General features: G+C 42.7%; 3 protein-coding genes, 2 non-coding genes and 1 pseudogene across 6 annotated transcripts in view; 2 read left to right on the top strand and 4 right to left on the bottom strand.

Moving 5' to 3' along the window:
• Positions 1-2,985: 2,985 nt before the first annotated feature.
• Positions 2,986-3,057, bottom strand: TRNAP-AGG (transfer RNA proline (anticodon AGG)). Its single transcript has one exon. It is a non-coding gene; the product is annotated as a tRNA-Pro (tRNA).
• A 7,240-nt stretch (positions 3,058-10,297) lies between these two features.
• OPN1SW (opsin 1, short wave sensitive) lies at positions 10,298-13,555 on the top strand. Its single transcript, XM_054564401.1, has 5 exons — positions 10,298-10,646; positions 10,935-11,103; positions 11,713-11,878; positions 12,306-12,545; positions 13,436-13,555. The coding sequence occupies exons 1-5, from the start codon at positions 10,301-10,303 to the stop codon at positions 13,553-13,555; spliced, it is 1,041 nt and encodes a 346-aa protein (XP_054420376.1). The 5' UTR covers positions 10,298-10,300.
• Positions 13,556-14,626: 1,071 nt separating this feature from the next.
• Positions 14,627-42,911, bottom strand: CALU (calumenin). 2 transcript variants are annotated; one of them, XM_054564414.1, is made up of 7 exons: positions 42,821-42,911; positions 31,872-32,103; positions 27,076-27,269; positions 23,707-23,873; positions 22,952-23,012; positions 18,257-18,456; positions 14,627-17,031 (listed from the first exon to the last, which is right to left on the bottom strand). In XM_054564414.1, exons 2-7 carry the CDS (start codon positions 32,090-32,092, stop codon positions 16,927-16,929), a joined length of 948 nt encoding a protein of 315 aa, XP_054420389.1. In that variant the 5' UTR covers positions 32,093-32,103; positions 42,821-42,911; the 3' UTR covers positions 14,627-16,926. The 2 variants fall into 2 exon arrangements, with proteins under 2 accessions (XP_054420389.1, XP_054420387.1); XM_054564412.1 differs by lacking the exon at positions 27,076-27,269 and adding an exon at positions 26,809-27,002.
• A 3,022-nt stretch (positions 42,912-45,933) lies between these two features.
• On the bottom strand, positions 45,934-46,063 carry LOC129063576 (small nucleolar RNA SNORA18). The gene has a single exon (XR_008528363.1). It is a non-coding gene; the product is annotated as a small nucleolar RNA SNORA18 (small nucleolar RNA).
• A 362-nt stretch (positions 46,064-46,425) lies between these two features.
• Positions 46,426-47,723, top strand: LOC129063228 (Y-box-binding protein 1-like; annotated as a pseudogene).
• A 5,436-nt stretch (positions 47,724-53,159) lies between these two features.
• The window catches only part of GARIN1B (golgi associated RAB2 interactor 1B), a 13,237-nt gene continuing 5,448 nt past the window's right edge, over positions 53,160-60,948 (bottom strand). Inside the window, exons 4-7 of the mRNA XM_054564216.1 lie at positions 59,369-59,490; positions 56,915-56,952; positions 53,605-53,772; positions 53,160-53,209 (exon numbers count right to left, since the gene is read on the bottom strand). Of these exons, the coding sequence (XP_054420191.1) occupies positions 53,160-53,209; positions 53,605-53,772; positions 56,915-56,952; positions 59,369-59,490 (378 nt within the window). The remainder of the gene's footprint in view (positions 53,210-53,604; positions 53,773-56,914; positions 56,953-59,368; positions 59,491-60,948) is intronic.

Below are 60,948 nucleotides of genomic sequence, written 5' to 3'. Positions count from 1 at the left end.
GGTGCTAGTCACCATTTGCCCTTGACTGGGAAAGCGTTCAGGGGAGATCTGAACCAATCTGTTCTCAGGACCCAAATTTGGGCAGACACTGGCCAGACCAGCCCTGGGTTGAGCGAAGGGTGACATTAGGAGACAGGAGGAAAGGGCACAGCAGGTGTCGGGGAGGTGGACTGAGGCGAAGCGCTGCACCTCTGCAAGGCCCTCAGGCGCAGGGAAGCCAGCCAGGTGATCCGGTTGGGCAATGACCTAAATTAATTCTTGTAATCCCTGGGCTCAGGACTCAGCCCCTCCTAATCCCATCCCCGCAGCTCATCCTCTCTGAGGATTGATGTGGCCATTTATCCCCCTTTACCCTTATTTCTAAATGCCTAGATCCCTTCATTAAAAAGAAAAAAATGTGAGTCTTTTAAAACATGTATAAAAGTACAGAGAATACCAATAAATATTCATGTACATACCATGGAAATCCAGCTACTCTTCATTTTCTGCCCCCTTTGACTCAGAGGTAGCTTCCTATGGTTTTACGCTTTCACTCTGTATGTGTGTATCCACAAACAATACAGAATATTGATTTGTGTGTTTAAAAATCTATCTAAATTGTATGATACTGCATGCATTCTTCTGCAAAGTTTCATTTTTCTCAACTTTTTTTTTACACTTAGTCATGTTGTTTCCTGTAGCTCCAATTCATGAACTGCAACTCCTGAATACTACTCATTGAATATACCACAACTTATTTATTCATTCTTCTACTAATGGGCTTTTAGGATGTTTCCAGGTTTCCACATTATAAACATGCTGCCACGGACAGCGCCATGCTTGCCTCCTTGGCGTCTGTGTAAGCACTTCTCTAAGGCAGACATCTAGAAGCAGAATTTCTAAGTCATAGAATATGTGCTTAACCTCACAAGTGAAACTTTACTAGTTATTGCCAAATTGCTCTACAGAGTAGTTTGACAAATTTACACTCTTAACAATGACTTTCAATGCTTGTTTAGATTCACTAACACATTTATAAATTTGTCTGTTCACCATTCCTTCTTGAGTTCTACTTTTCTTTCTTATGAGCTATATCCTTTCGTGGCATTTCAGTGAAAGTCTTTGAGTGGTAAATAATCTCAGTTATTGTCTTGAAATGTCCTTATTTCACACCATTTGAATGGAAATTCAGTGGGCATTGAATTTTAGGTTGACAGTCTTCTCTTAGTCTTTTGAAGATATTTTGTTTTCTATAATATTCTGTTGCTAGTAAAAAGTCAGCTGCCAATATAATTGTTATGTTTGGGACATACAGACTTTTGTCCCAAAACAGACTTTTCTTTCTGGTTAGTTTTAAGACTCTTCTCTTTCTCTTCAGTATTCTGCAATTTCACCACAATGTGTTTATAAGCTCAGGACTCTTCAACCTGAGGACTGTGGGTTTTTTTCCCATTTTGGAAAATTCTTAATCATTATTGATTGGAATATCACATGCCTCCCATTCTTTCTGTCTCTTTCAGGAGCCCCAATTTTACATAGGGGTGTAATATGCTACACACACACACACACACACATATAAAATTCTTTCCCTCATGATTTTTAACTGTTTTTTTCCTCTCTCATCACCTTCCCCACAAATTTTGAGTGATTTCATTAGCTCTATCTTCCAATTCACTAAGTCTCTTTCCAGCTGGGTCTAGTCTACTATTTAATACACTATTGAGTCTTTAATTTCAATCCTATGTCCCTCATTTTTCAATGTTTTAACTTTCCGTCTTGATAAACTGCTTTTTTTCTCCATAATACAATATTTTTTATTGTGGTTTATTTTCTTGTCTTTAATCTTTAATGCTTTTAAGTACACTTTTATATCTTACATAGTATTTTTCATGTTGTTCTATTATGCACAGTTCTAGGGGTGTTAAAACTCCTGTTTGTTGTGTCTGTTGATTCTTTCTCATAGTAGATCACTTCCTTGTCTAGTTTATGATATTTCATTGTGAACTTTTCTTCAGCGGGTTGTGTGTGTGTGTTTATTTTACTGAGAGTCCCATATGTCCTAGGCTATGAAAACATTCTTAGGGAATTCTCTCTTTCTTCTGTGGAGCTGTGTGGTGTTCCTAGGGATTTCAAGGGTCCTCAGCCAGATTTCTATTTAATTTCTCTGCTTGAGGACCAGCATCATGCAAGTAACACAAATCTGCCTGAGATGCAAGCAATTGCTCAGGCTTGGGACAACAGTCTCTCAGGGTCGATCTGTAGACCTTTCCCCTTTCTCTGCTTCCTTGGACTGGTGTGCGTAGTTTTTAGTCTTCTTTCCATGGAGAAGGTGGACCTTTGATGTCCTGAGCTTTATGCGCGGGGTCCCACCAGAGCCCCTTGCCTCTGATGGCCTGAAGCCGCATATCCTGTCCCCGGGAGCATTAGAATGCAGCCCCTGGCCCTGGGCATATGTCTGGCTGAAACCCACCACGGGCCGCTGCCACAGCCTCCTCTCCTCTTTTATCTGGCTTTGTTTTCCTTCCTTAATTCTAATAATTGGGTTTCCTTTTTAAGAGTACATTTTTGCAGTTGTTCCCATTTTAGTTTTTAAGTTCTATTTCTCAGCATTTCTGTGTGTGCTCTAGGGGGTGCTGGGCGAGGAGGTAGTGACATTAGTTCCGTCTACCGTGTTGCCAGGGGCTCCCCTCTAGGTTCCCTTTGCCATTTTTATCCCTAACAATCCCCATGTCAGTAAGGTGCATTGTGATCGGCAAAGGCATTGCACATAGTTTCTGACTTAATCCTCCCAACGACTCTGAGAAATAAGTATTACTGTTCCCATTTTACCAGGGCAGAATTGTAACTTTAATCCTACTTTTGGGCTCTGAATCCCGTGCATTTCATAGCTTGGGTTTCCCGCGGAGAGGTAGGCCATCTGTCTGCTTCTACTCTAGAAAGCGCAGGCAATATGTATGTGTTTGGCAGGGGATAAAAGAAAAAGGAAAAAAAGTCCAAGTAAAAGCAGGGCTCGTCCGGGATTTGAACCCGGGACCTCTCGCACCCTAAGCGAGAATCATACCCCTAGACCAACGAGCCTGTCTTAGTTGCCCCCTGCCACATATGCCTTCCATGCCACATCAGCTCCAGCAGTAGTTTGTGGTTTCTGGAGGCGGCTTCTCTTCTTCCAGGCTGGCTCATCGCCCAGGCCCGCGGCACTCCCCAGGCTTCGCCCCTCGCTCTCTCCTGCTCCTCCCCGTCCCACGGTGGGGGCACACAGACACCTGGTGCTCCAGGCAGGGCCCCTGATTCCCCGTGATCGGCCAGTCCCCCTCAAGGGCTACGACGCGGAGTTCCTGGGGGTGCAGCTGGGAAGGGCAGAGAAGAAGCCAGGCTCCAGCAGCCTCCACTTTCCCGGGGATCCCCAGGGCTGAGGGAAGCCGTCTGGCATCTCCCGCACCGAGTGAAGAGCCACGCTTCTTTCCTACCTCATGTTCAGGCCACTAGAAGAATCCTCCGAATCAGTAGCCTCCTAAGTGTGGACACGGAAGGCTGTCCCAGGTCACCTTCACTAGGTGAAATTTGCTAAGTTACTCAGTTTCTTCATCTGCCACTTGGTGTAGTAACACCTGTCCTGTCTGCCTTACAGGGTAATTTGAGGAACCAGTGAGATAATGTCTGTGAAAACACTGCAAACTGTAAAGTGCTGTCCAGAGGAGAGGGGTAATTATGATGGCAACATGAGGGCAGGAAATGCACCATACACGATAGGGAAGCTCCCACTTACTGTTTACTGCGGGCTGGGCAGGGTGTTTTGTGCTTTGCAGACCTTATTTAACCTTCTAGCAGGCTTGTGCGACCGCGTTATCGTGTCATCGTCAAGGTAAGAAAGAGAACCTCGCCTCAATTCAACTTAGAAGAGGCACACTTACTTGAATCAGAAGCCCCTTTTTAAATTCAGGTCACACTGCTACCCCGACTTTCTAGAAAGCCGAAGATGGGAATACGTCCTGTAAATACCCTCCCTCCCTCCTTCCGCTGCTCATCCTGCCTATGGAGGCTGCGGGGGGGGGGGGGGGGGGGGGGGGGGGAACCTGCTAACAGGCCAAGTGTAGCCTGGATGGGGGTCCTTCCGGCTGGGGGTTTCCCGAATGAGAGCGACCGGGAGGCCAGCCTCAGACACTGGGGCCTCGGAGAAGAACCCGAGGGCTGGCCGGGCTCCCTGTGCTTCCACCGAACCGTATCCCAAGGAACCCCAGGGACCCTTGCTTGCTTCCGGCGGGGTGGGGGGGGGGGGGCGTCCTCCGGGCGTTGGGAGCTCCAGGGTGCACGCAAGGCCCTGTCCTGTTGGCCTTTGGATCCCGCCTTGTGTCCAGCACTTGGCAATCAATCCTGCTGACAATTCAAACGATTCCCAAGCATTTCTGTGGCTGGGCCTTGCGTAAGCACTTTACCAGGTGAATCTCATTTCATCCTCACAGCACAGCTGTTCTTGTAGACACCACTTAGCGAATGTCTGTGGACTGAATGAATAAGTCAGGAGTCTGCACCCCAAAAATCACTAGTACAACGGGTATTCAGGTGAATCCTCATCTCTTGGCTTGAAGTAGCAACCATAAGCCTGAAGAAACCCTCCCAGCTGCCATCCGTCTAAGCAGGCTTCCTAATAAACCAATCCCTGTCTTGGATAGGCAGGCAGAATGGCCCCACTTTAGAGAAGGGATTGGTTAGCATTCCTTTGTACCCAGGGGATAGAATTTCATCCTGTCCACCCGGGAGTCTCTGGGCCAGACCATCAGCTCTGCTGACTAATCATGGCCGGAGAGAAGGGCAACAGCTCGTCTAGTCTAACACCAGAGTCTTTTTTGGGTAGATGTTCCCCGGCTTTAAAGTGGCTTATAAATAAAAGCACACTCAAGGCGTTGTTCCATTACCTCAGCAGACATTCCCTAAATTGTTCCTCTTGGTGGGTGTGCCAGGGAGTGAGGTTGCTTCTAGCAGGGCTCCTAGGGGATTTTACCGTGGATGTTTCAGGGCTGAGATGGAGGTTGGGCCCCAGCCAGCGCTTCACTCTAGGGTGCCGTTGGAATGTGAGGCAGGATCATTCTTCTTCGTGAGGCCTCTTTGGAGCAGGGTCCTGCCCAGTGAATACCAGTCATCCCTCCTCTGCTATTGTGTCGGCCATAGCCTCCCACCCCCAACACAGGCACACGCCGTCCAAATGGACGGGGCTTCAGGGCCCAAATGGATGGAGTAGTGCCCCAGTGGAAACCCATTGGCACCTACCATGCATTTTTTTTTTTTCAGGCTAAAATTACTATGACGTTGCTCTAGGCAGTAGAACTTCAGGCCAGAAATGACTCAGTAGTCTCTTCCCAGTTTAAAAACCACAAATGGAATTCTCTGGGGAGAATCGGTGGCTCTGCTCCTGAGACTTTCCTCCCTTTCCTTCCAGGCGTGGGGTGGCTTTTAGCCAGGCAAAACCTTGAATGATTCCTCATTTTCACAAGGGCATGTTAACCTTTTTCTTATTTCATTGCTGTAAAAGGAGAGCCTTCCGGGTCAGGATTTAACAGACTACATTGTCACAATAGATCCTCTCAAGCTCACTGTGAGCACTTTAACGTAGACAAGGAGGAGACTGAAATTGTTAAAAGTTTTGCTTACCTCACTCAGTCATCAATTTTAATGAAGACTGCAGCCAAGGAATCAGAAGGCTGAGACTCAGAAGGAAGAATTGGGAAAGGCCGTCAAGAGCCAAGGAGTGACATTGTAGACGGAGGCTAACATCGTCCACACCCTCGTGTTCCCGGTCACTATGTACATATGCCAAAGTCAGGCAGTGAAGAAGGCTGATGGGAGAAAAATTGATTCGTATGAAATATGGGATTGGAGGAGAGCTCTGTGGGTACCCTGGACCATGAGAAAGTGGTGTTCTAGAGCAAATTCAGCCGGAAACATCGCTGGAGGCAAAAATGACAAAACTGAAGTTGTCCTACTTTGGGCACATCATGAGAAGGCAGGGTTCTTTGAAAAAAGACAATAATGCTGGGAAAAAATAGAACGCAGCAGGAAAAGAGGAGGACCAAATACAAGATGGACTGACTTCATAAAAGGAGCCACAGGCATAAGTCGGCAGGGGCTGAGCAAGGCTGGTGAGGACAGGACACTGTGGACATCACTCGTTCATAGGGTCACCAGGAGTCAGAGCTACTCAATGGCATGTAATACACACACATCAAAAACACAGCAAAAACTTCCCTGGCCAGGTAACTCAGTTGGTTAGAGCATTGTCCTGAAACCCAAGGTTGCGGGTTTGATCCCCGGTCAGGGCACGTACAGAAAGCAACCAATGAATGCATAACTAAGTGGAACAACAGATTGATGTTTCTTTCCCTCTCTCTCTCTCTCTCTCTCTCTCTCTTTCTCCCCCCTTTCCTCTCTATCTCTAAAATCAATAAATTTAAAAAAAAAAGCAACATAGTAAAAGTGAACGCAGGTTGCCACTGGAGAGGGAGCTGTGAGTGGCTGGGAAAGAAACTTACTTTTCACTATATATTCATTTATACCTGTTGAATTTTGAGCCCTGGACATATATACGATCCCTTCAAAACAGAAATTAAATTATTAAAAAACTAAGCAGAGAGAATCAATAATTAGCGAGACTAGGGAGATAGGCATTTCAAGCCTCCGGAGAGCTGAGATGTCCCCTGGATCAGAGCAGCCCAGCAGAGCTGGTATTGGCCCCCATCCTGATGGTCTGGCTTATGTCCAGTTTCAAACTATGCCTTGTGTCGCGTCCACACTGAGGGGCAATAGTCAGTAGCTGCGCTAATCCTGTGAAACTGGAGATGTTGTGTCTACTCAGAAAAGTTGTTGAGGACGTTGTTTATCTCATCATACCAGTGTCTCCTTTGCGAAGTCCCTGGGGAGGCATCATTGTCTGCCATACTCCCTAGAACAGTTGGTTTGCATTACTCTCTGGGCACTGAATCATGTACATGAGTAGCTGCTAGAAGGCACAAATGTGCGGTCCATCCGTAGGGAATGGACCCTAAAGATGCGGTGGAAAAGGGCTAGAAGGGAGTTTGGGATGAAGTCAGAACAGAGGGAGGGCTCACTTTCAATTTCGTCCCTGCCTCTTGAACTCTCCCCCGTTGTTCCTCTTCCTTCTTTTGCGCCTACAAATGATCGATGCATGATTACCTGTTGTGTCCCCCACATTCCTGCAAGCCTCCCTTAAACTATTCCTGAAAATAAACTACTCCTGGAATAAACTAGAAAATAGAGTTGGGGGAACCCTGAAACTCTTCAATAAAACATGCTCTTTTGCTAGGGCTTCTTTTCTGGACAGTTACAGTGCGTAGAAAAACAATTTTTCTCTTGACTGTTTTCCATTCAGTTCTGGGCATTTGTAAGTCTAGATCTAAGCCAGTCGTTCTCAGACAGCGGGGAGGGGAGCAGGGGGTGATTTTGCCTCTCAGAGAACTTGCGCGTCTGGAGGCATTTTTGGCTACCACGACTGGGGTGGTGGTGCTTGCGATCAGCCTCTCGCGGGCAGAGGCTGAGGAGGCTGTTAAACTCCCTGCAGGACTCCAGGCAGCCCCACGGCACAGAACTGTCTGGTCTAATAAGTCAGCAGTACTGCGGTTGGGAAGTCTGGTCTAAACACAGCCAGCATGATCGTCTGTGAAGCCTTAGTGGATTATCATGTTTCTAAATTAACCAAATGACTTTAAATGGGAAAAGGGCACTATAGATATATGAAATATACTTAAAAATCTCTCCTATTTTAATATTGTTACCCACCTTCTTTACCCCATGCTTCCCTCCCCCTACTCCATGGCTCAGTGACTCTGGAGGGTTTGGTTTTATTGTTGTTGTTGTTTTTCCTTGCTTAGGTGCTAGTGAGCCTCTGTGCTTGAGTAAGGCTTTTTGCAGCTTGCCGCCCACCCCCCATGACCCCTCACAGGAGGCATCTGCCCCCTCTTCGCTGGGGCTGAGTCGCCCCTAATTTGGACCCATTGTCCTTACTTCTAAAGATGGGGTGGGAAAGGGCTAGAAGGGACTGTTTGGGATGAAGTCAGAACAGAGGGAGGCCAAAGGTGCAGCCCCCCACCCTGGACAGTGGAGCCAGAAGGCCTTGGGGTGTCTTTTAACCACAGCGGTTTGGATGGGAACCCAAGCCCAGGGGCTGCCCTTGCAGGCGCCTGTCAGAACCATTTGCGGAGGTGGGCACCTCAGCAGAGTTGGCAGACAGCTGAGGCTGACTCACTCCATTCAACCCTGGGGCCGTGCGCCCTGCCTGCACTTCAAACTCTGCCTTCAAGGGTGGCTCCCAGGCTTGGTCCTAAGGGCCGGCCCAGGGCGAGTGTTGGGCTGACTCAGGCAGCCTAGCGGAGGCCAAGTGGTTTGGCAATTCCTGGACCCTTAGCTGGATCTCTGCCAAGAACCCTACCCGTGAGTGAGTGTCTGTGTGGAGTGTGTGTGTGCAAAAACGTCAGTCTTCCAGCCCTGGTTGCTGGGGCTCAGTGGATTGAGCACCGGACTGCAAAGCAAAGGGTCACAGGTTTGATTTCCAATGAGGGCACATGCCTGAGTTGCAGGCCAGGTCCCCAGTAGAGGATGCACGAGAGACAACTACACATTGATATTTCTCTTCCTCTCTCCCTCCCACTCTCTCTAAAAATAAATAAGTAAAATCTGTAAAAAAAAAAACAAAAACAAAACTCAGTCTTCCAGAAGTAGCTGACAATTCTCCATCAAGGGACGTAGATTTTAGTCGTAAGGTTTGGTCCCGTGGGAGTTTCAAATGGAAAGACTGAAATGTTTGTCCAGCACCTTCAGCTCAGTGGGAATGGAACTCAGACTCTTTCTCCGCTGCAGCCGGTAGTGGCCCTAATATCTGCTCAGCTTTCAGACCAGCTCTTGCCTTTTGCTGGGGTCTTTGGAGATGCTCCATGAAGAGCTCATCAGTCAGCCTAGGATTTTTTTTATTTTGAAATTAAATCATTTTTATTGCTAAGTTAATCAATAACTTGTTGCCCTGACCAGGAATTGAACCCCCAACTTTTTGGTGTAATCTTTGACTCTTCAACCCAATCAAGGTTGGGGTTTTCTGCTTGAGCTGCAGCTGTCCCTTGGCATTTAGACTGAGGAGCGCCCTGGGGAAGAACACATTTAAATGTGTGTGGTTCCTTTCTCCCAAGTGTCAAGTCCTTTCAGTTTCTGCCTGCTTTAGGGTACTTTATGGTGCTTTCAAGTAGTAGTTTTTCGTATTTTGTCCAGAGTTTATAACTTTTACCTACGGGGGGTGGTGGGGATTCATCTAATATACACTACTCTGCCATTACTGGGCCATCCCTTCACCTTTCTCTATACTTAATATGTGTCACTCTTATCTATCTGTTTATAGCTTCCTGAGGTGGGGAGGAAGGCACCATCATAAGGGCCAAAGTGTAGTGCGGAGTGTAAGTGTGGGTGGAGCTTACTGCAGAGCTGGCGTCACTGGGGTGGGCTTGGCAGAAGGGGTCTTGGCCAGAGAGGCTGTGAAGGCTGGGCGGGACGTGGATGAGCAGACGGGGGAGGCTGTGGCAGCTTGGGCAGTGCTGAGCTGAGGGCACGACCGTGGTGTGAGAGGGACAGTGAGCCTACCAACCTCAGCCTGGCTGCACGAGGTCTGCTCAGGAAGGGTGTACTCTTCACAGACTCAGCATGAAGAAACTGAGGCAGCCTGGGATGCCAGAGACCTCTAGGCATTGTCAAGTGGCCCTGTGCCCTTCCCTGAAGGTTGTTTACTAAGGTGCTCCCAGGACAGTCCCGATCCCCTGTCCCTTCCTGCAGCCTGAGGCTGGTTCCCAGGTTGGTTGAGAGTCCAAGATCTCTGAAGAGGGAGACTTTAGGGGGCAACTTCCACAAAGGGGCAGATGGGGTGTAGACACTTAGAGGGATGGAGGTGGGTGCTCCTGAGAGCTCCATTCAAAGGGGAAATCAAAAAGTGGTGGAAGCAGCTTTACTAAATATGGGTCAGCACCTCCCAGGCCCCAGCGAGCTGACTCTCGTTCACCGTGGCACCCAGGATGCAGGTCCAGAGTCTTTGAGCCCAATCTTTGATCCTCTGAAGAACACACAATCGGCTTTGCATCTGCAGAAGGAGGTTTAGGTGGGGGTTTGGGAGTCTCTAATCGCAAACTTTGTCCTTAGGAGGCTTAGGGTCAGCACCGATCATTCAGGGAACCCAAAAGTGGCTTTGGAGAAGGGGGTTCTTTGGCGGGGTGGGGAGAAGTGGTGGGGGATCATCTATAAGAGGGATCAGAGGGCATGCGGGACATCCGTGAGCAAAATGTCAAGGGAGGAGGAGTTCTATCTCTTCAAGAACATCTCCTCGGTGGGGCCGTGGGATGGGCCTCAGTACCACATTGCGCCTGTCTGGGCCTTCCACCTCCAGGCAGCTTTCATGGGCTTTGTCTTCTTTGCAGGGACCCCACTCAATGCCACGGTGCTAGTGGCCACACTGCGCTACAAAAAGCTGAGGCAGCCACTCAACTACATTTTGGTCAATGTGTCCCTGGGGGCCTTCCTCTTCTGCATCTTCTCCGTCTTCACTGTCTTCATTGCCAGCTGTCAGGGATACTTCATCTTTGGCCGCCATGTTTGTGCTTTGGAGGCCTTCCTGGGCTCTACAGCAGGTACTCCAGAGGAAGGGGCTGGGGGAGGCAAAGGACACTGACTCAGGATCTGAACCAGGGGCCAGGCTATTGGCCTAGAGGGCATCCATCTCAAAAGAGGAGTCTGCAGGAGTTAGATGCTCTTTTGCATATTGAGGTACAAAGCCCAGACTAGAAATCTGACCATGTCTCAAACTCTTCTCCAACAATCGGTCCAACCTGTCTCCTGGTGCGGTGCTTGCCCCACCCTGTAATCCACCCCTGCCAGGCTGGGAGGCCTGTCTACCCCATTACCCTGTTTCACCATAGGTCTGGTCACAGGCTGGTCACTGGCCTTCTTGGCCTTTGAGCGCTACATTGTCATCTGCAAACCTTTCGGCAACTTCCGCATCAGCTCCAAGCACGCACGGATGGTAGTCCTGGCCACCTGGACCATTGGTATCGGCGTCTCCATCCCACCCTTCTTTGGCTGGAGCCGGTGAGAGCGCAGGGCAGTGCTGCTGACTTAGCTAGGAGCTCAGGTTGGTGTGGGTAGGAAGAGTTGGGTGTAACCCTGTCTTTGACCTCTACTATTTATTATTTTTTAATTTTTTTTTTATCCTCACCTGAGGACATGCTTATTGATCTTAGAGAGGGGGAAAGGAGGGAAAGAGAGAGGGAGAGAACCATTGATGTGAGAGAGAAATATCAATCGGTTGCCTCCCACACACACCCCACCGGGGGACCAAAGCTGCAACCTAGCCACATGCCCACACCTGGAATCAAACCCATGACCTTTCAGTTTACCGGATGATGCTCCAACCAAGCCACACCAGCCAGGGCTGACCTCTACTTTTTAAAGAACTGGTGGAGTAGGTGAGACAAAAGGCTATGGGAAACAAACGCCAAAGCTTACTGTACAGTTAGAATTGCTATACCGTCTGCTGGTAGGGACAGAAAACCCACCCTGCCCAGTTGCTGGGCACCCTCTGGGTTCTATTAGATAGGTGACCACCACCCAGGAATCTCAGCTCCCACTCCACATTCTTATGGTGAGCCCCCAAAGTGTGCCAAGTGCTTGTCCAGTAGGTGTTTGGTCCCTTTACAGGTTCATCCCCGAAGGCCTGCAATGTTCCTGTGGTCCTGACTGGTACACCGTGGGCACCAAATATCACAGCGAGTACTATACCTGGTTCCTCTTCGTCTTCTGCTTCATCGTGCCTCTTTCCCTCATCTGCTTCTGCTACTCTCAGCTGCTGCGGGCGCTCAGGGCTGTGAGTGGTTTTTGTGAGGGTCAGGGAGGAGCAGGGGGCTCCAAGTGAGAGACAAGAGTGGGTGAGTGTCCTAGAACATAAGATATCTGGAAATACCATAGCCAGGCAGAGGGGATATGTAAAAACAATGAAGGAAGAGGGGATAGGCAGAATGATGAAATGGAATGCAGAGTAAGGTAGAGTCACCCCTGCTCAAATATAGTTGTCAAGACATGCATATGATCCCTTCCAATGTCACAGACCAGAAAGCCGCCTCCATCCTGCTTTCCTCAATGAGGGAGAGCCACACGACTAGGCCAGATGCTGGGACAGAAGAGGCAATTGAAGCAGATGCCCCTCCCCCACCCCAGTTAGAGAAAAAAAGCCCAGAGATCTACAAGTTGAGGGATGAGAAAAGGATGTAATGTTTTCTCTGCGCCCGTCCCAGGTTGCAGCCCAGCAGCAGGAGTCAGCTTCCACCCAGAAGGCTGAGCGGGAGGTGAGCCGCATGGTGGTGGCGATGGTGGGATCCTTCTGTCTCTGTTACGTGCCCTATGCTGCCCTGGCCATGTATATGGTCAACAACCGTAACCATGGGCTGGACTTGCGGCTCGTCACCATTCCTGCCTTCTTCTCCAAGAGCTCTTGCGTCTACAATCCCATCATCTACTGTTTCATGAATAAGCGGGTAAAGTCCCCATTTATATTCCTATGACACTTTCTAGTCCGTAAGACCTAGTTCTTCTCACCAATGACTTTAAACTCAGAGTACCTTGGACTCTACTCAAAGGGTTAGAGGTGAACAGGGGAGCCATAGGGAGGAGGTATGGTCATCAAGACAAGATCAGAGAGCCCAGGGAAGACAAAACTTAAGCCACAAAACTCAAGTTGCTCCAAAGAGAAAGAGTGAGAAGGTTTTGTTTTGTTGACAAACTGACAGATCAATAGTTCCCCTACATTCTAGCCCTTCATATTCACGAGTTTTTCATCTTTTCCCATTCAACCTTGAGCCTTCAGGAGCATGTGCGAAGCAGAAATCACAACACATGCATAAAAACCTAAAGCAGCTTACCATCGGAAGGTACCAGGTGGTCTATCCCCCAAATCCTAAATCTGAGCAAAACAAAGAACAAAAGAAACCACACACAACCAAACTCAAATCTAGTAGTCTCTTATAGGGCAAACACCCTGCTTTGAGAATTATTTATTTGGTTTCTTCAATCCCAGAGCGGATTCAAAACGAATGTGAAACCTGCCTTTCCCCATTGGAAGGAACTTTTAGGAATGGGGGACCTGGTGGGTGGACCCAACAGCGCTCCCAAGAGGCAGGATGGTTTACCAGGATGTGTAGGGATTATCGGCCCTCAGGAGAGGCGAGAAGTCCTGGACTGGAATGTAACTCGTCTCAGAAGTGGGAAAATACACTCAACTCCCACCGCCCCCCCAGCATATCCTGGGTGTAAGGCATTGTTCCAGGCTTTGGGGAGACCAATGAGATTCTTCCCCTGTACTTCCTGTATTATCTCCTCCGTGCTGGGCTGCCGAGGGGGCTACCTCCAGCTCTGCCCACTCCTCCAGTTCTGGGCTTGCATCGTAGAGATGGTGTGTGGGAAGTCCATGACAGATGACCCTGACGTGTCCAGCTCCCAGAAAGCAGAAGTTTCTGTTATCTCTTCTAGCCAAGTTGGCCCCAATTAAGGCGCCACATTGGCCTATTTGCAGCAACTAGGATTTTACATTTAAGGACATTTCTACTTTCTCTGCCAAAAACCAAACTACTAACAATGCAGAAAACAGATGGGAAGGGGAGCGATGACAATTTGGGGAATCCATCTCCCATTTTCCTATTATCTTCCTACCTACAAAGTTACTATTCCAGCTGGGCCCACCTCAGAACACATCAGAAGCCATTTCAACAATCATCAGTTTCTACTCCTAAGTAGCAAGATTCACAGCACTTGGAAAATCGATCTTTACATACAAGGCAACTATGAAGGAGTATGGCTGTTTTCAGTGTATGGATAACAATCACCTTCCTTTTCAGTAACACTTTTTTTTTTTCCTACTGGGCATCCGTTCTGAGATGATACATTGAGAAAATATCTTAGAAATGGCAGAGACATAAAGAAATGTAAATAAAACCTTTAGTATACCCCAAATGAGTTTGAATTTCATGCTCTACATGCCAGTTGTTGCTATAGCTCCTGCAGAAACATCCAGGCCCGTAAGCCCCTGAGCCAGCATGCCTTACTCCAGGTGTTCTTTCCCTCTCCCCTTTCACTCAGCTCACCCTAAGTATGTCTTAAGGTGTATATTTACTGAAGGTAAGAGTCTAATTCACTTCACATTCTCAAAATACAGTAGCATTAAACACCCTGATCCCATTTACAAACTATACCAAAATGATCAAAAAACTCTTTTACCTTCTGCTTTATACCCCACCTCTCTACCCTCTGAAAAGGCCTTTCTGAAATAAAAATCAAGACAAATGTGTGCGCATCCAGGAAGGGCCTGTGTTTGGTATAACTATGTAATGAGCAGTGACATGGCTTATGGGAAGAGAGCAGGATTACAGCTGTAGTGAGGGGCTAGGCTTTAGGAATAGGAAGAAAGAGAGTATCAAACTTGGAAGAAGGCAGTAACTTCTTTGGGTTGAGGGGGTGTGCACGGTAAACCTTCGAGGGGAGCTCCTCTTCTGTGACATTACAGCAGTCATAATTCTAAGCAAGCATTCCGTTTCTTAGAATAAAGGGGACACATACTCCAGGATGAATGTAAACAGTTTTATTTAGAAACAGATAGGTACCTGTTTGCATTACAGAATATAAAACTTGGTTTACACTCTATAAAAAATAACCAACCTCCAAACTCAAGAGAGCTAGCATTCACAGGACACACAATGTGGGTGCGCGGCCACTGTCCCCCAGCCCCAGGCTTGGTTTAAACCAAAAATAATCGTCATCATCTCAGGGGATCATTAAAGTACAGTGTTGGCTGCTGAGCACCCAGCATCCAGAAGTTGCTGTCTTAGCAGATGAAGGCTCGTTTTCTAAATTGTGACTTTACCATAAGGCCTGGGTTCTCTGTCCTTAGTGAGTTGCGAGGCTCTCTCTAACTAAGCCAGGGTGGTGGCATTATTAGTTATCTCTGATCTTAACAGTAAAAATGGGGAATCTGGAGGGCAGAGAACTTCCATGCCCCCTATACTGGGGTTAAACTTAAACGAGTGTATCCACTCTCAAGAGCTCAATGCAAAGGCTGGGGTGAAGTTACACATCTGGCTTTTTACCAGGCCAAGTAGCCCACCTCAACACGATCATGGAAGACCAAAGGATACACGTAGGTTCAGGTTCTAATAATCACCCAGCACTGCCTGGACATTACTCAGAAAGATATATGAAATAATAATGGTTAGATATACATATATTTATCTTAGTAACCTGAGGGCTAAAAACTTGGGAATACAATAAATTCTGTCAAAAGAGGTCCATCTGTAAGAAAGGGACCAAAAAGGGTTTGTATTATGTAAAATAGGAGTAAAGTGAGTTGGGAACAGAGGACGGTTTCTTCTGCTCTTTCTACAATGCCCCTCTCTTTGATAAGGACTGGCAATCTGTTGATCCAAGATAAACTTTTATTTTGGCAGTGGGGAGAGGGAGTGACGGGGAACAGGGAGTGACCGGGGAACAGGGGGTGACAGGTCACAGGCAGGAAGGGTAAGCGATGGTCCTCACACCAAAGAGCCCTCTCCGTAGGCCCTCTCATCCTTGAGTCTGAGCTCAAGCTCTCCAGTCGACACAGAAACAGGCCTGGTAGTAAGTGGTTAGCATTCTGAGGTATGAGGATCCCTGGTAAATTCAGCAGCATGTGGTTTTTGGAAACCAGCCCATAAAACAAAAACACTGCAACTGAGCTCCTAACTAATACTGCTATCTAACCACTGTCTGAAAGAGAAGGAAAAAAAAAAAATCCCCACTACACTGGGAAGCTCTAATCTTTCATATAAGGTGGTCCAAATAATCTTCTCTTTATTTTACCTTAGAATTTAAGAGAATCCTCATTCAGTGATCATTTCTGTTGTTAAAGGCACTTTCAAAGACATGATTGGAAACAAGCATATTTTAATCTCAGTGAAAGCAAAATTAATTATTTGGAACACCTGGGGAAATAGGCGCCTAATGGGGCACTTACAGTGATTCAACAGACAAGACAGCCTTGAGCACCTCAACAGATGCACATCCAGAAAAGAGTGTGTGCCCCGAAAACACTTGCATTATTCCTTTAGTTTTCCAGCTGTTGCTATGTATAGCTCTGTAAAAAGATCATACTCACTACTTGATTTTCAAGACACTGGCCTTAACTCTTCCTACCACAGCTGTGCTTGACAAAATTAGCAAACAGCTAGTCCTACAGGGGGGGGGCGCGGGGGGGGGGGCGGAGATGAATGAAATCAGGTTGAGCCAAGCTTTCTTACAGCACAGGGATCTGCCCCTGCCCAGGTAATGCCAGGATCAGCTGCTGGCCCATAGCAACTGAAAAGAATATATGGCCCCTACTACTGATGAAATACACTTTTCAATAGGCAAGATTATTATCTCTAAATATAAACTGTGGGGTATATTTTTTCTTTTTTCTCTCTTCCAAACATTTCTTACTGATCTCAGGCTTAAAAAATGAGTTAAGTCAGAACTATAAAAATTACATGGTAAGTAAGGGTTGAGAAAGAGTGAAGGGCTACTCTTTGCCTACAAGTATGAGCTGAGGATCTTGATCCTTCGTATCATACCCCCAACCAGAGAACAAATATAAAAATAAACACACCATGTTATACATAATACAAAGTGTAAATCTACAAACACAAGTGTACTATTTAGTTGTTCCTCAGAAGCACGGTTTTCCTCCAGTCCCTCAGAGAGGAGAAGGAATGGGGACGGGATGGTTTTTGTTGTTTTTTTCACGTCTTAAAAAGTTTGTAATACCAGTCTCAGTAGCGCCAACAATTACACGTGAAACCAGAAGCTGTAAAAATAAATTATTTTTGGAGAAACGTGGGTTCCTCTGTCTGCAGCTCAGAACTCATCATGTCGTACTAAGGCCTCACCAAAATCTGTGGCCTGGCTGCCCACAAATAAATCATACTTGTCAACAATCTCCTCCTTGGTAAGCTTGCCATCCTGAAATGAGAGAAGAGTGAATTGAGGCAAATATATTTCCCATTCCAAACTTAGAAACACTGCTGCAGAACAATCAATAGTGGTTTGGCAAGATTTAAGATTCTAATTCCCAGTAAATTAAACATGAACTCTACCCTCACCCTCCCACCCCCAGCCCTGTACACAAACACACAGAGAGGGAAAATAGCAATTAATACCTTTTTCTTATCAAGAAAGTTAAAAGTGGAAGGCCCAATAACTCAATGCCAGAGACATAGGTTTGTTTCTTGAAGAGAAAATACCCACTTTTGAGCAAAATGTGGGACACCTCCTACCTAAGGGTAGATAGTCAACAAGAACCGGGTAAAATACTTCAGAGGGAATCAAGTCATTACCTAACAGGAACAACAAAATATGCTAATACCAAGTACAGTCATTCCTTCCATTACGCGCTAGCTACCAATCAGGTTCCAGACACAACCCCCAACGAAGACTCACACACTCATCTTAAAAACTATCTAGGACAGATTCCCAGGAGATGATTACATGAGTTTCTTTTTCTTACAAATCTCAAGGACATAGCACTTGGCTACTGAAGTGACTGAGCAAGAACTCAAAAGAGACTGACCCTTAAAAAGGCTTCATGATAAGAAACTGCTTTTGAAACTGAAGTCTTGATAAAAGAATGTTCAGAATACTAAAAATCCCCAAATTTAGATGCATAACACCACTATTTTAATGAACCAAATGCCTCAGATACCTGATCAAGGACAATTTTAACAAACTCCAGAAAAAGCTTATTTGTAATCTAACAAACTCCAGAAAAGGCTTATTTGTAATCTACTACAAAAGACTGAATTTTAAAAAGCATATTTAGGAAATGACCAGCTTTGAGTAGGCAAAATGAGCCTGTACTAGGTAAAAGAACAAAGGAAAAAAAGGCAAAGAAAATGTCCTGGGGATCCAAAGAGAACAGAAGCTGCGTGCTAGGCACAGGCCACATACGGAGGTTCTTTCCTGAAGCTTCAGTCCCTCCAATGCTGTGTGCACTGGGCACAGGGGTTTCTAAACTGAGATCAGATCGCTAGTGCTGCCCTGTACCTTCAACTGCCAACATTAGTTTGCTAGCAGGCTTAGGTTAATTAAGACCGTTAATGCTTTATGTACCTTAATAGGAATTTTTTAGACAATCCCCTGGAAATAGACTTCCACCACTGCTAGACTGTTTAGGCTTGGCCAGACTTACCTTGTTTTGGTCTGACTCATAGACTAGGTGCCTGGCTTCTGCCTCTGCATGATCATAGTCTGAGGGGAGGATCCAATCTTTGGTCTCTTCCTTGTCCATCTTCCCATCACGGTTCTTATCTCGAAACTCAACAAACTGTTCTCTCTCCGTCTTTACCCATTCTGGTTCATCAGCATTTCCATCATGGCTGTACATGTCACCTGTGTACACAGAAATACAGAGAAAAGATGGGGTTTGCCTTTTTCCAAAAACTGCCCTGCATGAATCTGGTCTAACTCTCCTTTCTCATCCAACTGTTTGGAACTTAGCAGCAGTTACAAGGGTATTTTAGGCAGAGAGAACTTAGAAAACCAAGTACAAGTATTCTCCTGAAACTTCATTGATCTTGCAACAAGAATATTTCCAGCTGTTGATTTCGAGTGATAAGAGAGTAAAGACAGTCCTTATAGCTTTAAAAAAAATGCAGAAATAAAGGGAGATGACTACCATAAAGAAAGATAAAGGCTAATTTTTACAAGACAGTTGTTTCCTACATTCCACTTTACTCCAAGGCAGCTAATTAAACCCAACCATGGGTTTTTAAAAGGTGCTGTTTTACATTCTTAAGAAAACCCAAAAAGTATGTGTTACAAGCCAAAACTGTCTACCAACCAATTACTAAGTATTTAGAATGTACCCCTAAAATGATGGACATTTCCTTGTAGAGCCATACGCCATTACCACATTTTACAAAATCAACTTCTTGTTATCTTAACACCCAGTCCAAAGCTGAATTCCCTAATCGTTTTTTAAAGTTGGGTTGTTTAGCCCTGGCTCTGACATGGCCCAGTGGACTGAAAGGTTGCTGGTTTGATTCCTAGTCAGGGTCCATGCCTGGGTTGCAGGCTAGGTCCCCAGTTGGGGAGCGGGTAGGGTGGGGAGAGAGGCAACCATTCAATGTTTCTCTCCCTCCCATCTTCTCTAAAAATTAAAAAAAAAATCTCAAAAAAAAAGAAAGTTGGGTTGTTTAAATTATTTATATAAATGATGGTGGGCAAGAAGTTGCTACAGTAAATTTTATGAGATTTAGTCAAGAGTTAAGGTACTTTTTTAAAAAGATTTTTTTTTTATTTGAGGGAAGCGGGGAGAAAGAGAGGGAGACAAACATCAGTGCGAGAGATGTTGACTGGCTGCCTCTCACACACCCCCTTCAGGAGACCTGGCCCAAACAGGCATGTGCCCCGCCTCAGGGAACTGAACCCGAGACCAGTAGGTTCGCAGGTGGGCACTTGTCCACTGAGCCACATCCCCAGGGCAATAGTTAAAGTACTTTAAAATGTAAATATTTACAGAGATTTTTCTATACAACTGTTTAAACTTCTATTTAAATAGTTTAGATGCCAATTTTAAGATGTGTAAGGAAATACTGTTGTCAAAATTCTTTCAGGAATTATGCGAATGAAAAAGTCTGAAGAATCCTGAGTTACGCTGCATCTAGGTAAGTGTAGGTACGCTTCCGTAAGGCATGGGAGCACACCTAGAAGTTTAAATAGTTTCTAGCAGTTCTAAGCAAAGGTGGTTATCCAGTTGTGACATGACAATGTTGATTTGCTGGGACCCACAAACTACAGGCTGCCCCAGGGGCCTGGGCCAGGACACGTCTTCACCTACAACAGCTGCACGGACAGGGACCGCCTCGCCGCCGTGGAGACCTACTTAACACACACGGATCGCAATACCCCACCTCAGGGTGCCTGATCCTCAAAAATAGGACCTCCAGCTTTGTAAGGGATGCCCGAACTCCTAGCCAATCCAGCCGTTTCTGTGTGGCCTCTTACAGCGCTCTACAAACGCGCTCCTGCCCCACGTCCTGCGGGCAGACTGCTCCACTGTCTGCGAGGCACTGTACTGGCCCAAAACATGGGCTGTTTTCCCTTGAATAGAGGACATCAAGCTCATTACTAAATTACATTATTCTTGTCATTTGACAGTTGGTCCTGTCACTTTCCTGAATTTGAGGCTTAAGAGAAGAACCTACTCCTGCCATAACACAAGGAGTTACTTCCCCAGTGGAGGACTTGCCAATTCCCACCCCCTGCCCCCCAATACAGCACATTCAAAACACGCATGTTTGTGTGACCTACTGAGCTAGTGACCTGCCCTAGCTGTCCTGAGGGTCAAGGTGACCTTTTATATTATACAGACTGGGAAGTTGTGAATTGGGGAGTGAATAAGTATGTGCTTAAAAGACATACTTTTAATAGAGGCTATAATATACAGCATAATGTCAGTGCATTTTAAAGCTAGATGAGATAAGAGTATTTAATTTTCTGTTTAAAAAGGATTCAATCTATACAATGATATTAAGGAATTACTAATTTTTTGATATTATGTTAAAAAGTTTTTAGGGATACACATGTATCTTAAGAGATAGTTAATCAAATGTTTATCAATGAAATGAAATGATGATTGGGATTTACTTTAGACTAATAAAGATGTAAGGAAGTAGGTATGGATTTGAAAGGACAGGCCATGGGAAGATGGCTATTGGAGTGGGGCATAAGCACATGGGATTCATTATACTATTCTATCTAATTTTGTGTATGTTTTTTGCTATGCTCTATAATAAATTTAAAGAATAAAATAATTCAACAGTATAACTGAAGACTTTTTATTAATGCTAAATATAAGAGTCAACAACCATTTGTTTCTTTGGGATCTCTCAACAAGAGAGCACATCCTAGAAACTGGAAAGACTTTTATCTTTACAAAGCCCATTATCTGGGGGTAAAAGTATTAGCATTAGTCGATGATTTGCACAAGAAAGCAACACATACACAGTCAACAGTTTCAGTAGTTTCAAGACACAATTCTCCTGCCCTGAATCTACGTGATGGGGAGGGAGAGAGAAATATCTCCTTACTTGGCCTCAATGCTTGATAAATGATGGCACTCAACAGTTATAAAGCCTAATTCATCTCCTCAGGAGGTTCAAATGAGTCCCTCAGTTTTACCAATGGTGACAAGATGGCAAAAGCCAAAAATAAAAAGATAAAATATGTAATAACAGAAAACGTCAACTCTGAAATGGGTTCAGTAAATGCACGCAAGCATTTATTTCCACTGTGCTGAGGAACTCCACTAAAACAAAACAAAACAAAAAAAAACCTCCTATGTTCCAGTGCTCATCTCTTTTTCTCTAAAAAACTCAAAGTACATCGAGTCTTAGGAAAGAAAAAGTGGTAAATTTTAAAGGATCTATTCAACCTAATAACCCTAGTAAATAAATAGGAGGTATAATTAAACAAAATTTGAGTAAAGGAATGATTGTTCAATGTAGTTTAAGTGTCAGGAGATAGGGGTAGCATTTAAAGCCTCCCTTTCATGCTTCAAATAAACATTTCAAGTAAAGATCAGAGAATTAAAAACAAACTGGCTTATGACACACAAAATCAGTGGCGCACTAGCCCCAGCCAGTATGACTCAGGTGGTTGGGGAAACCACTGTCCTCTAAACCAAAAGGTCATGGGTTCGATTTCAGGTCAGGGCATGTGCCTAGGTGGGTGTGTTTGGTTCCCCCGTCAGGGGTGTGCAAGAGGCAACCAATGGATGTTTCTCTCTCCCCTCCTTCCCCCCACCCCTCTAAAATCAGTAAGCATGCCCTCTGGTGAGGATGAAAACAAAACAAAAAAGCACTAGAATTAAGTTACTCTGAGTAAATATAAGAATGTGAAATACAAAATTACCTAGTATCTTTCAAAATTGAATGACATCTGTAACAAAGATATTTGTTATTATCTTTTATCTCCTCTCCTTTACTTAATTTCCATCATAGCAACTGTGAAACAATTTGCTCAACTACTTGGTAAGAGAAGCAGCTCCTTTATTTAAGACAATAAGGAAATCGTGAAATTATTCTGAGGATAATAAAAACAGCTTCGTTTGGGAGAAATTAGCCTTGAAGGTGTAACACCCCTCCCCAACGCCAAAATCTTTTTTAAAAAGACAACTACAAGGAAAAATGGCAGAAAAGGGCGACTTAAAAAAAAAAACCAAACAAACAATTGAGAACCTAAATGGAAAACACAAATAGAACGCCGTGAAAATGAAAGGCTTCAACAGGAATAAGCACTCCTGATCCTTTATTCATCCATTGGTCTCTTTTATTCTAGTCTCTCTATTCTTCTCCTGCCTTTCCTAATGCTAGACCAGGCTCCCCGCAACTCTTTAAAGTCACTTCCTAGGGCACCTGGGATGCCCTGTATCAGTGCTAATCTGTACAGCAGCCACTGGCCACATGTGGCTATCGAGGACTTGAAATGTAGCTGGTCCTGAGGTATGCTGTTGGTTTAAAATACACTTTTAAAGACTTAGTATAAAAAACAAAAACCCTCAATAATTTATGATAATGCTGAAGTTACAGTATTGCATAGAATATTTGGTTACATAAGTTACTGATATTAATTTCATCTGTTTCTTTGTAACAGTTTATTTTCTTAATGTGGCCATTAAAAGTTAAAATTATGTGTGACTCACATTTACATTTTGAATGGACAGTGCTATTACAGATACTTTACCACAACCCACTATTCCTTACACTGGTCTGGCTTAATAATGTGCTAAGAGTTGACCAATGGGGTAAACTGTTGCTATGGGTGAACGTATCTTCCAAAGCTTCTCAGCCTCTTCTAAGAGAAATGCCACAAACAAACTTACCAATATACTCTTCTAGATCAATGAAACCATCAGCATTCTTATCTATATCCTCCATTGTTTCCTAGACAGAAGAGAATAAGAAGAGACTACAGTTAGTACCTGGGTAAATTAGTTTTGGCAATTATTTATCATTCACTAAAACATACACACATATACATGTATATGTTTATATGTATGTTTGTGCGTATGGTTAAACCATAGGAAATTACTGTTTTTCTAGCTGAAAAATGATTAAAATATTATCAATGTTTTATGCTTTAACCTAAAATAACTGAGTCTTCTTAAAGGAATACTAGGACTGCTTAATAATGAACTATCCACCAAGCCCCTGATGATCTGGTAGTCATAATCATGCTGAAGTCACACTAACAGGAGATGTGACCAGAGAATATGCCTACAGAAATAGTCTCTATTTTACTGGTAGCTGCCTTCTGTGAGAATTACTCAGTATCACCATTATTACACAGTACCTGATTACTGGTCACGGGATATTTAAAAAAATAGGATTTTCTCTCATGCTTACAATATGAAGCCACCAAGAAATGGCAAAAATACATTATCTGATGATAAGTAATACTAAACAGAAAGCCCTACGCACCTAAGATAATGATTTGCTCATAGAAAAACTCAACCTGGCCAGCACTTAACATAGCAAGTCATTCTTCCAAATACAGAGGAAAGTCATAAAGGGCGAAGAGCTGTAAGTGACAAAAAGAGAAAGTGCATTTCTGTTGAGAATCCTTGCTCTTACCCACCTGTACTACTATATCTTTCATGTAGTCATACTCCTCAGGGTGCAGGAAAGCTGTGAATTCCTCCTTTGTGGCAATGAGGTCTCCATCCTTGTCTGCCATTTTAAACCTCCGCGCATCTCTAACCATCATCTGTTTATAGTTAAATCCATCATCAGGGTCTGGATCATCTAGAAAACAAAAATCTAGGTTAAATCTTAAAAGACTTCCAGAAAACATAAAAATGTGTGGGCTGCGGAATCAATTTCCAAGAAAGAGAAATCAAGCAATAAAGAAATAACTCTTGATTACACAAGTACAACTGCAGCAGTGTAGACATTCCGAACATTTTGGTAATCAAAGACCTCAAACTGAGGTCCAAATTGAATGTAGACGTTGCCACTCAATATGGAACCTGGGCTCCTGGATTATGTAACCTTTATGTAATTTAATTCTTCATAGTTACTGGGTACTGAGGTTGTTGGAGGGCTTGAGTTTTCCAGTTACACATGAGGGGCAGTGGTGGTTTTAAAGTCACACAGTCTGGGTTTGAATCCAACCTCTACTACTTTCTAGCTGTGTGACTTTGTGCTTCAATTCACTCATCTGTAAAATGGAGATGATAATGGTTCCTGCCCCAAAGGGCTGTTATGAGGCTTAAAATGAGCAAATAAATCTAAGTTAGGTACTTAGAACAGTGCCTGGCACATAGTTGGCTTTCGGTAAATGTTAGCTATTGCTATTTATTAAACATTACGCTAAAGAAGCTAAAAATCAAAGACCTTCTATCCCATTCTAGGCCACTTGGATTCAAGCAATAGAATACCACTTTGGAAGTAAGACACCACATTTAGGGTAAGGAACAATGGTTCCTGAAATCATTTATACTGACCAAATAAAAAAGATATGATACTAGCTTTATAAAAAGACACATAGGACCGCTTTCACAATAACATCACTCTGCTAACTTTTGATACTGTAGTTCATTCTTTCCATACTTAGAGCACAATTAACAAACAAAAAAACCAACGACTGCTCTATTTTGAGAGGTGAGAGAGGCGAGCAGCTTGAAGCTTCATTCTTTGTTGAATGTCAAAATTCAGTAAGACAGCTTACTGAATTATGAAGTGTTGGGGATTGATTTTATGTGTATGTTTAAAGCCACAGTAGGCTGAAGATGGAGAATTTAAGGGAAAAAAAATCAGTTCTCAGATACTAAGTTATCTTTTCTAAACAAATGTTTTAGTACCAACTACGTAACATAAATAAGAAAGATAACAGAAGACAACTTACACATCAAGACTAGATTCTTAGCTAAGAGCCCTTATCTTCTCCTCCTTGGAATAAAATACAGTGACTTGGAATCAAGGAGGAAAGGATGAAAAAGGAAAACATAAACTTTATTTTCAGTGACTCAACTCATGTGCCTATCATTACAGCTCAGAGCGCTTTATCTGTGCTAAGCACCAGCCTGCACACAGCTCTGGCTTGGCTCTTGATCTAGTTTTGGTATAAGCACTGCAAATCTTTGCTTTTTTGTATTTTACTTGTGGCAGAGACAGTGTTACCGGTCCTTTTGTGGAAAGGAGATTTATTATGGTAGATTTTAATTAAAAGCTAAGATGATTTATACTTGAACTCTAAACTGAATTAAGAACACACAAAACACTCCTTAGTCCTTCTGTAAGACAACGCATTATCCCGTGGGTACTGTCCACCCACACGCCTTCAGTAACAGATGCCTTATAAAGACATTGGTTCTCCAGCTAGTGCTTCAGCTTATGCAAAGTCCGTCAGTAGAAATACCCATTACATTGAATCATTTGCCCAGTGAGCTAACAGAGCTCTCAACAGATTTTTATGCACATAATCATACAAAAAGCTTAAGACTTTTTCTGGGCAGCCTAGTGAGTGCCTAGGTCTGAGCTGAGATTTATTAGCATACCATTCTATTTAGATTACCAATAACCTGCCTTTTGTTTTGTATTTATAATTACTTCCAAATAAATCAAGAGGGTCCCAGCCAGAGAACAAGAAGCACAAATGCCTCTATTTGCCCTGACTTTTTAATACACGTGCTCTTAATTGGGTGAAGTCTATGTTTGGTCTTTGGCTAAGTGTCAAGCTTGGAGACAGACTGCCACTTAAGTCTTAGGAATGAGAACAAGCTGACACAAATAAAAGTCTCTTCACTAGAAATGCATGCGGTCCTGTAATTAACATGGACAGCTGGCTATCAAGTGGGGACACCAGACCATTATACACCCACTGCCTATTAGTCAGGGGCGGAAAATGCCTGCTTTAACCCAGAAATTTGCCCAATTTCTGGGATAAAAAATACAAGAAGGAACATTTATACACTCTTGCCCCAAAGTGTAACTATGTACAATACAGGAATCTTACCAACAGAAACACCAAATCATCATCAACTAAGTAAGATCGCCATCTAGCATTTCCGAGCAGGCAAGGGTAGTAAGTAAAAAAAATTACTAATAGGTGGCCCAAGCACACAAGCTACCAAATCAACAGAAAGCAGTCAAAAAGTCACATTTATTTGCCCTGAAGCATTTGCAAAGCAGGCTGATAAACTCATGTGCCAGAGAAAACAAATGGGAAATTTTCATGTCTAAACTTCAGTAAGCAGACATACTGAAATAAATTTTATCAAGGAAAGCTATCTTGAATCTTTACTTTATTAAGGAAAAGATTAATTTTCCTCCTATTCTCACAAATTATACAGGAATCTAATTTGGTTTTAGTTTCAGGTCTAACACCATAATGTGACCGTGTCAACAGAAATCTCAAAGCCTCTTGCTTTGCATTGTTAGAACAACGCAGCCTTTTAACAAGATCTACTCTAGAACAATCTGAGGGATAATAGAAATAAAAAATGGTAAAATGTTATCTAAAATGCTAAAGATGCAGGAGATGCCAGAACCTTGAAAATCAAAATTAAACAAATTTTAAAAAATATATAACACACAAACTTAAAATTAACAGAATAAAGGGAAATCAGCTCAGCACTGAACTAAGGTAAGCCGTTTCTTCCTTTCCTTCACTGTGTGACCCATTTGTTTCTTTGACTCAAGACCATGGTCTCTGCCAGGCTGACATCTTGCCCCTTACCCAGGTAAGTGCCATAAGTCACGTTCCTGTACTCATCCCAGGAGATTAAGCCGTCTTGATTCATATCATACTCCTGCCATTGGTTTTCAACATTGTCATATATGTATTTCTTCTGGGCGTGCTTAATCCAGGATTTCAGCTCCCCCTCCGTCACAAACCCATCTTTATCCGCGTCTATTTTATCTACAATCATTCTACAAGACAAAACAGTTACGTTTCAAGGTGTCAGCTCCATAAGGCTTTTTCCCCTAGACAGTAGGGACCTACCTAAAACGTAGCCGTAGGTGGCATTTTTATATTCCTCCCAGGAAACGAGGCCGTCCTCATTGAGGTCATGCCCCTTCCACTGTCGCTCTACATCCTCGTAAATCCAGCGCTTTTGTGCAAATTTAATCCAGTCTTTGAGCTCATCCACAGTGACAAACCCGTCCTTGTCGCCATCTATTTTACTTACAATCTTTCTGTAGAAAATGCAGAGAAATCCAGCAAGAGGTTAAAAGGACACAAAGCTCTGGATTTATTTAGCCAGGTGTGTGCTGTGACCACAAGTGTTGCCTAAGGTTAAAGCATGGAAATAAAAATTGTCCCCAAAACAAAACTGCCAAGTATTTGGCAACTGAGTATTTTTCTCTTAAGTGCCCTGTTACTGGTCCGTTATGAGCCATCTGGATAAAGGCAAGCAGTCCATGGCTGGTTCACTTGGACCCCAAAATAAACCCATCTTATCCCACTAGAGGCAGGTTTCAGATGATGGTTAGGATTCAGAAGTGAATCTTCTCCATTCCTGGTATCAAACAACATGTGAATCTGCGTATTTCTTGATAAATAATCACAACCACTGGCATGGTTTTCTAAAAATTAAAAAATTTAAGCCAGACTTTAAAATATTCAGCTCCTCTTTTAAAAAGATAACATTTTGTTAAAAAATATAAAGATACCAAAAATAGTTCTGGGATCACATATACCTCAAGTGAAGATTATTTAAAAAACAAAACAGATACACAAAGACAGAGGCAAGTTATTTTAATAAGTGGCCAGCAGCTTATTATGCTCTGTGTCGAACTGGGTTTCTACACATACCCACAAGAACAGAAAACCCTGAGGAAATAATGTGGGAAGAATGCATATCTCTCAATATGAGAATGTTAATAAGCTGAGAGGGTTAGTGTGCAGATGATAAAGCAAAACCACAAAGCTTAAGAATCAATATACTTCACCCTTCATGAGCTGCTTTTTTCTAGATTTGTTATCATAATGTAAGGATTTCAAAACATGTGCATGATATGAAAATTCCTGTTTAAAGATGCAATCACCTACTCGCAGAGTCCAAGACAACATATGTTGAGTCACAGAACTAAGTGGCCCAGTTTGGAATAAGAACTTTACATCAAAACTTCTAACAGAAGTGAAATCGTGGCATACTCCTATGCTCTATTAAATGCAGGACAGAAGACGACTGTCACTTGGTAGCAAATAATGTCTTTTCCCAATCTGTGCTCATTTTATCAACTGCTTGGAAAGTGGTTAGATCAGAGTATGAGCGACAGTATAAGAGATTCATCCTGATCCTGATATTGATACAGTGTTAGACATAACTTAAATCCTATCATTAACAAGCATTTTTCGTCCAGAGAAGGTATAACTCATAGCTTTTGATCTAAAATGGTAACATAAAAGGTAAAGCAGTAAGAAGCCGTCTCTTAAATACCCTCCTCCATCTACATGGACATAGGACAAAAAAAAATTATTTGCAACTTTAACCCTGTAGAGATTTAACAGTATTAATGGTACGGGCTACCAACAGTGCTACTGTACCATTCAGAAAAATAAGGGCAAGGTATCAGAACCCCTCTCATTCCCAAAAGAAAAATTTTAACTATTATAAATAGCCTAAAAAGGATCACTCAGATTAAAAAAAGAAATGTGACTGTTCAAGATGGGTTTTTTCAATGAAGTTGGCTGAATGCCATTCTACTTATTTCAACAGAAATATCTCGAAACAGTTTAACCCAGAGGTTGGAACACTTTTACTGAAAAGGGACAGACAGTAAATACAGGGTGGGGCAAAAGTTTATAGCTGCAAGTACATGAAACACAGTTTATTCTTGTGTTATTATTTACTAATCATTGTACTATTTTTCCATACAAACAACTGTAAGCCTACATTTGGTCCACCCCATATTTTTTACTTTGATGGCCACATATGGATTGTGTCTCTCTCTCTCTCTCTCTTTTCTTTTACATAACCATTTGAAAATATAAAAGCCAGGCTCCCCAGCCTCTATTCTCTGCCCACCCAGGACAGCTAATTGTACTGGCCTCAGTCTACTTTTCCAAAAGGCCATGAAAGTATAAACAATAAAGCAAGAAAAGTTGGGGGGGATATATATATATAAAAAAAATAAAAAATAAAAGCCATTCTTATCATGCTGGCCCTCCAGCCTGCAGGCAGCTGTGAAAAGTACAATGGAAGTGGGCACATTCTATTTTAGACACCGAAGCTCTGAAGACTGATTTTTAAAATCCTGTGTAAATTTATGAAGCCAGTGGTGTTGTATTCCTATGACACTGGAAAGCACCACAGGTGTAGTTATGACACCACTAAATATGCATTTATTCCAGGGCAGACACAATATACTTAGTAGACCTTATGTTATTTCTCCTAAGAGGTAACAACACATGCCTCTATATTTCAAAAGGCATAAAACAAATCCTTTCCTTTCCTTTTTTTTTACATGCAAAATTGTATCTAGCCTAGCTGGGTAGCTCAGTTGGTCAGAGTGTCGTTTGATAAGCCAAGGTTGTGGGTTCAATCCCAGTCACAGCACATACAAGATTCAACCAGTGAGTGCATAAAGTAAGAGGAACAACAAAAATCGATGTTTCTCTCTCTCCTTTCCCTTCCCCTCTCTGCACTTTTCTGAGGAAGTCTTGAGTTTTCATTATACTCCTAAAGGAGCTGGGTCTGTGACCCAAAAAAGGATGATGAAGCGCTCTAGCTAAACCTCTATAGTAAACATATCAAGGGTGAGAACTTTTTTTACAGTAAGGACCACGATGTCAAAACAAATAAATCCTCATTTGAAGGACACATATATGAACATTAAGGATACTTAGACTTCCTGGGGGGGGGTGGGTGGGAGTTGAGAATAAAAATATAAGAAAAAGTGTTCTATATGTCAACATTCTTAACAAGAAGATTAACTTAAAACTTTGTAATAAAATTGTTTTAAAATGCTTCCTGTGGCCCTTTAGTTATTACTAAGATTTAAAAATAGTAGTAAATTTTTACAACTACAGGTATGAACAATGACCTTGTCTCCTAATAATTTGTCTATACTTAGATGGAAAAGAGGGGGAATCTGTTGTTTCTAACATCTGGTGTTTGCTTCCAACAGTATGTCACCTTATAAACTGGGGATGTTTGTCACTATCTCCAAAACTTGGGAGAAGCAAATAGCAGTTTGTTTATTCATATATTCCATGAAAAATATGATCTTTCTAATCAAATATGGAATCTGCTCATGTGTTGAACTTTTGATATTTACTAATGACAAAAAAAGAGTATTTTCTCTCTACTGACAACTTCTAACAGAGCTATCCCACTACCTGCACCGAGCCAAAATATTCTGGTTGACACCAAACCTAAGGGCTCTTCATTATTTAAGAGTAATTCTGTGAAGACATATGTGGAGACAAAATGTGCGTTGGACATGCATATTAATAGGCAAGACGTGAAGACTGAGAACACCCTCATGCAGCTCTATTTTCAGCCAGGAACATTAGCGCGTTTATAAGATTAAAATTAAAAGTGAGCATGGTCTCTCAAAGTTTAGAAAAGCCACCTAACAAAAGGTTGACTCTTTAATATATTTGTTTTCTCTATCTACTTTCAAATGTTTTAGGACAGTTTCTCATTCTACATAGCAAAATCTTTTGATTATTTGTTAGTGTTTAAGAATAAAATATTGTAGAAAAAATGAAGGAAATTTATCCTTAAGTATATCACTCAAAGCAAACCCTATAATGACTCCTAATCATAGCACTACCCATGACTGCAAAATATTTTTGGAAGCTGCTATGTGGTACAACTTTTCAACAGATCTCTTATCTCTTTCTGAATATAGTTCAGAAAGTAATACCAACTGTGACCACTGAGGGAAAAAAATTCTTTAAATTAACCTTCATTTCCTTTAAAAGCAAGGCTTTGGAAGAGCCAAAAGACATTCTCAGATCCTGATTCAGAAATAATCAACTGGGCCCTGGCCAGGTAGCTCGGCTGGTTAGAGTGCTGGCCCAATACGCCTAGGTTGTAGGTTCGATCTCCGGTCAGGGCACGTACAAGAATCAACCAATGAATGTATAAATAAGTGGAAGAAATTGATGTTTCTTTCTCTAAACAAAGAAATAATCACCCAAACTCTACCAAATGAATGCTTTAGGTAAAAACACACTTGCTGAGAGTGTCATGGAACCTGACTATGGTTCAGCTGTTACTAACACAGCATCTCATACTCTGACATTAAGAATATTATCTTTAAAGTCTTCTAAAAGGCAAAATTGGTTTGTTTTGGTTTTTCTTTTTAATTAAGCAAATATCTGAGAATGAAAACAAAGAAGGTGAGGAACATTCTTGGAAATCATAAACTTTACAGAAATTAGTCCAGAGGTTCAATTTGTAGTTTATTATCCACTCAAAGACTTGGCCTGGGCAACACCGAATAGGTCAAGAATAGCTCTTAAAAATTAAAAGGGGCAGGGATGAGAAGCCTTCCTTTCCCCTACCATATAATATCTCTTTGGAATCAAGCTGGGTTCTTTAATATTTGTTACGTTTATGCAAAAATGACTACTTCAAAGAATGAGGTAAAAACTTAATGGAGAAATGTATAGAAGCAAGTGTTAATTAAATTTTAGTGGTAGCGATCCTGTGATTAGTTTTCATAAAATGTAGTTCAACAAAGCCGTACTGGGTGACAGAGCCAGAGAGAGGAAAAAGAGAATGAGCTGATTTGTAAAGAAATGTCATCATCTGAACTACCCCCTGAGAGCTGGCACCTTACCCAAGCCTTTCCTTGCTCTCTTCTGGAGTCAGCTGATCAAAGGTCTTTGCTTCTTCAGCACCCAAGAAGGCATCATGGTCATAATCAAAACTCTGAGCATCATTGTGAACCTTGTCACTGAGCTGAGGCTCATGATGTACACGGTCCTTCTTTTCTGTGGGCTTGCTCAAGGCAAAGGCTGTGCACAGGGACAGGCACATAAGAAACTGTCTCAGGTCCATGATAATCAGATCTTAAAGAAAAAGAAAGGTGGTTAATTCAATAGGCAGTATACTTAGTAATTTTAGAAGCTCACACGCAGTTCCATTATTGATTTGCTATTATCCCAAATGTTACTTATCCAGAAAATAAGTATGGTAGAATACCAGCCTTTACCATTTTATGGTGAGAAATTTTCACAAATTTCCTTCATCTGATTGTATATTGATAAGGAATTATAGTTAAAACATTCACCTTGTAGTCTCCCTTTTAAAAAACACCAAAGTAGAACTTTAATCCTGTTGCCCAAGTTCTTAAGATTTAAAAGTGCAAGAACCAAGATTTAAAAACAGACCTACTGACTCCAATACTTTTCTTTTTATATTGTACTACATAAATGATCTGGTCTTCAAACCTACCTGGCTGGTAGGTTATTAGAATCACATAGGAAGCTTTGAAATTTTCCCCTATTGAATTAGAATTGAAGTTGAATCCAGGCATTTGTAGTTTTAAAGCTTCTCAGATGATTCTGATCACCACCAGATTAGAAGCCAATGAACTATCTGAGCAGCATCCGTGGCTTACAGCACCATGCCATCTCCCATGTCCAGGCTCAATCTCAAATCCTTTTCAAAGAGCAAACCACTCAGGCGGTACGATGATGAATAACAACTGTTTTGTCACTCTATATATTGTTTCCCAATCTTTCTCAGGCATAAGGACCACCCGGAGTACTGTTCCACATACAGATTCCAAGGCCCTCCCTATTCCATACCTTCAAAATCTCTGCAGTCACAGGTGATTCTAATGAGCAAGCTTAAGGATGGAATATTTTATTAGGGATATATATATATATATATATATATATATATATATATATATATATAGCCAGCCCTGACTGGTGTGGCTCAGTGGATTGAGTGCTGGCCTGTGGCCAGTAAGGTTGCCAGTTCAATTCCCACTCAGGGCCTGGGTTATGGGGCAGGTCCCCAGTTGGGGGCGTGTGACAGACAACCAATCAATGTATCTCTTGCACATTGATGTTTCTCTCCCTCTCTTCCTCTCTCTTTGAAAATAAATTTAAAAAATCTTCAAGAAAAAGAAAAATTTGACCAAAAAATTGCCAAGAAATTTCACAGTAACAACCTGTTTGTAATGCTCTACAGATACACCATAGTACTGTCCACAGAAGTTAAGGTCTTAGAAACCTGTAAAATTAAGAATCAAGGGGAAAGATTTTGCCAGGCTTTCATATTTTAACTAATCCATCAGAAGTCTGAATGACTTCCCCCCTGTGGTGAGAATGAGTTTTTGCAATTTCACATTATCTCTTACTCATTTCCCTTTAGGACCAATGGCTCCTTTCCTAGATGGATAGGTAATTAGGCAAGAGTCCTGTCATGGGTGAACTGTGTTCCCCAAAGATAAACTGAAGTCCTAATCCTTGGTACCTGTGAATGTGACCTTATTTGGAAATAGGATCTTTGCAGATGTAATCAAGTTAAAATGAGGTCACACTGGATTAGGGTGGGCTCTAATCCAATGACTGATTTGAACAAAGACACAAAGAGAAGACAATGCTACGTTATGAAAAGAGGCACAGATTGGAGTGATGCATAGTCAAGAAACCAGAAGCTAGGCAGAGGAAAGGAAGGATCCTCCCCAAGAGCCTTCAGAGAGCCACACCAACACCTTGATTTCTGACTTTTAGCCTCTAGAACTAGGAGAAAATAAATTCTTGTCCTTTTAAGACACTCAGTTTGTGGTAGTTTGTTACAACAGCCCCAAGGAACTAATACAATGTTAGAGGACAGGGGAACACTGCATCACATGTAAGTAAGTGCGTTGCCTTATCCTAAAATCCATAGATTAAACCAGCCAAGGATGTCACTGTCCCCAGGATATCACTAGTGGAACAATTTGGTTTAAGGGATCATGTTATATGTAAATGTTTTTTAAAATATGAAAATTCTTTCAGCATAGCTTCTCGATCCAGTGGTTCTCAATCCAGACTGTACCCTAGAATCAACGGGAGAGTTTTCAGAAAATACAACCATTATATCCCATCTCTATTAATATATTTTTAAAAGATTTTATTTATTTTTAGAGAGGGGAAGGGTGGGAGAAAGAGGAAGAGAAACATCGATGTGCAAGAGATACACCAATCAGTTGCCTCTCTCATGCCCCCCAATTGGGGACCTGGCCTGCAACCCAGGCATGTGCCCTGACTGGGAATCGAACCAGCGACCTTTCGGTTCACTAGCCAGCACTGAATCCACTGAGCCAGGGTTCTATTAATATTTTTAAAAGACAAGTCAGATTAAGAACCACTATTCTAACCAAATTCTCGAACAGCCATAACAGTCATATCTTAAGAAATGTGACCTGAAGGTATATTTAATATGAAGGAACTACGTATGTCTGATCCTGCCTCAAAGTTTGGGAACTAGGATGAAGCATGAGTTGTGCCAGGGGATAAGGAAATTAAATATGCCAATAGGTTAAATATATTTCAATATATCAATTTTTCTCATAACACCAACTGGTAGCTAACAGAAGTTACACCGTATTACCTTGGATTTATAGAGACCTTTGGATTCAATAATGCTAAGAGCAGTTAATGGTGAGTATGTTATATACAGATTCCTTAAAAGTAAAAAGAAAGCAAACAAGACCAGAAATGTAGTGAAGGAGACAAGGGGAAGCAGTCACTTCCCAAGTGCCCATTCTCAAAATGGATGGCTGTTGGATGGTTAAGACTGATGAAACCCATGAACGGAAGCATGTAAAAGCAAGAGCTGGACACCTCTAAGAAGGGAGAAGGTGGTACTTTTCCTAAACTGTTCCCACCAATGTTAGAATTCAGCTAAGCCGCTAAAAGTTTATCAATATTCTGTTTCATGCAATCTGATCAAAACACCCAAATTTGTATATAAAGATATTTGTACACAGGTGTTCAATGACGACAGTTTATAATGATAAAAAATGGAAAGCGAGTAATTAAAAGTACAAATTAGCAGTTACAAAGTAATCATGGGATGTAAATAAAGTACAACATAAGGACTGTAATAAGTAATATTGTAATAACTACGTATGGTGTCAGGTGAGCACTAGACTTATTGGAGGAGATTACTTTGTAAGTTATACATCTAACAACTATGTTGTACACCTGAAACTAAGATAATATTGAATGTTAACTGTAACTGAACCAGGGAACTAGTAAATCTATATTATGGGACACTTACGCAGTGGTTAAAAAGAATGAGGTGAATCTACAAGTACTGAATCTGAGAACTCACCAAGATCCTTATATGAACAAAAGCCCACATACCCACCTACCCATCAAACAAACAAAAAACAATTTGCAAAACAATGTAAGAGCTCATTTATGTAAAAAGCAAAACCAAATAACCTCAACAGGTTGTTTATGTTTGTATAAAACAGGAGTGTAACGGATACATACAAAAAGGGTAGGGAAGGAAAACATCGGTCAGTAAACGGTGGCAACCCCTACACTTGCTGGAGAAGAGATGGGGTGGGGGTCGTGAGGCTGGTGTGACGTGAACTTTAATACTGTCCTCTGCTGTGCTGTTTACTTTTTGTAAATGAGCACACACTCGTGTATATTACCTTTTTATGTCTATTACATTTTAAACACTATTATAAAAACTCTTTTCAATATTAGGTAGCAAAGTAAACATCTTCAAGCCATTTTTTCCAAATACGAAAAGCAGACGAAAGGAAAAACATATCTATTGTTAGCAAAGAAACCTTATTTAAATTTTTTTTTTCCCTTTTATTGATTCTAGAGACAGGGGCAGTTAGGGAGAAAGAGAGGGAGAGAAACAATGGATCAGTTTTCTCTTGCACACACCCTGACTGGGGACCAAACCCACAACCCAGGCATGTGCCCTGACTGGGAATTCTGAGACCTTTCCATTTGCAGGGTGACACCCAACCGAGTCACACCAGCCAGGGCAGAAACCCTATTTTTTAAGTAAAATATATTCCTCTAGAGTAACACTCCAGCCTATGTTCAATAATTTAACTGGTCAATCAAATCAGTGGAACAGTGAAAGGAAAATTAGAGATTTAGTGGCTCTCTTAAACATCAAAGTGAATATGCCTTCACTTTAAGGGAAAATGAGACTTCCACGTCAAACTACTACTAATTTTTTAGACAAATGAAACTCTTTAGAGACAAGTAATAAATTACACATATGTTGTTGGTATTTTATGATATATCTAAACAACATCTATAATGTTAGAGGCTTACAGAATCAAGTAAAATCAAGAGTCAGCCCGAGCTGGTGTGGCTTAGTGGATTGAGCACCGGCCTGAGAACCAAAAGGTCACCAGTTTGATTCCTGGTCAGGACAAATGTCGAGGCTGCAGCCCAGTTGGGAGGTGGGCAACCATTTGATGTTTCTCAATAAAGAAATAAAAATAAAAAAATAAAAAAAAAAGTCAGGAATCATTGCAATAGAGGATTTTCCTTATACCTACCAATAAGGGGACTTCACATTTAGAAAAATTTTATAAATGATTAATTAAAACCCCTAACAATTCTTGCAAAATACTCTAACAATTCTTGCAAACCCCAAATGTTACATTATGAATAAATGCTTAAGCCCACTAACATTATCAAAGTCTGGACAAGATACTATACAAAGTTTTGATACATGTGACATACAGAAATGTTAACAGATTGATGCACTGTGATTTAGAGGGAAAACTACATTTAAGTTTTGAGGCTTAACATCTTGATACAAGATAAAAGAATTTCAGAGTAAAAGCCAAGTGATCTGGTTTTATCATTTAACCATCTCTCTTTCCTAACCCCTCTCAAACTCTTAAATAATACATTTAAGATTTTATTTATTTTTAGAGAGGGGGAGAGAGAAACAGTGATGTGAGAAACATCAATTGGCTGCCTCTTGCACGTGCCTAGACCAGAATGAACCCCCAATCCAGGCATGTGCCCCAACCCTTTGCTCTGCAGCCCAACCAACTGAGCAAAATGGATCAGGGCTCTCACTTAAACTTTCAATTCCACCTTTCTAAAGGCCCCTCCATTCTATCAATCAGTACTTCTCTGGTCTCCACAATCCAAAATCATTCCTTTCCAGACCCCACTTGCTCTTTCTTCCTTCATCTACAGTCTTTAAGAGTTGTCTATGTTGCTGTCATTGCTTCCTCATCACCTACTATCACTGTAAAATCTGTCATCTACCACTGATAAAACTGCCTCAAGGGCCACCAAGAACCACCTGACTGACAAAACCAGCGACTAGCGATCCTACCTTCATCTTTGCTGCAGGCAATGAAAACCCTCATTTACTATATATTTTACATATAGTTATATATAATTTATGTACATACACATATAATCACTCTTCGTGCCCACATATACTTATAAATATACCAACTCCTAGCTATTAAAAACTTTAACAAAAGGCCCATTTTATGATTGTAAACACTAAAAAAAAAGACTACTAGATGTATCGAAATCCATGTACATAAAGAACGTTCAAGTAGAAACAAAGGATATCTCTCAAGACAGGATATTTTATGTGGGAAGATGTGAAAGAGTACAAAACCATTTTTCACACAAGGCATTTAAAGAACTACATTAGTGCAGTTATTTCTGAAGCATTTTTCTTTTCAACCAAACTAGAGGAAGCCAAATAACCCTTCTTTCTCCTTTTCCCATCATCAGGGCTACACATCAATGAATAACAGGATATTAGGAAAATATATGATAAACATAAGTGAAGGACTTGGTTGTATAAACTTTTACCATATAATCTAGTTGGTAAATCAATGGTTGTGATAAATCCATCTTCCCATCTCCCATTTCTCAAATGATCTATAAGTTACTCTCTCTAAAATTCTGTCCCACTTTTTTTTTTTTTTTTTTTTTTTTTAAATCTTCACCAGAGGTCACATTTCCCACTGCTTTTAGAGAGAGGGGACGAGAGAGAAATGTATGTGCGAGAGAGAAGCATCAACTTGTTGCTTCCCAAATGTGCCAGGATGGGAGCCTGGACCGGGGATGCCATGCAACCCAACCAGGGCTCTCACGCACCTGCACCCAGACCAGGGATCAAACCAGCAATCTAGACGTGTGCCCTGACTGGGAATCGAACCTGCCACCTTTCAGCTACAGGACGATACTCCAACCAACTGAGCCACACTGGCCAGGGCTGGTAACATCTAGTATTTTTTCCTAAAAAAAAAAAAAAGTTTAGGCTTGCACTGCCCAGGACAGCAGCTACTAGTCACATGTGGCTTCTAAGCATTTAAAATGTGGCTAATGTGAATTAAGATGTGGTATTAGTGTTATATTTTATTATTGAACAAATGGTATTCTGTACATACTGGATTAAGTTAAAAATAATTTCACCTGTTTAAAATTTTCACAGGAAAACTTAAAAGTTACATGTGTGGCTTGTATTACACTCATATTTCTATTGGATCGTGCCATATTAGAGACACGAACAAAAGGGCTAGAAAAGCTATCACCATCCTCTTATAGAACATCACCAATAATTTTCTTCTGAGTTATTTTCATGAACTGTTCCTATAAATTTGTAAGAAGAAAATAATAATGGCATAAGCCAGAATTTCGTTCAATAACGAGACTTAAGAATCAGTTTATTTTATCCATTCAAAAATTTCCTTGAAAGCTTTAAATTCTTGCCAATTCTTCCTCCTCCTTCAAGTCATTTTTTGCAAAAATCTGTTGGTCACAGAATGCTTAGAGTAAATTGTTTCTGGGAAATTTAGATGCCTGGATTAAATTCAGTTTCTCAAGAATATTAACACTGAGTGATCCAAAAGTTATTCTGGTTGACCAAAGACTCATTGCTCAATATGGGAGAAATGGGTGTGGTGATAAAATTCCAGTTCTCTGAGCTGGATAATCAGGAAAAAAAGCGTTCCTCTATAATGCAGCAAAAGCAGGATCTCGATGCTTAAGTGTCTACTTCAATCGTGAATGGGGGAGTAGAAGGGGGACAGGACAGCCTAATGGCAATTCACCCATGTTCTGCCATGTATAATGAGCATTTTTCTTGTTCAAATTTTTGAGGGGAAAAATAAGGATGCACATTATACATGGCTATAATGATTACATACCATGGGTATAACAACAGGGATAATAATCCCATGTATAATGCGAACAAAAATGCAGGCGCACATTATACACGGCAAAATACAGTAACTATACTAAGGCCCAGGTTATGAAATGTAGAAATTAAAGCTATTTGGTTATCAATCTGACATTCTTGCAAAACTTGGGACAAGTACCAGCAATAGATTATCACATTAAAGTAATAATGTCATCCTTCATGATTTGATAAGTTATGATAATGAGCCCTGATTAGTGTGGCTCACTTGGTTGGAGTACTATCCCATAGAGTGAAAGGTCGCGGGTTTGATTCCCAGGGCATGTGCCAAAAAAAAAGGAAAAAAAATTAGAGAGAGACTGTTATGATAATGATACACCATTTATTCAATGTTTCTCTCATGATGAAGCAAATCTACATTAGTTCATTAACACAGTGTAATTAATTATTTGTGTGAGGGCACACGTTTATAAGACAACTGAGTACATAAAAGTGCAAAATTTGGTTGTAGAAGAAAAGCTCTGAGAATGACAAACTTATTACTCAGGCTTCACTGGTACAAACTTTAAACTTTTCTGGCTACAGAATGAAAAATTTTCTTTAAAACTTTAATACATAAATTAATTGCCATAGGAATGCTACAAAATGTAGGGACAAGAGTCTTGGTTTCTAGTTGTAATTCTGTGCACATATAACATGCATAAAAGTCCTTGAGAATTTGGTACTTATTTTAGCTCAACCTCCCTTCAGTGCCAAATGTCTATAGATCATTTTTATCGTAGATGAAAAAAACCTATCTCATATTATCACTCCAGCTGGAAGTGATCTGTACCCATTCCTCTAACCAGCAATTTTCAACCTTTTTCATTTCATGGCACACATAAACTAATTACTAATATTATGTGGCACACCAAATAATACATTTTTTTGCCCATCTGACAAAAGTAGGTATAATTTTGATTTACTCACACCGACAGCTATTGTGCTGGCTGCTGTCTTTTTTTATTTGACAATGTAAGGCAAAAAAGGTCACTGTCCCTTACTAAATAGTTAGATACCATGTTTTAAAAATTCTTGTGGCACATCAGTATGCCTCTTGCTGCACACCAGTTGAAAATTGCTGTTCTAAACTTTTATATAACTTGCTTGTACCACTCCACAATAATAACCAGAGGCTATTTTAAACTGTCTCTTTAACTCCCTTATAGATGCCAACTTTTTGGAAGGCATGGATCTCAGCTAACATAAATTAATTTCCATCTACAATCCCTAATACAGTGTCTGCACTTTTTATATACCAATACATTTTACTGGATTAGTTGGACGATGCTTGGCAGCAATGTAGTTCCTGCCTGTTGATGCTCCCCAACCCCCAATTCTCCTTACCGGATGTGGCCATCGGCCAGCAACAGGAAAAGTGTTATTTCAGCAGACTTAACTCTAATACATAAATTACAACATCAACAAAAAGCATATTTTAAGAGTTCACAGAGGATCTAAGATATTATGGCTTAACAACCATCTCCAACAGCTATCCGTTGGCTACTTCTGTCCTTCCACTGCCCGTGATATAGAAAAATGTGCTACTATCAATGTATTAATAATCTATACTGATGCAATGTATATAAAATACCACCAATAAGTATCTTTGGGCACATTAGTGGATCAATGGAAGCAAACTGAGTGATGAAAGAGTTGGTTTCAAAGTTGTATCTGAGTACCACCCACTCAGACATACTCAGTTCATCTTTGTCCGCTCACAGTTCTCCCAGTTGTGATTCTCAAGAGGATCCTACTGAAGACCCCTGAATCACGGTAAAACCCAGATTATGCCCGAGCAAACGCATCCTCTCTACACATAAACATGAGGGGGGACCCCAAAACAACCAGAATTAGCTTCTGGAGTGTGGGCCCCTTACAGTACAGGCTTCCTCTGCTAGGTGAGTGTTCTACAATGGGAATCCAGTGCGCTAGTGTATCAGTGCACGAGCTGGTGGTGGTGTGAGAGGCTGCGTTGGGCTTCGGTGAATTTTTTGGAAGATTCTTCCAATTTGTTTGCCCATTTCATGATGGGTGATTTCCTGCCCACACCTGGCTGAGTGTTCAGCTGTTTTTGACCCAAAACAGCATGACCCCATGCGCCACCCTCCCTACTCACACAATCTCATCCTGAGTGACTTTTTTTGTTTCTCCAATGAAGAGAGTCCTCAAAGGGAAACATTCTGCCAATGCAGAAGAGGTGAAACAAAATAATGGCAGAAGCACTAAAAGACATCAAAATCAACAACTTCAAAAACTGTTTTGAGCGTTGGAAAAAATTTGATAGGTGTATTGCATCAAATGGAGAGTACTTTGAAGGTGACTGAAGTTTAAACACCTAAGAATAAATACACAATTTTTTTATAAATAAATTCAATTGGGGGGAAATTTACAGGTTATCTATCAAACAATTTACAGATTATCTATCTGGACCCTTTATTTGCACACTAGACAGTACTACATAAATTCTTCAGTTATGGCCACGGTTTGGCATTTGGTTAACTAAATCTACTGAGTACGGTCAAACATGCATTTGTCTTACGTTAAGTTCCATTCTATGACAAAGATTAATTTATCAGAGACGAAAGTTTTCTACCTACCAGCAACCTTATTCACGACTTATTAATACTGACTTTATGGTCTATGCTAGGAAGTAAACGAAATTCAGTTCTCAAAGACACTATTCTGTGAGTTTATACACTTAGGAACTGAGATCGAAGGCCCTCAAGTTTTATCAGCAGACCCAAAGAACTTTCGCCTCTATGCAAAAACAGCTTTCGAAACTGCAAACCACACTACCATTCTCTTAGTCAGGGCAGCTGCAGGGAATTAAGTTTTTACTTGGAGCATGCTAAAAATCGTAATTAGACGCTGAGGCAGACGCTACAAGACAAGGTAAAAATACAATTCTCAAAGAAAGCTTTTAAAACTTTTTCCCGTCGCTAAGTATGCAGCTAAAGGTGGAACCTCGAAACATTCGTCTTGTCTTTAATATTATACAAAGTATTTTTTCTTTAAATCAAAGTATTTTCATGCTTTCTTCTCCCCCTTGTTTCTACACCCTCAGAGTCAGCGAACACGACTTTCCTGGCAGATGCACCGTACTCTCGGGATGTGGCCTTGGGGCGGGGTTGGCAGACACAAGCAGGCTCGAGAGAGGAAGGTGGCAGGGAGCTGTTCCAATAACAGTACCCGACTGCCCTCTGACCTTCAGGAGATAAACAAGAATGACCCTCTAGTCCGAGGGCTCGGTGAGTGGTGGGGCCCAGGGACGGAGGACGAGGACGTGGCAAGCCAGGCACGAAACACTACCCCAGGGGACATAAAGCCGGGAGCCAGACTTCGCCAAGTCCGAGGCCCCTTCCCACAGCGCGCCAGAAGGCAAGCGGCGACTTCCAACCGAGGTTGCGCGCCGAAGGCCACAGGGTCGCGAGCCGGCTCAGGCCCCAGGTCCTCGAACTAGCAGGAACACAGGCCAGGAATGAGAAAGGCCGCTGCCGCACCAGGGGCGAGGTCTGAAGTACAAAAGAAAGCGAAAAAGGACGAGTCTGCGGAGAAAGGGTCGAACTCCGCCGCACTTACCTTCCCTGGTAGCACCTACAGCCCAAGTTGCCACTGCCACAGCTCACCCACCGGCTCAGCTCACGCGCGCAAGCACCACCTAACCGGAAGCGGCTCTGCGCCCCGCCCTTACCCGCCTCTCCAGCGGCGGCTTGACCAATCAACAACAAAACCGCATCTGACGTAGAGCTTCCCTGGGTAGCCATTGGTCCCACAATTGCGTAGCCGGGATTGGCTGGAAAGCGCCACGTCCCCGCCAGCGCGCCTAGTTGCGTGGATCGAATTCCAGCCCAACTGGTCCTGGGTCCTGCGGGATGGCCAGCCTCAGCCCCAGCCCCATACTCCGGGCAGCTTGTGGGCGGGGCCGTTTGGTTGCCACGTCCTGATTCACAGCGCGTGACTAGGTCTCCGCCGGGCTTCTTCTATTACCGTGTTAGTTATCTTCGTGCCCAGGAGCTCTTAGTGCTGAATTAATCCCACTGAATGGTGAATGGAGGTGGGGTTCCTACTAAACCTGAGAAGTTCGGGGGAGGCCTGCAATGGTAGGCCCTAGTATCTCAGAGACTGAAAGTAACCGCATAGGATGGTCAGAACTTAAGAATTCCTAACAGAAAGCTAGTCGTGGGGGTGGTAATGTCCTAGGCCTGTAACTTCCTTGGCAAAGGTCAATGTTTACGTGCATCTGAGATAACATACCTTTGAAATGTCAGAGTAATCTTTTCATGACCCCATCAATGGGCAACTGTGGGCACCAGAACAGGAGACAACAGCAGCCCCTCATTGTTATCTTGTTCCCTACATACCATCACTATGTGTTGTAAATGCTTATTAACTATCCTATAAAATGTAAAAGAAGTATGGGTTTCTCCGTTTTGCCTTTTATCCAATCCCAGAGATTTCCCACATTTGCCTTCTCCCATCTCCCTAATCTACCACCAAGGGATTTCATATAACCCTCCTAACATCTCCTTTCATTCTACTGTATAAAGTAAGCTGCAAAACTGCCGTTCTCCAGGGCATTTTCTCAATCCATTTATATTTTGCTTCCTAGCCATTGTCATCAGTTTGGCTCAAATAAATTGATAAAAATTCTCTATAGGTTTGTACATTTCTTACATCAACAGTATCAATCACTAACTGTATTGAACAACCCCAACTTCTTTCTCCTTAGCACTACCTCTATGACTGGGTAGTAGGCTCTTTACTCTAGCTCCAGTGCATCTTTCTACTTTATTTCCTACCACTCCCTCTCACATATCTTGTTTTCTGACCACCACAATGTTCCCTAACAGCCTGCCCTTTCACCTCTCTATGGTCTTTCATCATCAAGTTGCCTCCTAGACCTGGAATAAGTGCATTTTCTGTATTCTTTGACTTCTGAATGCCAATAGAAGTTGCCTGTTCATAGACATCCCGATTAAGATGTTAGCTCTAGAAGCTTTTCCTGACCTCATTAGGTATTGTAAGTCCTCCCTTATTGTCTTTGTAACACTGTGTATCTTCAGTACAGTTTGCCAAATTTCAGTATAAAACGCCACTTATCCAAATGTCCTCCTCCAGACTAAGCAACTAAGCTCCAGGGTAGAGATCTGCCTTATTCATTTTTGTATCTACAGCTCTGAGCGTACTGCTTAAATAATGTTAAGAGAACAGGATGCATGTCTCTGATTAAGAGAAACACATAAAATTATTCACTTATTTTCATGTCATAAATTTAAAACATATTAAGCGAGGGCTACTATGTTTACAACACAAATGGAATATGAACCTACTATATTTTTAGCACATAAAGCCTTCTGTACTTTGAAATCCAGTTGAGACAAGCAGGATGCTCATGAAGGAGTTAAATACAAAGTAAGTTAAGTTACTTTTAAGCGCTGAGATGAGAGATTGACAACTAATGCTTCTAGAATTCAAAGGAATGACAGTGACGCTTGGTGGTAGCCATAGAGGGCTCCTAAGAAGATCTGACTCAGGCTTGACTAATGAAGTCCTGAAAGAACTATTCGGCAAGAGTAATAATAGGAACAAAGGCAAGTGGGGGACAGAGTGGAAGGTAAATTTTCAGGCCAGATAGGAGGCTACGGATGTTTAAAAAAATAAAAGGTGGGGGAGGGCCATGAAGGGAAAGCATAGATGGTAAATATTTTTTCTTAATTTTTATTGTTGACACTATTACAGATGTCCCCATTTCCTTCCTTCTACCCACCTCCACCCAGCCCCCACCTGGCCATCATTGCACTGTTTCCCATGTCTATGAGTGGTGCGTGTATGTTCTTTGCCTAGTCCCTTCACCTTCTTTCTCGATGGTAAATATCTGTAGGTAATGAAAGGTCTGAACAATCTGAGGAGCCTGAGGCTGAAGGCAATAAGAACCCTGGGTCTTCTGAAGGTTTCTAAGCTTCTGTCTATGGGGAAGGTGGAGTGAAATTGAAAATGGTTCTTTTGGGGCTTAACTACAGGACAGGCTGCATCAGCAGCTTTAAAAAAAGAAAAACTATGTTATTTTACTTTTTTAAAGTTAGTAAATTTTGCCCTGGCTGGTGTGGCTCAGGGAACTGAGTGCTGGCATGCGAATTAAAAGGTTGCAGGTTCAATTCCCAGTCAGGGCACATGCCTGGGTTGCGGGCCAGGTCCCCAGTTGGGGGCATGTGCGAGGCAACTGATTGATGTAGATTCTCTTCCTCTCTTTCTCCCTCCCTTCCTCTCTCTAAAAATAAATAAATAAAATCTAAAAAAAATGTTGATACATTTTTATTTAAGGAATTCCACATGTTTATGTTCTTCCACTGCCTTAGTTCCTGCCTAAGTTCCTTCCACACACTTAGTTCTTTAGTCTGAACCTCTTAATCCCTTTTTTGCTCAATCTAGTTGCCATGTCAGTCAGTCCACATTGTTTTAGTTGAGCTTCTTTAATCTCCACTTGAGTATCGGTATACTTCAAAAATTCCCCACCTGTAATCATTGGGACCCAATTTCTTCAAACAATGTACTTTGGGGCCCACTAAACATGAGTAAGTTCAAATCATACTCATTCCTAACCTATTACTCCCTAAAATAGTACAGCTCTTTGGGATATACAAAAACCTAAGATAAAGATAATTAGATTATGAGGTCTTTCATAGTTTTAGCAGTTCTGTCTTGTAGTTCCTACCCACAGATCTAACACACAATTCTGTGAATAAAGGAATCAACATATTTACTCTATGAGGCGTTTCCAACAATGTAGGTCTACAGAAAAACCCCATCAAGATAGACTGCAACTAAAAAACTATTTTAAAAAAGATTTTATTTATTAATTTTTAGAGACAGGGGAATTGAGGGAGAAAGAGAGGGAGAAAAACATGGATCAGCTGCTTCTCGCAAGCCCTTAACTGGGAGCCTGTCCTGCAAACCAGGCATGTGCTCTGACCAGGAATCAAACCAGCAACATTTCAATTTCCAGTCCAATGCTAAATCCACTGAGCCACACCAGCCAAGGATGAAAAACTATTTTAAAAATGCCTCTTTGAAGTCAGGAACTGTGCTAAGTGCTGGTGAACCCACACCTAACAGCCCTAAAGAAACTGCAGCCTTGTGGAAAAATCACCATCTTGGAAGCATAAGGTAGTGGCACTCTGCCAAAGATGGGGCCCTCCAACCCTGGTACTCCCTGTGGATAAGGGCCTGGCCTAGCCAGAGCAATGAAAGGGGAGAGAGTAACACCATATACAAGAAAAATGTTAAAGTGGGAGTAACAGATTCTGGACTTAGTGACTGCTTGGATGAAAAAAATAACTCTCAAAAATGTAAAGTTTTAATCATAAGAAACTGGGAGAATGAGCAAGATGCATGGAAAATTAGGGAAATAATGAGTTGATTTAAGATATGGGAAGTATAAGGAGATAGCTGGACATCTCAAAAGAAAGAACCAGGAGTTTGAACGGCAGTGGGAGCTGAGAGTGAGAACAAACCCTAAAGAGCCCTGAGCAGCCCCACCACGACCCGCGGGCCTCGTTACCATCACACCCAGGGCGGAGCCGCAGCTGCTCTGGCCTTGCAGCCGCTGCAGACACCAAGCCTGGCACCTCAGTTCCCCGGGGCCTCCCATCAGCAGCCCCTACCAGTGCAGACAAGAGGATCATCAAAAATGAAGATTTGGGGAACAGTTAAATGGTCCAATATAAGACGGATATGGTTTCACCAACAGGAATGACACCTAGGAAGACATATTTGTACACCTGCCGTAAAGAATAACACCAGGAAGCACCTTCGCAGTGTAGGAGATGGAGAGACTGTGGAGTCCGATGTTGTTCAAGGAGAAAAAGGTGCAGAGGCAGCGAGTGTTACAGGCCCTGGTGGAGTTTCAGTGCAAGGCAGGAAATACATGTACAGCAGCCCTAACCTGATAGATGCCATCCATATCCCAGGCGTCCTCCACGCAGTTACCGGCAGAATTGCTAGAATCGGGAGACAGGGGAAAAGAATGAGGGATCAGAGAGTGCTCCAGAAGGCCAGGCCCGATGGCAGTGCCAGTCCTGCAGAGGACGGTTCCCCTCTTGCTACATGCGGGGACACTACGGCCATCGACCACAGTGTTCCAACCCTCCTGTGCAGAAAGAAGTGATGACGGGTGCTGAAACCAGGGTGCAGCAGGACAAGGTAGACCAGTGTGGCAGAATATGTGTAGGAGCTACAGACTGTGATTTCACAGGGGCCCTCCTCCCCACAGACAGCCTCGAGAGGAGAGCAATGAAGAAGATAAGGGAGATCAAAGAGGTGAGAACCAACACGGGCAGCCACCTTGTCAGCAGCCACCTTAATGTCAGTACCGCCGCAACCTCCATTACTGACGCAGATGCCAAAAACATCCTAAACCACAAGATGGCAAAGAGACAAGCAGCCAGTCCAGTTGCTGAAAATTGGGCAGGGCAGGGTTGAGTTAATACTGGTTTACCAGCTCTACCACCATCAGGTTTAGTCATCCAACAAGAAGAAATGAATATGAAATTTCAGCATTAAGAAATGAATAAAAGTTTGGAGCTGAAGAGCTTAAGTGCCTGCTTTTTGCCTGTTGACCAGATAACTAGAACTATTGCAATATCTGTGCAGCATGTTTTTTTAAAATTATTTTTCCCTAAAGACATCTCTTTTTGGTAATGACAAATGTGGGCTTTTGTTTGTTTTTAAAACCAGGTTTTTCTCAATATACCTTTAAAGATTTTTAAATTGTTTCATATATGGTCAAGTTGCAATGTTTAAGAACCTCATTTTTAATTTGTAGTAATAGTTTATAGCTTGATTTTTTTCAAAAAAGTCAAAAGTCATTGGGCAGGGGCATCTGACAAAACCAGGAGAACAAAGGAGCTTTCCACTGAAAGCCACCCGGGAAGCCCTGCGGTGCTGACGGCAGAGTCACCAGATTGAAGGAACCCAGGTGCCTGTTGAACAGCCACTCACTGGACAGGAACACTCTTTTAGATGTCATGAATGAGAAATGAACTTCTACTGGTTAGAAGAAACTTCTGGAGAAAGGTCTAGAAGGGAAGGAAGGAAGGAGGAATGGGAAGGGAAGGGAGGGGAAAGGAAGAGAGAAAGAAAGAACACACCAGTTGGCCGGAGGAGATACTTAGAAGGATCATTTTCTGGGGGCATCTGATGAAACCATGAGAACAATTGAGCTTTCTGATGAGAGAGAGGCAGATTAAGCCTCTTGGGGGGACCAGAATTAAAAGGTAGGTGGAGGAGGAAAAGTACTCAGGTGATTGATACACATAAGAAATATCACTTCAATTGTACCCAGGGCCTTCTAGCCCTGGATGCTGCCTCTGAACACTGAAGGACGGTTTATAGCAGGTAGAATGATGTCAACTTCAAAAGGCTGATGTTCTTTAAGCACCCCAACCCTGCTCATGCGGTGCTTCTGAACATTCACTCCACAAATGAGTGTATTGTTTCCTGTGTGCCAGACACTGTTCTAGGCACTGGGGATACAGAGTGAACAAAATGGACTAAACTCTCTCATGGTGCTTATATTCTGGTATGTAGCCAATAAACAAAATAAAAAAGCAAAATATACACAATAAAAGGCGTTAATAGGTGCTGACGAATAAAATAAGGCAGGGGGGAGAAAAGGGACTATCAGGAGTGGTGTTGCAACCTTAGAAAGAGTGGAAGGCTTATGAAGGTGTCACGTGAGTGAACATCAGAAGGTGGTGCACATTCCGGGAAATGGGAACAGCAAGGGCCAAGGCCTGAGCGGAAGCGTGCCTGGAATGCCTGAGGAGCAGCAGAAGCCAGAGGAGAGGTCATGTGACGTGAGGTCAGAGAGAAATAGCTGGTATGGGGTGAGGGGAAGAGAGAGACCTTGTAGGGCCTTTAGGCCATTGTAAGACTTTGGCTCTTACTACGAATAGAATGGTTTGGAAAAATTGGCTAACTATTTACCAGACTGTTTCCTCTTTATCTGCTGTGAATACAGGACTACATCCCCCAGCCTCCCCCTCACAGTGGCCATGTGACTGAGTGCTGGCCAAAGGAAGAGAGGCAGAAGCAATGTCCCCCGCTTCCACTACTGGCTGTGCAAATCTGCCATGTGCGATTCTTCAACTTCTTTCTCTTTCTGTGACCACCCTGGAAGCCATGTTGTGCTGATGGCGGGGTCACAGGTTGGAGGAACGTAGGTTCCTGTTAAACAGCCATTCACTGCACAGGAACACCCTTTTAGACTTCACAAGTGAGAAATGAACTTCTATTGGTTATTTTATGCCAGTGATAGAGTGAGGTTTATCTCTTACGTAGCTAACATTACCCTAATGTCACAGATAGGAAGCCATCAACAGCTTTTGAGCATAGAAGTGACATGATCTAAGAAGAGGTTGAATGTAGAAACAAGGAACCCACTTAAGAGGCTTTTGCAACAATCAGGGAATGATAAAGACGGTGTGGCCCAGGGTGGTAGCAGTGGGAATAGTGAGAAGAGTCAGACCTAAATACACTTTGAAAGTACTTTAAAAGGATTTCCTGATGCACTAGAAATGAGGTGGAGAAAACAATGGGAATTAAGAATGTCTCCAAGGTTTTGACTAGAAAACCAAGATGGAAGAGACTTTGAGGGGAGCAGGTTTTGAGAGCTAACATTGGGAGATTATAAATATGCTGAGATTCTTATCAGACTTTCAAATGGAGATTTCAAGTAGGCAGCTGGATCTGTATCTCTGGAGTTCACAGTGGGCTGGACTAGAGATGTAAACTTGGGAGTAGCTGGTGTGTGTTTGGTATGAAAGCCATGAGTTTTGATGAGAAGAGACTCAAGGCCTGAGTCTTGGACATTTCTAATTTTCAGAGGTGGTGGAGGGTGTTGGCGAGAATAAGTCAGCAAAGGAAACTGAGAATAAAAACCAGTGACGGAGAAGAAAAACCAGGAGAGCGTAGTATTCTAGAAGCCAAATGAAGAAAGTGTTTCAAGGAGAAAGGAGTAAATCGTACACACCACATTCTCATAAGAGTGAGGTGTTGCCCATTGACGCCAGCAATATGGGAATCAGATGTGGTGGGGTAGTGGGTGCAGAACCTACTGGAGGAGTTCTGGGGAGAATGGGGAGCAAGAAATTGGAAACCCTTTCAAAGAATTTGCTATAAAATGGTGGAGGAAAATGGAGCATAGAAGCCAAGAGAAATTTTATTTTATTTTATTTTTTTAATCCTCACTTGAGGACATTTTTTTTTCATTGCTTTTAGAGAGACAGGGGCAGCCCTCAACCTAAGTATGTGCCCTGATCGGGTATTTATCCCAAAACGTTTCAGTTACTGGATGATGCTCCAACCAACTGAGGCACACTGGTCAGGGCATTTTGCTGTTTTTAAATGAAGAAATGAGGGTATGTGTACAAGAAATATCAGCTTGTTTATTGCTGGTGGGAAGAATCTAGGAGCAAGAATGAAATCGATGATGTAGCAAAAAGAAGGGAGAATTTCTCGGGCAATTTCCTTGAGTGGGGGAGATGGGATGAGATCTAGCATCAAAGGGGAAGAGCTGAACTTTGCTTAGAGCAGAGACAGTTCTTCCATAGCAACAAGGAGAGAAGTGAGATCTGTGGGTCTGCTTCTGGGTAAATTGTAGACATGGTAGCGAGAGCTTGGAGTTGTCTTTTAATCGCTATTGTGTTCCCATTGAATTGGGAAGCTGGGTGATCAGGGGGACCCTGGGAGTTTGAGAAGGCAGAAGGTGTGAAATGCCATTCAGCAGAGTAAACAGGCAAGGGAAACACTGTACAATCTCCAGGAAACATTAGGGACCATCTGATGCTTGTGATTATGACTTTGGGGTGAGGCTGGTTAGTATGGCACATGTTTTTTGTTTTTTGTTTCCAGGCAAGTTTAAAGGTATGGTACAGGCACAGAGTTGGTAGACGGTCGGACTTAGCCAAGTGACTAGAATAAAGCGGAAGAGACACAAAGGTGTTGAGGGTGCCTGCGAAGGAATGATAATAGTAATGATTCATTATGGAATCCAGGCTGGAGGGGAGGGCAACAAGGACACGGGGGAAGTGAGGGACAGTGAGAACCCGGAAGGAGCAGCAGGTTGTAGGATCGGTGGGGATGAAGGATTATGGGACTCAGGGGGATAGTTAGGAAGTCGTATAGCTAGAGAACGGGAATAAGGGCTGAGGTATAGTTATTGACAAATTCTAGGGTAAAGTCAGGGAAGTTGATGGCTGAGGAGGGTGGAGGATGGAACCACTGGGCAGCAGTTTGAGGAACAGTGACCGTGAGAAGAATCATTTATGGGGACAGCGATCTAGGAGCTTACTTTTCAGCCCTCTAACAATTTCAGTCTGAAAACCACTTCAGGGAAGAGAAAGACCCTCCTAGGAAATCTTAAATCAAAACAACGTGTCCAAAAACACTTTCCAGTTGGAAGGTTGGGCAGCCTTTCTGAAATATTTATAGTTTGGTTTTTATTGAATGTGAAATATTGCATATTTTAGAAAGAGGCTGGCCCATGAGCTATCTGACAGACACTCCTTAGTGACTCTCTTGATATGTAATTTATGAACCTCTGATTTTATTTGTGCTTTGAGCCTGTATGTTCTCTCTTTGGAATTGATACTTTAATAAGCACTTACAAAGAGTATTGATGTTTCAAGGTGGTGTCATATGCAAAAGAAATGGAGCCAGTGTTTGTAGGGCTGAGACATTAGCAAGTTTGGCCACAAAAGAGAAACTCCCCGACCTCACACCTAGTCTGTCTACCTCCGCAGGAACCTTTGCGCAGCCGCAAGCCTGACTTCCGTTTAGAACACCAGGGCCAGGTGAGCGAGTCCGAGGCGGGGAACGGACTGAGGAAGAAGGTCCAAGCCTGAATCAGAAAAGAGGGACTAATAAGAAAAACTGGCAAAAAGGGAAATGGAGAGGCCCTTGGCTAGAATTCATATGTGGCCCCTCATACTTGTCCAGAGTAGTTTGAACAGAGAAGAAAACACATTTTTTTTTTTTTTGTATGTGGTCTTCCTTTCAAGTTTTAAATTAGATAAATAGAAGCTTGGTGAGGCATCTCTCAGAGGCGTATTTCTTCTCTCGTTCTCTTTCGCTTCTCTCCCAAGTCTCTTCTGTTTCCTTCTCTTACCACCTCTCCTCTCTGTATTTCCTTTCTTCTCTGGCTTCCTCCCCCCACCTTCCTCTTCGCCTCCAGTTTGTTCTATTCCACCTCTCCTTTTGTCCTGCTTCCCTTTCCTTCCTTCTCTCTAACTCTCGGTCAGGGAGCACGTCTTCTTGTGCCTGCCTGGTGGTGGAACGGAGGGGCGGCGAGGTGTGGGGATGCGCGGTGGTGAGGTCACGCAGTTCTGTGCTGGAGTAACGCTTCTCATCCGGAAGCCGTGCTCCCAAGTGGGTCTCCAAGGAAAGGCTATGCTATCAGCGTGAGGTTTTTCCTTCGTTGTGGCTTTCTCATTCTCTCCATCCAGAGTCCCTCAGGAAGTTGAACACTGCACAGTGGTGTTGACGAGGGCTGCTTAGATTCTCCCCACTGTGAAAGGGTGGCTCACATAGAATTTCCTATTAGTGTAGTAGAGAAAAATATTTGATAAGATCTCACTTGCCTAAAAAGCTCTTCTGTGAGCACATAGATACTCTGTTAATTTTTTAAATTGTCAACTGTTAATAACAGGTATCTTATAAGAGTTATTAGTTTATTAACAATATTTTACTTTAGAAAACACAAACCATTCTGTCTATCTCTGGGCAGGCAGAGGCACATAGGCAGTAGTTAACGAGTGTTCATTAAATGTATACATGGATGGGTGGATGAACCTTGAAGCATGGAGCGATGAGGGCTGGGCCCAGGAAAGCATGACCCCCACCCTGCCCCCCCACTCCTGGCCTAGCTCCTCCTCACTTTCTGCAGCAGAAGGTTGGGGCTCCCCAAGAGCTCTGGACAGGAGAAGGGAGAGCCAGCCGCCCACCTCCTCAAAGGAAGAGCCCATGGAAACTCTGCAGAGGCAGCCTTCACGTCTCCACCCAGCAGAGGGGGAGCAGCTCTAGCGACAGCAGTGTTATCCTAGTCTCTGTCCTCTCAGAGCCACTTGGTAAGGACTCTTACGGGTCTCTGGGGGCTCCTGAGGTGCCACACTCAGGGTTTCACTCACCGTAGTCGGAGGTAAAGAAGAACGGGGCAGGGGGGGAAAAGGGCGAGGTGGTTGTAGCTGGCACGTCCAACTCCCACCCCTTAGCCCCCAGGAAGCACCCTCAGGACCCTAGGATCTATGCCTGAGGTCCAACTCCAAGCCTGTCCCGTGGAGGCAGCTAGACCAATCCTATGACCGTACCTATGAACAAGGCCAGCTGTGGCCTCGTGGAGGCTGCCAAAGTGCTGAGGAGCGAGAGGGGCTGCGGCCCAGAGGGGTTCTCTCTTTCCCACTCTCCACAGGTGAAGGACTCCCTCCAACTGAGGTCACGTGTGCAAGGAATGCTGTCTTCAGAGGAAATATCTTTCTCTGGGTCAAAAAGAGAATGCATTTGTTTGTCCTTTAATTCACAGAGCACGCTCACAGATTATGGCCAACATTTGTGCGGTAATTGTTATGGGTAAGGCACTGTTCCAAACAATTACATGCAGTAATACTCATTTAATCTTCACAGTAGCCCCTGGGGGTTAGTGTTGCTGTTGTCCCTGAGGAATCTGGGGCCCAATGAAGTTAAGTTACTTACCCATGGTCACATGATGAGGAGGCGAAGACAGGATTCAAAGCCAGGGAGCCTGGCTCCAGAGCCTGTGTTTTTACCACTACTTCTTGCTAACAAGGCAATGCCAGTAAAAGGAGGGGTCCACTGTTGCTTGGAGAGGTTAACTGAGTGAATTTGCCCTCTGCTAGCTGAACTAGCGATGGCCTTGAACCCAGATGGCCTTAAGCCAGAGCCTGTTCCTGGTCCACTTGGCTTTGGCTGCTCAAAGGATGGCTCACAGCCCAGCAGCTTTGGCACCACCAGGGAGCATGTTAGAAAAGCACAGTTTCAAGGGAACGCTTTATAACCTGTATGAACATCTACCCACTGTGCTATACGCCTGAAACTAACACAAAATAATGTTGCATGTAAAATGTAATAAAAACATTTAAAAGAAATGCACAGTTTCAGGTTTACCCATAGCCAATGAATCAGATTTTGCATTTTAACAAGCCCCCCAGTCTGCACATTTAACTTTGGGAAGCACTTCAATAGATCACACCCCCTGCTGATAGGAGTTGAAAGGTTTAGCCATAGAGGTAAGCGCTGGGATGCTGGTTTTTCCAAATATAGTGCGTTCTCTCTCCCTCTCTCCTTCTCTCCCTCTCTCCCTCTTTTCATCCAAAAGTTCCAAGAGACTGAAAGGGTACAGTACTTGGCCCATCAAGAAAACAAGGGTTTCTTCAGCTCCATGGAAAAAGAGTTCTGAGGACACCCTAGGATAATTAACTGAAAGCAGCCCAGGGCCCTGACCAGTGTGGCTCAGTTGGTTGGGCGTCACCCAGCAAAGTGAAAGGTTGTGAGTTCAATTTCCCAGTCAGGGCACATGCCTGGGTTGCAGGTTCAGTCCTCGGTCCAGGCATGTACGAGAGTCAACCTACCAATGTTTCTCTCACATTGATATTTCTTTCTTTCTCTCTTCCCCTCTCTCTAAGAGTAAATGAATAAAATCTTAAAAAAAAAAAAAGATATCAGCCTAGGGACATCTTGGGAGTCGTTCCTATGACACCAGATATCCAATGACTGAAGTCCCAAAATATATTTGAAATGTTCTTTCTGTTTTCCTCACCTCTGACCTCAAAAGGTATGGGGTGTGTGTGTGTGTGTGTGTGTGAGAGAGAGAGAGAGAGAGGGAGAAAGATTGAATATATGTAAAAACAGAAATAAATCACCATTTTATTATCAGTCACATAACATGAGAAATCATTCATAGACTTGGAGAAAATGGGGGCCAGCTTCAGCTCCACTCACTGTTTAGAACAGGGGCTGGGAACGGGCAGTCTCCAGGTCAGAACTGGCCTGCAGATATGTTTTAGATATGTTTTGTTTGCCCGCTACTGTGCTTTAGCTTTTTCATGGGTGGGGGAGATGTCACATAAAAATCCAGATTTTTGGCTTCTCTTGAAAAATCAGAGTATCTGGCAACACCAGGCTTGTGTGCTAACATGGAAACAGTTCATTGACGCCTTAGTTGAAACTTTCGCTTTCTCTTTGCCACTGTCGCCACTACTCCCTATTGTCTCCTCAATGCCGAAACCCAGTGTCAGCCCAGCTGTTGCTATACTTATTAATAGAGTTAAGAGAAAAGTCAACCATTTCTTAGATCCATAACATGTAGACTCTTTACCCACTTATACCACCTACTGACAGTAGAGTTCATACTCCCGGGTTTGGATGAAAATTAACACAGCCTCCTTAGGATCTATATACTCCTCTAAGTTTTTAAATATAACATGAAATTCTGGCTGCCTTCTGAGCCAATTTGGAGGAATGATTATTTATTAGTAGTGTGGTGCACAGATATTTACTGAGCTCCTATTGCGTTCCCAGCCTAGTGCTTGCCACTGTGGAGAATTCAGAGGCACAAGAAAAACTTTAGCATTGGTTGAAGAAACAACATTGAAACCTATGAAACAATTAGGAAATAATGTAAGAGAGGTTATGACGGAGGAAAGATTTGTCTGGGCAGAAAGGTGATGGGTGTGCCTGGCAGGATAGGTAGGACTTAGACCGCGGCTTTAGGTGGATTGGGCAGAGGACGGGTGAGGAAGCATGGGAGCGACAGCCCAGGCCTGACTAGCGCGGGAGATTTGGGCTGGAGAAGGAGATGAGGCTGAGAGTACTTGACTGAGGACAACAGGGTAACCAGGTGCGGTGCGTAAGAGGGCGGAAGTTGGAGTCCTGCTTGCCCAAATGAGTGGATTTTGGTTAAACCAAAACCTGGAGATTAACAGAGATTCGGCTACTTTTCCCAGAATGTGTCATGCTCTCACACAGACTCTGTCTCCTCCCAGAAGGCCCTGACTCATCCGCTTCGGCCTGCCCACGGGTCCTCATCCACTCAGTTGGCTCAGACCCTAGGCCTTCCCGACGGCTTCCTGGGAAGAAAGAGGCCCTCCTGTCTTTGGGCCCTTGTGGCGTCTCAGGCATGAGCTTTGAATGTTGCCCAGAAGAAGAGGTTTTGTAATTTGGGGATTTACGCATCTGACTCCACCAAATTATAAATCCCTTGAAAGCAGTACTATGTCTTTCTTCATTGGGACTTCATAGCCTTCAACAGTGTTTGGCACTTACCAAGTGCTCAGTGCATGTTTCTGAGTGAGCAAATGAATGAATGAACGAGAAGATTGCTGCAGTAGTCCAGGCAAGAGGTGATAAGGTAGATTGGGATAGGATCTGTTGGGGTAGAAATGAAGTAAAGGTATAGGAAACATTTCAAAGAAAGAAATTGGTAAGATTTGGTTGCCAAATTGACTATGGTGACCAAAGAGTCTAGAGGAACTTGAACTAAGGTATAAAAGGACATCAGGACAGCTAGAAAAGTTGGGATTGGGAGCTGGAGGGGAATCTCATTGCTACGCCTCCAGAGCAGAAGCTTCTCTGAGACTCGGGTGCCCTGTACCCTCTGTTTACCTGAGCTTTCCTTTTTGGTCTCCGTCTTTTCGCTGCTCCTGGAACTCCAGGCATTTCAGGATCAAGGAAATGAAGGTCAAAAGGAAAAAATAGAGCATGAAATTCTCATTGTAAATCTTGTTTTTAGTTCTATCTTCCCCAACCAAGCTTTAGAGGCAGGTACAAATCTGAAAAAGGCCAGTTGTGTCTCTGTTGGGTAGGTGTGGCACATACTAAAATGCCAGAAGGGAAAATAGGGGAGGGGGAGATGGGAGGGGCTGGGGTGATGGGGAGCAGAACCCATGCTGCTGATTCTGCCGAGGGGGAGTGGCTGTGGCTCCATCTGTTTGGTCCTGCGTCCCAGCCATATATTTTATTTGCTCTTAAGTTGCATATTGTTGCCAACAGGCAAAAACTGATATAATTGCAACCAGACTCGAGCCTGCCTGAATGAGGGGAAAAGTCATCACTCAGACCTTCATTCTGGGGAATTAAAGGGAAGAAACTAACAGCCTGTACAAAGCAATTGTTGAGCCAAAATTAACTTCTCCCTGCCCTCACATCCCTCTGATCTGTTTTGTACGTGACAGCCCAAATGGGGTTGCCATAGCTTCCTGGCTGGTCTCTCCGCACCTGCTCCTCCTCTCTTCTTATCAACTGTCACTGCGACAGCCAGCCTGACCTTTTCAACATGTAAATTGGCTCATGTTACTTCCCAGTTAAAAATGGTGCTAAGGCTTTCATTACACTTAAAAGTCTAAGTTCATTTGCATGTCTTCCCAGGTCCTGCTTGGCTATGTCCCTGCCCACTTCTACTAATGTCCTTCCGTGACCACCTCGCTTCCCACACTGTCCTTCCTTCCCTTTCTCTAAACTCACCTAGCTTCTTCCTCAAGGTCTTACAGCCTCAGTCTTACTCTCATTTTTTTCCTTTAACCTGTTCGATGTTGTCCACCTTGACCTGGCTACTGCCCATTTCTCCTTCAGCCTTTAGCATCCTCTGGCCTTCTGGAAATGTTCAAAGCTGTTTGTGCCAGATGTGGCCAATAGGCCCCCAGGATTTCTTCTTTCCTTTTCCCTTGGGGGCAAGCATCTAAATCTGTGTTGGGCACATGCAAAATAGAGAATGCATTTCCCAGCCTCCCTTGCAGCTGGGTATGGTCATGTGACTGAATTGTGGCCAATGAATATAAACAGAAGCCATCCTTCAAATAGTAATTTTAAAAATTTAAATTTTCTAACACATTGAGACAAAAAGTTACTTCAACGTATCTTGTTCTGTTAGAGTCCAGCACTCTCTCCAGCTCAAGCAGTACAATATCTAATCCAGAAATTTTTAATTTCAGATTTTTTTATACAACATGCAGAGTGATGACCCCAGCATAAGCTCTTTAGTAGTGGGCAACTAACACGTTTTTTTTCTTCTGTTAAAAATTTTCTACCTCCAGCCCAAGGCAGACTTAATAACACACGTTCATATTTATTAAGAGTTGGCTTAAATCTGCCACTGTATCTCCTGAGGAGCGTGACAAGCACTCCATGCTTTTGAGCCCACTTAATCCTGATAATATCTGGATAAGGCTGGAACTACCATAGCTTCAAATACACAAATCTGAAGACTGAAGCCCAGAAGAGTCAAACAATATGCTCACGGGCTCACAGTCAGAGCAGTGACTTGGCCCCAGTTCTGTGTGAGTTCTTACCCACCAGGAGAGATTGTCTTCGCTGAGTTTATTGGTTTTCAGCTGACTAACAGCATTCCAAAAGAAACTTTTGTTTTTGTTGCTCTGTCTCTGAGCTGCTGGTCCCTGTTGTGACAAAAACCTCTTCTTTGGTACTTCATTTTTCTCTTCCGGTGATATTTACGATTTCTCTCTGTTCTCCCTTTTCTTTAAAACCACAGATCAAATTCACTAGGACCCTGGATGTCACGTAATCTTTGCTCTCTGGCTGCGGCGCGCAGTGGTCTAAGTACTCTCTAATCCTGTCTCTCTCATACCAACCGGTCTTAACACTCAAACCCTAAGTTACCTATACATACAGGGCCATTTCCTCAGGCATATAAAGCCCAAGCAGGGGCCAGGGGAGTAGGTCAAGGAGCCCAAGTTTTAGACAGTATTTTAAACACTGTTTTGTTAGTGTCTCTGTAGGACCAGGACCTGGATTAAAAATTAGGTTTTACTGTTCCACCTGCATTACTAAGGTATTCTTATTATTGAAGAATTATCTTTCATTTTTTATAAAATTCTTCCTCTGGAATCAAGCCTCCTAGGCTTGCTATGTGGAGAAAAGAATAAGGCAAAGAGAACTGGGAAAAGGATGCCCTGGGTCGGGGACAGCACTGGATCCCAAGTGGCAGCATTTCATGCCCCTCCCTGTGCACATTAACCAGATTACTTGGCCTTTGGGTCTCATAGGCTAGACCATCTGGGCTGCAGGAAAGAACGTCAGGCTGGCTTGGTATAAGTCATGTACCTGAACCGGTTGTGCTGGTGCAAGTCGGCAAAAATCCGAGAGAGGGCCTCACTCTCCCCCTTGGCCATCACGTGCATGAGGCTCTCGCTGGGCTGGGAGGCTTGGAGTTTCTCTTGTACTAACTAGATGGAGAAAAAAAGCAAAGCCAGGCGATTAACACCTGAGGGTTTCTGTATTTTCCTAAGATCATGGTCCAGACCCTGTTCCACTGGGTGATCATGTCACAGGTTCAGAGAGGCAGTTCTGAGACCATATCTGCTTATACTCCCTGTATTGTTATAAATATTCTTTGGTACCCTAATGATAATATTGTCATTAAATTATTTAGCAGATAACCAATTCTTATTAATGTTATCAAATATCCTGTTCATATAAACTTTAATAAAGCTTATGCTACTTGGTTTTATATTTAAATGTAGGAGAATCAAATATTTATTGTAGATTTAATGACTGTTTAAAAACTTAACCTCTCTAAGAAAAATCCTATATTGAGCTGCTTTCCAAAAAAATTATTTATTTATTTTTAGAGAGAGGGGAAAGGAGGGGGAGAGAGAGAGAGAGAAACGTTGATATGAGAGAGGAACATCGAGAGCTTGTACACGCCTCCCCGCCACCCCTTCACTGGGAACCTGGCCCACAACCCAGGCATGTGCCCTGACTGGGAATTGAACCAGCAACCTTTCAGTGTGCAGGCTGGTTCTCACCACTGAGCCACACCAGCCAGGGCTGAGCTCCTTTTTATACCTGGCCAAAATTGCTTTCTTTCCTGTTGCCTGTGATACCCCAAAGGTGTTCCAGAAGTGCAAGCTGCTCATATTCATTCCCTCACACTTTATTGAATGTCAACTATGTGTCAAGCACTGGGGATATAGCAGTGAAGAAGACAGATAAAAATCCCTGCATTCATGGAGTTTATGTTGTAGTTCAAGCCAGTCAGTCTCACATCGTATTCTAAGGCCTGGGGCAAAAATAAACAGGTAGCTTCACTGGTGGATTCTATTAAATACTTAAAGAAGCAGTAATACCAATTCTTCATAAACTCAGAAAATAGAGGAAAAGGGAACACCAAATCATTCAAAAAGGCTAGTATTACCCTAACACCAAAGTCAGGATATCACAAGAAAACTAGAGACCAATGTTTCTAATAAACACAGATGAGAAATCCTTAACAAAATGCTTGCAAACCAAATCATGTAACATATAAAAGATATTAAACATATACACCATGACCAAGTGGAACTTATTGCAGGAACACAAGGTTGATTTAACATCTGCAAATCAATTAATGTAATACACTATGCTGACAGAATAAAGGGCAAACTACCTGGCCATCTGAATAGATGCAGAAAAAAATACTCTACAAAACCCAATACTTATTTATGATAAAAACTCTCAATAAACAAGGAATTAAAGGGAATTCCCTCAACCTGATAAAGGGCATCTACACAAATCCCACAGTTAGCATCATACTTAATGAAAATGGAATTTTTTCTCCCTACTGTGTTTGCTACTTCTATTAAACATTGTACTAAACGTTCTAGTTAAGGCAGTAGGTGATAAACAAACAAATGTATCTTAAT

The sequence above is a fragment of the Pteronotus mesoamericanus genome, unplaced genomic scaffold, assembly GCF_021234165.1.
Source record: "Pteronotus mesoamericanus isolate MK-2021 breed Mesoamerican mustached bat unplaced genomic scaffold, CSHL_Meso_final scaffold_85, whole genome shotgun sequence".
In the NCBI taxonomy this organism is placed as follows: domain Eukaryota; kingdom Metazoa; phylum Chordata; class Mammalia; order Chiroptera; family Mormoopidae; genus Pteronotus; species Pteronotus mesoamericanus.
The sequence above is the reverse complement of the archived record's forward strand: the minus strand, read 5'-3'. Positions and strand labels throughout refer to the sequence as shown.

Bases quoted from the DNA above. Each gene is read 5' to 3' on its own strand.
- OPN1SW (XM_054564401.1), top strand. From the start codon at position 10,301: ATGTCAAGGGAGGAGGAGTTCTATCTCTTCAAGAACATCTCCTCGGTG. The intron at 10,647-10,934 runs GTACTCCAGAGG...GTTTCACCATAG, and splicing joins CTTCCTGGGCTCTACAGCAG to GTCTGGTCACAGGCTGGTCA. The intron at 11,104-11,712 runs GTGAGAGCGCAG...GTCCCTTTACAG, and splicing joins CCCTTCTTTGGCTGGAGCCG to GTTCATCCCCGAAGGCCTGC.
- CALU (XM_054564414.1), bottom strand. From the start codon at position 32,092: ATGGACCTGAGACAGTTTCTTATGTGCCTGTCCCTGTGCACAGCCTTT. The intron at 18,457-22,951 runs GTAAGTTTGTTT...CTGTGTACACAG, and splicing joins TGATCTAGAAGAGTATATTG to GTGACATGTACAGCCATGAT. The intron at 17,032-18,256 runs GTAAGTCTGGCC...CTCTCATTTCAG, and splicing joins ATGAGTCAGACCAAAACAAG to GATGGCAAGCTTACCAAGGA.